The following is a 72,089-nucleotide window of genomic DNA, read 5'->3' as shown; positions in this document are numbered from 1 at the left end:
CCGCCCGATCGGCGATTTACCAGCAGGATCTTCGTCGTTATCATAGTCGCCGAGTCAGAACCAGAACCTTTCAGGAAGGAGATTTGGTGCTTCGGCTCATCCAAGATCAGACTGATATGCATAAGTTATCCCCACCTTGGGAGGGGCCTTTCGTGGTCAGCAAGAATCTGCACAACGGGTCGTACTATCTGATTGATATTCGAGAGCATAAAGACTCACGTACATCAGTGGAGGAGACTAACAGGCTGTGGAACATAGCTCATCTTCGGCCTTACTATACCTGAGCCATTGGCTATACTTATGTACATACTACAACAATGTATATACTATGATTAAATATAATAAACCGGAACCTCAGCTAAAGCGGGGTATCTGTTCTTTTACATCATGTGAGGTTACACAGAGTTGCTCTAAAGTGGCCTCCGGTTTATCCCTTGAGTTCGCTTTTTAAAAGCATCATGTTATATCACTTGGGGGTTTGGTCGTGTCCGAACCAATACCATGCCTCTTGATAGGCGAGAGCCACCAGATCACTTGGGGACTTGGTCATGTCTGAACCAGTCATGCCTCTTGATCGGCTTAAGGCCACAGAATCACTTGGGGGCTTGGTCGAACCCGAACCATGACCATGCCACTTGATCGGCATAAATGCCACGGTTTCATTTGGGGACCTGGCTGACTAGAACCATAGTTACACCTAACGGGAGCTTGGTCGTGTTCGGCCATGGTAACACCATCTGATCAGCTCAAATAAACCTTTTTTTGCAATGTTTTGTCATTGCACTTGATTTACACTTTTCTTTGAAGGGTGTTTTTTGCTTTTTATTGCGTTTTTTAAACCGACAAAGTTTTTTAACCAATCAATTGACGGAACACAGTTCACGTCAATCCGGAGACTATTTGCCCGGTTTGATCCTTGTTGTTAACATCCTCTTATGGAGTAACACGGTGTTTATTATAACCCGGCGCGGTTTACATGGTAAACCAGCGTCATATATATACAGGAGCTGTTATCTCCTCCAACAGTGTGGGTTTGCAAAACTCTGCTTCAAGATTGGCCAAGCCAACTTCACGCTCAACGATGGCAGGTATTATGTATCTCAAAAATTTGATCATATACTTAAAATTTTGTTTTGGATGTTTTGATTTCATATATGCAGACATCATATTCCGCCTGACGGTACAACCGCGGTGGCACTTGACGAATTTCTCATTTCAGAAAGTGTTTTGGAAAGTTCATTACCACAGGAAGAACAAATTATGCACAAAGGCATATCAACATCAAAGGTATCAGCTAGCCTATTACAAGGCAACATGGTGCCCATAATAATATAATTGTTTTTCGCAAAGGAGAGGCACTTTTAAAACTGGCTTCCGTTTCAAGCTTGGTTACCAGCCTGGCCTGATGGTTGTGGGTCATCCTGCGCCGCTTCAGCCTCCGTTTCTCTACCCAGTGGCTGGAAATCCACAGTTGTCCAGTCGATTCCCATTAATGCTTGAAAAACAGCTTCATCATGGATCAGCAATGACGGGTCAATATCGGGAGCGTAAGTATGCTTACGGATTGGAGGGATCAGATTTTCCGATTCATGGATTGGTGCAGCTATTCGCTTGTTCTGACTGTCATATTGGGCTTGATAATGAGACAAGTCTGCTTCCTCAACCAATTGACAAGCTAGCGGACGTACCTCCCGGTTTATTGCTCGCAAATCCACTTCACCAAATTCTAACCCGTCTTCCTTCAAGATGGGATAGCCCTGAGCTGCTTCAATAGGATCAAAATCCGGCACCCAGGCTTTTGCCCGGATTAAGGCATTGATTGCACCGGTTCGAGCAGCAGATTTTTTCAGCTCTTCAACCCGGGCAGGAAGCACCGACAGTTTCATCAGAGTATCTTGAATCAAAGTGGGCGCCGGTTTGTTATGAGATGCGGTACAGATGATCCGCTGGGCACCAGTATACAATTGTTCAACCAATGTATAGGCGGCTTTTAGTTTCTTCCGCAGATCTGACCCCAAGTGACCAATGCGTGTCCCTGAAATACCATAAATGGTCAATAAACCGGCGACTCTGTCAGAAGGCAGAGCCAATTCAGAAGGCAATCTGGCTTACCAAAGATAGCAGTAGTCATGGCATGCACGTGCCGCTTTATGCTGGTCAGTTCATCCGCCACTGGTTTTAGTGCAGCCTCGGCATCCTCTGCTCGTTTGATCAAAGCAGACTTTTCAGTGGCCCAATCCGCCCGCTTCTTCTTGAAGCTCTCCTTAAGCTGTTCCATGGCGCTTAAAGCGCTGGCCAATTCCTCTTTTGCTTTGGAGGTTTCAGCCTGTTGGGTTTTCAGGTTTTCTTGGAGATCGGTGACTTGGTTTTCTTTCGTCTTCAGCTCCACCTGCATGCATACAGATATATGCTTCAACAAATCGGTATAAGGATTCAAGTACCAATCACATAACATGTTATGCACTTAGCACTTGGGGGCTAATGCATATTCGATCTTCATCTTTCAATTGCTTACAAAGTCCCAAGATCAATACAAGTATTCAACTTGGCACTTGGGGGCTAATGGCTATTTGCTCGTATATATTCTGATGCGGCAATTTCAATTACTAAAAGTACTGGTTTAACTACGCTAAGTTGAACCGGCCCTTGGGGGCTACATCAGCGAATTTCAAAGCATCAAGATTTATATTGGTAAGTCCCGGTTTGAAAGAATATTACAAACCGGCCCTTGGGGGCTAGGAGAGTCAGCAAGAATGGAAGCATACAAGCAGGAAGGAGCATATGGAAGTTACCTCATATTTCTCTTTCATCATATTAACCAGACCGGCTTCATAGTCGCGACTGGTATACAACCGGTTCAGATAGCCGGAATGGATATCTTGGGCGTTCAGAGCAGCATAAGTCGTCAGATCAGTGTTCCACTTGCCTTTGCCAAAGGCAGCAAATTCTTCCTTGGCAGAATGTTTGGATAAAGTGACAGGATTGCTTGGCTCAGTATGGCCAGTGCCAGTAATGATAACCTCATCATCCTGGGTACCGCCGGTTTGCACTGGGGCTGTTGGCTTGTTAGTAGGTTTTGCTGGACCGGTGGAGCTTTCAATCCGGATGGAACCTGTGGGCTGATTGACAGGACCTGAGGCATCAGTAGGTCTCTCTTCAGTAATAAGATCATCGTCTTGTTGCGGTGGATCGTTGGGTATATCCTCAGGAATAGCCGCTTCAAGATTGGGTGTCTTGCCTGGTTCAAGAACGACATCTTCTTCGGCCGCTTTGTCCAGGCGGGCCTTCTTGCTTGGCCTAGGTTTGGCCCTGAGAAGAATAACAAAATCAAATACAGCATATGTTCTAAGGTGATGTACTGCAAACATCATAATAAGTATAGCTTACCCAAGCACCGTTTTGAGCGGTGGGAGCTGGGTAGCCGATGACTCGCCAGAAGATGAGTGGGAAGTAACCTGGTAATCTGAGTCAGACGGATTAAGAGGTTGACGAAAGCAGCCCGCTTTAGGACAAGCACTGACAAGCAAATTAGAGACCTCTGAATGGCGTTTCCGAACTGGACCGTTCGGTAAAACGGCGGAGGTAACTACCTGGCCGCTGTGCCGGGTTGTGCGACGAACTTCGTGTTGTTGGGTCTTCATAAGAAATTTAGGATCCAAATAAGCAAGAGGATGAGAAAATTTAACTTTCCGGTTTGCCTGACGGATTTTTTGTGAAGGCAAAGTTTCTGAATCGGAAGAGAGAATAATTACCTCTGCAACATCCATGTGGCTGGCTTCGGCATCATCCTGACAAATATCATCATCAATAAGACGCATGAAAAATAAACCAAGTGAGTCAAGCTCTACCTCAAAGTCCGGATTATCCACATCATCATCAGGGGCCGGATTAGAAGATGCAGTGGTTCTTTTCCTGTGGGCAGTCTTCTTCACAGCTTTAGTCTTTTGCCGAGTTGCTCTTTCCGGTTTGTCTGGTTTTTCTGGTTTCTCCTGCGGCAGTTTCTTGCTCCAAAATGGATCATTGCCCTAATTACACAGACACTGATATTAAACAAAGACCAGATATATCATTAACAGATTCAGCAAAAAGAAAAATCAAAGTCTTACAGCTGGCGGTTTGTTGGTGGCATAGAAGGGAAGCAGGTCGTTTCTAGCACAGACGTGTTCCGGTTCATTCAGCATCTTATTCACAGCCTCTGTGATTTCTTCATCGGTGAGCTGGATTTTGGAATGTCGCGGTGGGTCATCAACACCGCCAGTATACTCGCACATCAAACCGGAGCGCTGACTAAGGGGCAGTACGCTCCATGATATCCAACAGCGAGCGAGATCAACCCCTGTTAAACCGTTGGCCATAAAGGCTCTGAGCTTTGACAGTTGAGGAGCATATTTGCTTCTCTCCTGTGCAGTCAATCTTTGTGGAAAAGGGTGTGTATTGCTGAGCCGCTCCGGGCGAAAGCCAGGCAAGGGATTCTCACCGGCAGGGGAGGTGTCTTTGCAGTAGAACCATGTCTGATTCCATTCTTTGGGTGGCTATGCAGTTTGGCGTGAGGGTATGTGACCTCTTTCCTTTTCTGAATCGCCACGCCACCCAACTCCGTATTGGAGCCGTCAGTAAACTCAGTACGGAGGTTTAGATGGAAAAGGTCTCTAAACAATTCCACTGTGGGCTCCTCTTGAAAGAACGCTTCACAGAGCACTTGGAAGTGACACATATTTGTAACAGAGTTGGGGCCAGTATCTTGTGGATGGAGCTGGAAATCAGCTAAAACATCCCAGTAAAATTTAGAACCGGGCGGCTTAAAGCCCCGGGCTAAGTGATCTACAAAAACAACAACCTCTCCTTCTCGAGGTGTGGGAGGGCATTCTTTGCCAGGAGCCCTCCAATGGATGGTATCTTTGCTGCCTAGAGCGCCAATCAGGACTAAATCGTCCAGTTGAGCCTCTGTGACGCGAGAAGGAACCCAATTGCACTCATACACTTGCTTGGCCATGATGGAATCTACAAGGTAGAAGATCCCGGTTCAAAAATGCATTTGATCAAGATACATTGGTATGGGCACTGTTAAACCGGAGACAGAACTATCTGAACCGGAGTTTTATGAAGCAACAAGCATCTGGCGGTTCAATAAGGGGACTAATGGCATATACCGGTTTGGAAATTTTTTCTATAAGGTTAAACCGCCTGATCTAAGCATTGCAGATGGGTAAGTACGCAGAAACAGGTTTCACAAGATTTCCTTATAGCATTGGATCTGAAGCAAGTTCAGAAAAGAGATAAATACTTAGAGGTTCAAAGGAGTAGTACCGAACCAATGAGCAAAACGTTCATATAGATCTATGGTTTGAGATGCATAAGTGAAGGTGAAGGTCAAACAACTATCATTGCACGGAGTAAAGATTTGTGGATTCATCTAAAGATCTATCGTATGAGCAAGAGGCGGACAATGAACACTGAAGAACTACGAAACCCTAGGTCAGATCTACGGGGGAAAGGATAGAAGATTTACCGGAGCTGAGGAAGATGCGGAAAGTTGCCGCGATGCTCTGGTGCGCTCAGGTTGATGCAGCGGCCAAGGATGAGGCAGAGGTCGACGGCGGCGGCGGAGCTCCGAGGCTAGCGACGCGAGGAAGACGAAGAAGGCACGGAAGGAGAAAAGAAATGACCCTTCGGTCCTATTTATAAGGCGAAAGAACATGAGTCAGGCGCGACAATCAAGGGGCCACAAAACGGAGCTATCGCCTCGATTTCTGCCGATCTATTAAACAAAGAAGCATAATGGATAGCTTCGTTATGACAGGTGACGTCACTCCGGTTTACAGCAATCAGAGAAGATGACATCATGGCGGTTTACCAATTTTTAAGAAGATGTTGAAGATGAAGCTTTTATTAAAGGATTGACATGAACCCGTTCAAATCAATCTGGGGCCTAATGTTGGGGATATTACTACTGGGCGTAAATCGGCCTATCTGGGCCGGGTTAACTTCGTCAGTAGTTAAGTATGTTAAAGCCCAAGAAGACAGAGGAGGGCTCAAGGCCCATGGTCGGTTCAAGGCCTGTAGCCATAAACCGGCATTAGTAGTTAACTTGTATTGTAAGTTAGGAATAAGTAGAGACCAAACCGGACACATCTATGAGCCAGTATTGGGACTCTGTAAGACGACGGGAGTCACCCGTGTATATAAGGGGACGACCCGATGGCGGTTCAAGGACAACAGGCAACAACTCGAGACATAGGCGAAGCTTGTTTGCTCCCTAGTCATCAAAACCCCATCAATTCCATCACAACTAGACGTAGGCTTTTACCTTCATTGAAGGGGCCTAACTAGTATAAACTCTCTTGCGTCCCTATGTCCGCTTTAACCCCTTCAAGCTAACCCGTCGCGATGGCTCCACGACTAAGTCCTCTCTCTAGGACATCTGCCGTGACAAAACCACGACAGTTTCCTTTCCAAACGATCAGTAGTGGTGCCCAGTTGGGGCGATCGGGGACTTTGTCGCATTTGGGGTTGTTCTTTATTTTGGTTCCGTAGTCGGACCTTGATTGTATCTGGATGAATGTAATGTTATTTATGCATTGTGTGACGTGGCGAGTGTAAGCCAACTATGTACCTTCTTTCCTTATGTATTACATGGGTTGTGTGAAGATTACCTCACTTGCAACATTGCTAACATGCGGTTATGTCTCTAAGTCGTGCTTCGACATGTGGGAGCTATAGCAGCATCGTGGGCATTACAGCTGCCTCCTCGCCGGCGACCCTTCTTCTTGTAGTGTCGCCTCCTCGCCGGCTACCCTTCTTCTTGCAGCGCCGCCTCCTCGCCGGTGACCCATCTTCTTGCAGCGCCCCTCCTTGCCGGCGACCCTTCTTCTTGTTGTGCGGCCTCCTCGCCGCCGACCCTTCTTCTTGCTACGCGGCCTCGTCGATATGGTCAGGTAATCCACACCCCACCCACACCATCCTCCTCCTTTCCCGTCCCACATGCCCCGACTGACAGAGCGACACCTTCCACCAAAATCACCGCCCCCTCCTCCAATTAAGCGCCGCTCACAACCATTTTACATGCAGTATAACATGGAGCTAAGTATAATGCGGTCGCACGCACGAACGAGGTCGCTATGGCTAACATGCGTGTCGACCGCCAGATCTTGGAGGAGCACCTTATCTTCGAGGCCACCGTCAACACCGCCGTGCGGTTGTCTACTTTAAAATACAGTTCGTGATGTTTTCTCGAGGCCACCGCCAGTGCCTTCTAGTGATTTGTCCTCTGTAATGTTAATATGCAATCTGATGTTCAGTTAACAGTTTGGTCCTCTGAAATGTAATGTTCAGTTAATACTTTGGTCCAACAATTGCTACATTTCGTAGTACTGTTCTCAAGCATTCTTTGTTTTGTTGACTGTCTTATCTTCTAGTACATGTTTCTATTCTGCAATGTCGTGCTCAGTTAACTATTTTGGTTCATTTGGTCTGTTCTCCATTTAACTATTTGGTTCAGTTCTGCAATTTGATTTCCATTTGCTGTGGGTACAATTTTGTATTGTTATGCATGTGACACCAATCGAATTTGGCTATACTCAATACATATTCTACTGATAGTATGGCAACTCTCAGTTAACCTGATCAAGCTCTTCCTTATGTGTGTTGCAGGGAACAATGGGAGACACTGCGGTTTACCATCGAGGTTTGTTCAAGCAGGGTCCTTTGGCTAATAGCACATTATTGTGCAGTCGCAGGAATCATTCTAATATTTAGGTTTCTTACAATTTGGTCTCGCACATGTAGGTCCTGCTGTCAGAGGCTTAGACCCACTGTTCAACCCATTTTGCACATGGGGAAATGAGATGTCCATGAATATCAGTCAAGTCAAGAAACTCAGAAAGATTGTTAGGATGAATAAACTTGCGATGAATAACAACAAGATCTTTGTTTGCACAATGAAGAAGACATCAGTCAACTATAGGATGGTACCAACTCTTTTACGTTGTTTTAACCCCTTGCGCCATTTCAAAATTTACAACAACGACTGATGCATAACTTTGTTTTCGGTACTTTTCAAAGCAGTTCACCGATGATTACCTCTCAAACCACCTGCATGGTCAAGAGGCGAGGAAGGTATTCATTCAACACCCACGGTACAATATTGAAGTCTTGCTGAAGAGGACGAAGGTTGGGCAGGCAATTATCCATAGCCACTGGCCTAAAGTTGCAAGGATATTCAACATCACTGAAGGCTCAATATTTGCCTTCCGCTTCTGCAGTTTCCCAGATGAGATTCATCTGTCTATTTACCGTGTATGATGCTACTTTCCAAAGGTTTTTGATGCTGCATGTGAAACTTGGTGCTGTTGTGTAATGGCGTAACTGAGTGCTGAAGCTATCTGATGTAATTCGATTATGAAATCCTGGTTGCTTTTATACGGATATGTCTGGCGTGTTTTATAAGAAACATCAGTTTGATTAGTGCATGGATTATCAATAATAGGCTAATTACCCTGCTTATTGGGGTTTTCTATTGCAAACGGTTACTCAGAAAGCACCATGGGCGATGAACTCAAACAACCCACACAGTTTCTAGAAAGTAGGCATGTTCTATCAACTAACAATCACACACGACTTCCGACAGCGAACTGTTTGCGTTAGACCACCTTGCACACACGTTTCCACACAAAAAACTGTGTGGGATGTACATACCTATGGAAATGATTTTCTGGGATTCACCGTGTGGGATGTACATACCTACGGAAATGATTTCTGGGATTCACCGTGTGGGATGAACATACCTATGGAAATGACTTCTGGGATTCGCCGTGTGGGATGTACATACGTACGGAAATGATTTCTGGGATTCACCGCGTGGGATGTACATACCTACGGAAATGATTTTTGGGATTCACCGTGTGGGATGTACATACCTACAGAAATGATTGAGTTTCCATGCCTCGCCCGATCACACACGGCCCCAGCCTAGGTCCCACGAGGGCCTATCCCCGATGATTTCTGAGTCGTGTGGGAAGGACCCTCCTATCGCCGACACTCACTTGGTGACGGTTCCAAAGGCCGTCGTGGAAAGGGGTTTTAAACCATTTGTTTAGGACGTCGCTGTACCAGTGAAGTGCAATAAAGAATCACTCCCGAGTTCCTATTAGCAGAGAACAAAAGATAGAAATTGTTTGTAGGATACGAAACCACCTCAAAGCTATTCTTTCCATTCGATCTATTCAAGAGTTCGTACTAAAATAACGCAAAGCTATTTTCCCGTTCGATCTATCCTAGAGTTCGTACTAGAATAACACCAAAGCATATTCATATTCATAATACTCAATCCACACAAAGAACTACAACGAGACCCCAAAGTTTCCGTCGGAGAAAGGATAATAAAAACGTGCATCAACCCCTATGCATAGATTACCCCAATATCACCGCGGGAATCCGTGAGTTGAATGCCATAACATATATCAAGTGAATCAATATGATACCTCATTGTCACCTCAAGTATTCACACCGCAAGACATATATCATGCGTTCTCATATCTGAATATTCAATCCGACAAGACAAAACTTCAAAGGGTAAAGATTAAATTCATCACAACAAGAGTGTAGAGGGGAGAAACATCATATGATCCGACTATATTAACAAATCCCATGATATAGATCACGAGAGAGAGAGAGAGATTAATCACATAGCTACTAGTACAAACCCTAAGCCCCAAGGGTGGACTACTCCCTCCTCATCGTGGTGGCCGTAGGGATGATGAAGATGGCCACCAGAGATGACCCCCCCGGCAGGGTGCCAGAATGGGTCTAGATTGGTTTTCGGTAGCTACAGAGCCCTGCGGCGGCGGAACTTCTGATCTAGGTTAACCCCGAAGGGTTTCGGAATATTTGGGAATTTATAGTGCAAAGAGGGGGTGCGGGAGGCCGCCGAGGTGGGCACAACCCACCTGGGCGCGCCAGAGGGCCCTGGCGCGCCCTGGTGGGTTGTTCCCCCCTCAGGGCACCCCCCCAAGTGCAGCTCTAGCCCATTGGGTTCCTTCTGGTCCAAAAAAATCTCCAAAAAGTTTCGCGGTGTTTGGACTCTGTTTGATATTGATTTCTTGAGATGTAAAAAACAAGCAAAAAACAGCAACTGGCACTTGGCACTGGGTCAATAGGTTAGTCCCAAAAAATGATATAAAGTGTAACACCCCAGATGTAAAACTTTCATATTTGGCAATGTATCCAACCTTGTCATGATCAATCCCAAGTGTTCTCCTCCTTGTTGGTTTCATTTGGGATTTTGCTTTGTTTCTTATTGCTTTGTCTTGTTATTTCTTTGTTTTATTTGTTTTGCCATCCATATGTGCATCATGATCTGACTAAGTGTTGTGTGTGCTTGGGTCATTTTGCATCTCCATCATCATGTGCATTATGGTCATTTAGTGTGGAGCATAAACAAGTCATGGCATCATCATTATTCCCCTCTTCTCTCCACCTATTTCTTTTCTCTATGTTGGCAAGCAACATTATTTGGCCTTAATTAATGTTCAACTTTTCCCCAATAATCTAGCACCATCCCCTAGACCTCTCTATCAAATTTCATCTCTTTTGAAGTTGTTTTGGTTAGGGTTTAAAATGGCTCAAGTTTGAATTTAATTCAAACTTGAATTATTTTTCTTCCTCTAAAAATGTCTAAATCAATTTTCTTTATTAAGGCATAATTCCAGGAGCTTGGGGATATTTTTACAATTCTCAAATTCTTCTTCTAGCCCCATGCACTTTTCCCTTTAGTTTTCTGTTTGAGGGAAATTATTAAGGGAAAAGAGAGAGGAGCAGCACGGCAGCAGCCACCTGGGCCTCGGCCTCCATGCCGCCCCAGCAGCGCCCAGCGCCCCGCAGCCCACCAGCACACGCGCCAGCCCGCCCATGCGACGCTTTCCCCTTTCTCACCCACGCACCCGCGCACCCCCTCTGCTTCGCGCCCACGCGGCCAAGCCGGCCGCATCCACCAGCGACCCTGGCTACACCCCTCACCCACCTTCTTCCTCCTCGGTCCCCCTCGCAAGCGCGCACATGCCATGGCCGAGCGCGACGGCGTGCACTCGTCTCCCTAGCCCCCTTTTAAACCCCCTCTCCATGTCACCTGACTCTCTAGGGTTTCGCTCTCCCATCCGCCGCCGCCAGTTGATTTTAGCCACCAGATCCGCCGTTCCCCGCCATGCCCGAGCACATCTGGGAGCGCGGCCTCGTCATCGGCGTGCTCACCGTCGACCTCCGCCTCGCCAACCGTGTCCTTCCCCATCATCGGCTACCTCCACGACGTCGACTAGGTGGATCCGAGGGCCTCATCCGCGTCGTCTTCTTCCTTGTCTTCGACTTCGGCCACCGCAACTGTTTGATCACCCTCATCGTCGACTTCGTCCACCTCCCGATCAGCCGAGGCCACCGCCGTGATCGTGGTGAGCAGCTGCGTCACCCCACCCTTCTTTCCCCTTTGTTCGCTCGCTCTAGCATCCTTAGCCACGCACGCCCAAATGCCTCTCCGTCGGACCTCGTCACCGGCGAGGACCCTGACCCCCATAGTGCTTTCGCTCTTGCCCGTCGACGTCGCCGTGTCGCGAAGGGCCCGCTATTGCCGTTAGTCGTTAGGTTAGGCCGTTGCACCGCCATGCGCGAGTGCATCGTCACCGCCTCTGCCGCACATCACCGGCGTTGCCTTCGTTGTCGTTAGGTGCATCGAGTTCCCAACGGGTGTGCGGTTTCTCCATGCGACCCTGTTGCGCGTCTCTGCCGCTCCTTTTGGCCACCGGAGCAACTCCGGCGAGCCTTCCGCCGCGTTCTACCCGTCACCAGTGCCCTTCCTTGTTTCCTCTACTCGGGCACCATGTGGGACCCCGTGGGCCCCACCAGTTAGCCACACACAAGCTAGGCCCACCCGTCAGCCTCTCAGGGGACCATGTCCCACCTGTCATCCCCTCTCCCTTTCTTTTTCCTTTTCTTTCGTTTTTAATTCCAGGGATATTCCATTTCTGGATATGGAATCTTTCCATTTCAAGCTAGTCCATTTCTGGACATTTCCAGTTTTCGAAATTACCTTTTCTGTCAATTTCGATTTATGGCAGTATTTCACTTATAGCATTTGTGAGCATTTTTCTATAGTAGCATATGCATATTATATATGTTTTGGGGGTAGAAAAATCCCACCAATCCAGTGGTGGCATTAGTTTTTGCATTTGAGCAAGTTCATGACCATGTCATTTTACATCATGTTACTGTTTTGTCATTTTTGTGTGATTAAATTCAAACATGCTATGTGGTATTTTGGCACATGTGTAGCTTCCTTTTCATGTCTACTCCATGCTAGATTTTATTCCATGCCATGAAGTGCACTGTGATGAGTGCCACAAGATTGCAAAGTTGCTATCTTGAATCTGTTTCGGCCATGCCATGTAATTCTACCAAGTCTGAAATCTATTCATATCATTTGCCATGTTTGCAATCATCTTTTCTGTGGATCTTTGGAGCAAGTTCAGTAAGGGAGTCTTGTTGCTTGCATTTAGTACTAGCATGCCATGCTCAAGTTTGCCATGATATGTTCCTGAAGCATATAGTTTACTATGCATAAACTTTGCCACCTAATGCTCAGTGAATTTCTGCTAAGTCTGTTAACCTGATATCTTTTGCATTTTTGCCATGATGTTTTAGACATGTTCTAGTGAGTTCTAGCAGTAGCTCAGAGTTCATGATTTGTAGAGCTTCACCTGTACTTTACTGCCATGTATTGTGTTTTCATGTTTGGGTGTTGTAGCATATTTAAACTTGCATCCAAGTGGCCATGTTGCCGTGTTAAGCAGATTGCATCATATCTTGTTTAGCTTGTCATTTGCAAACTGTGCATCTGTTTCCGGTGATCTTCATATTGATTTCAACTGAAATCTCCCAATCTATCCAGTGGCATGCTTGGTCTGCCAAGTTAATGCCATGATCATCTTTCCCCTTCGAGAGTACCCATATGCATTGCACATCATATATTGCATCCCATGCCATGTCTTGCATCATGTTGCTTGTGCATTGCACCGTGATTTATTGTTGTTCCCTTGCTTGTGTTCTTGCTTTGGGTAGAGCCGGGAGATGAGTCCGCGTTCGAGGACCCTGTCGAGTACGTTCACGAGGAGCAAGGATTCGATACCTCTGAAAACATTGTAGGCAAGATGATCATTACCCCCGATATCACTTCTATCTTTGCTTGCTAGTTGTTCGTTCTATCGCTATGTCGCGCTACCTACCACTTGTTATCAAGCATCCTTTATTTCCATGTCAAGCCTCTAACCCACCTTCCTAGCAAACCGTTGTTTGGCTATGTTACCGCTTTTGCTCAGCCCCTCTTATAGTGTTGCTAGTTGCAGGTGCAGTGCAGGCTGTTCCATGTTGGAACATGGATATGTTGGGATATCACAATATCTCTTATTTAATTAATGCATCTATATACTTGGTAAAGGGTGGAAGGCTTGGCCTTTTGCTCGGTGTTTTGTTCCACTCTTGCCGCCTTAGTTTCCGTCATACCGGTGTTATGTTCCTTGATTTTTGCGTCCCTAACACGGTGAGGGTTTATGGGCCCCTCTTGATAGTTCGCTTTGAATAAAGCTCTTCCAGCAAGGCCCAACATTGGTTTTACCATTTTCCTAATAGCAACTAAAATATGCATAGGGAGTAATTAACCCGAGGATTCTTAATCAACAACCTGGGCCAGTGTTCCTCTGAGTGCTGGTCCAACCTGGGCGATGTCCAGCGCCCCCTGGGCAACCAGGGTCTCAGCCAACCCGACGTCTTGCCCATCCGGTGTGTCCTGAGAATGAGATACATGCGACTCCTATCGGGATTTGTCGACACATCGGGCGGTCTTGCTGGTTTTGTTTTACCATTGTTGAAATGTCTTGTCCATCGGGATTCCGAGTCTGATCGGAGGGTCCCGCAATGAAGGATTGTCTCCACGGATCGTGAGCTTGTAAATAGGGTAAGTTGGGACACCCCTGCAGGGTTTAAACGTTCGAGAGCCATGCCCGCGGTTATGTGGCAGATGGGAGTTTTTAATATCCGATTGTAGAGAACTTGACACTTAACTTAATTAAAATGCGCCAACCGCGTGTGTAACCGTGATGGTCTCTTTTCGATGAGGTTCGAGAAGTGAACACGGTTGGGTTATGCTTGAACGTAAGTAGTTCAGGATCACTTCTTGATCATTACTAGATTACGGCCGTTGCGTAGTATCTCACCTTATTCTAATATTCGTAAGCTAGCCACCATACAATGCTTAGTGCTTGCTGCAACTCCACCATATACCCATATTTTTCCTATGAGCTTAAATAGTCTTTCTATCGCGGGTTTTGAGATTGTTGAGTCCTCGTGACTCACCAGACACTACACACACAGTTGCAGGTACCGATGAGACTAATGCAGGTGATGCCACTGAACTCAAGTGGGAGTTCAATGAGGACCGTGGCCGTTACTATGGTTCCTTTCCGGATGATCAGTAGTGGTGCCCAGTAGGGTCGATCGAGACTTAGCTTGGGTGGTTGTCTTTTATTTGTTTGATTTCGTCCATAGCCGAACTTTGTGTTCATCTTGAATGGTTGTATAACTTGATGATATTGTGTGACATTGTGGTGATTGTAAGCCAAAGCTCGTATTCTATCTATTCAGTACATGAGATGTGCAAAGATACAACCACTCTTGCGACCATACCAATATGCGCTTATACCCCAAGTCGTGCCTTGACACGTATGGAGTATAGTCGCATATTGGGTGTTACACAAAGTTGCTATAAAATGATTGTAAAACATCCAAGAATGATAATATATTGGCATGAATACTTCATAAATTATAGATACGTTGGAGACGTATCACTTGGGCCCAGGGGCTACTGTCGGCGTTCTAGGAACCAGGGTACCCAAACTTGCCTACCTGTGGCCCACGGCGTGGCTCCATCGATGGCCTGGTACAACCCATCTTCAGCTTCGACAAGACAAGACCGTCGCAAGGGGCCAAGCCTCGCGAGGCGAATGACACCAAGACCTCCTGAGGGAGCGGCCTCCCTAGGTGGCCTCCTGAGGAGCAGAGATTCCTATGCAAGCACCCACCTCATGAGGTTTGGGTGACGCAAGCCATGACGACCAAGGCCAGGCGGGCGCTAGCGGGTGCAGAGCGACAGGCTTCCTCTTTGGTGCTAAGGAGGCAAGCGCAGGCGCGGGGTCCCGAGGACTCAGCCAAAGGTTTCCATTCCACTGCAAAGAGGCCAAGACCGCCAGGACGGCAGGACGGATGTCATCACCGAGCCCACCACGACGTCACTAGCACGCGTTTTGCACGCGAAGACCACCTTTCGTCAGGATAGGATGTACTACTTGTCCCCCTTCAAAATTGGCCACTGTGGGATCCCTTCCCACCTTCGTTTTGGAGGAAGAGGACCAAGGCCCCTATAAATATAGCTTAGCCACCACCGTAGAGAGGAGAGACCTGCGGGATACTTCTCTCTCACACCAACACAAGAACATACCTTCTGAGGTTGTTCTTCCCCTGTACTAATTCATCCTCAGCCCCTCGCGAGGCTAATCCACCCCAAAGCAGGAGTACGGTTTTACACCGCAAGGTGGCCCGAACCTGGGTAAACTGTCGTGTCCCTTTCCTTTCCTGTTAATCGAGCTAGGCCATGAGAGCGACGAGTTGCCTGACTGGAGAGGTTGAGTTCTTCGCACATGCCCCAGAGTTTGAACCTTTCTCAGGTCTGCGGAGCCTTGAATCCGACAGTTGGAGATGCCCTTATGCCCAAGATGATCATAATTATATTGGTGTTTCACCTTATAAATATTAAATACACTTCCAATAATCAAAGCCCAAATGATGAGATAACTCATGAGTGCACCCCTTTGGGCATGCTCATATATGCAAAACATAGAAAATTAGTAATTAGCATACACCTTAAGGATAAAATAAAAATAGAAAGGACCAATCGGACAGCTTGGTATGCTACCAAAAAAAATGCAATCACAGAATAAAGGTGAATATACATCGAGGTTGCTTCAGTAGAACCCCTCAAGAAAAGTTCATGATTTTCCATGCAGATTATCATAACTTGTCATTTAGTCTATAAAAATCAATCATGGTGTTGGCCAGTACTTTCAGATAGAAAAGAGACTCCGTCAGGGTGATCCACCGTCTTCAATGTTATTTAACATTGACACATTGACTATCCATTATTGGTGCCTCTCAAATGTGGATTAAAAATATGTCGAGAAGTGATTAGAGAACATCTGAGTAGTTGGAAAGGCAAGTTGCTCTCGATTTGGGAGATGACTTGTTTTAACAAACTCGGTACTCACAAACATGGTTCTACTTCTGCTCTCTTTTTCCAAGTACCAAAAGGGGTTCTGCAAGGCTAGATTACTTTAGGTCCAGATTTTCTAGCAAAGTCACAACGAAAACAAAAAGTATAGGTTGACAAAATAGGATGTTGTTTGCGGACTAATAGTCTAGGGAGGTCTTGGTATATATGATCTCAAAGCAAAAAAATGCCTTACTCGGTAAATGGCCTTATAGGCTTCTAATCAAGAAGGTGTGTGGTAAACTAATGCATGCATTTCGCTTCATGTTTTCATTAGTGTTTTTCCATTGTAGGGATAGGATTTTTAGTATTTTACCATGTTTGTTTTGCCCTTTTGTATTGATTTCACCGTGAGTGCAAGACAAAGAGAACCTGGAACATTAAAGGTAAACTCCTTTTTTGGGGTGCAAAATATGAAGATTTGACTAATTGAAAATCTTCCAAAAGGAGAACCAAAGCCAACGGAGGTGAAAATCCATCTGCCTACATTAACAGTACATAACATTAGCCAAGCATGGTACGAGCACATGTGCCCATACGAGGTGTCGCATGCATGAAAAGATCAAGTATATTTCTGTTGTGCAAGTGGTTTGCAAAGGGGACGAACATAGAGACTCCAGGGAGAGTAAACAACACCAGAACCCTGCCTCCTTATCGACGTTGGAGGGGGGTTGGCAAGAGAGCATCCACCACCGCCAATAACTTGAAAGGAGAGGCGAAATATAGTGAGATCCACCACATTCACGTCATCCATGCCTATGAAATCGACTCTCACACCATCTCATTGTAATATGCGAACTTGTACATTTTGATCTCAAATTCGTTGTGGACTTTTACAAAGATTAGATTAATTAGTCATCTTAGATTTGCATAGCTATCTCATTTTTGACTTGTGCATTAATGCTTGAGTAGTTTCCTGACTCCCTAGGAACATGGAGGAACCCTATCTTATCATGTGTATAAAATGTGGTAATTCATTTGATCTTTGTAATATGGTTTTCATGATTTCTTCATGGTGTTGTGCGGACATCGACTGCATGACATATGCCCTAGTGGGGCATGAAGGATGCTAGACCATTGGAACACGAATTCCATGCATGGCAGAGTGAACCCTTGGTACACAAATAACAAAAAACATATGCTTTATGCCACATCCACGGGGGAGCAAAAAATGTCAGATTGGATCCAGAACCTAAGTCCATGCACAGACGAGTGCCTTGAGCGCGCCGGATGGTCCGAATGGAAGGTAGCGACTAAGGATGAATTAAAGTTGTTGCGAAGAAGAGGGGTAGTGACATATTTGGTAATACCCACTCCTTAGAAATGTTCCCTGGGGAGTGAGATGAGTTTCATCATGAGAGAAAGGAAAAAAATGAGCTGATGTGATATAAAGTGAGGCTTGTAGTACATGGGTACACGCAGAGACCCGACATCATTGCAATGAAACATATTCTCCTGTTACAAGTGGAATATTATTCCAATATTTGATATCTCTGGAAGTGAGATAAATTTCCTATCCAACCAATGGATGCTGTGAATGCATATTCATATGGGTCACTTGATTCATACATCTATATAAAAGTTCCTCTGTGGATAAAGATTCTGAATCCGGAAGCTAATCGCGACCTGCATGGCAAAAAGCTACAGTAGTCGTTTTATGGTTTGAAGCAGCCGAAAATAATGTGGTACAACCAACTAAGTGAGTGCCTCTGTTAGAAGTATTACTCGAACAATGAGCATTTCCCACGTTTGTCCGTCGATATATCCAGAGATGGGTTTTGATAAATAAAAATGTATATTGATGATTTGAATATCACTGGAACTATGTAAAAAATACATCAGGCAAGTAATCATCTTAAGACCAAGTTTGAGATATTTTGGCAAGAACATTTTCTCGGGTTTCCAACTCGAGCATATTCCTTCAGGAATACCTTTTCAGCAATCTGAATATATCCAAAGGATACTTGAAAAGTTCACATATCCCTCAATGGCACAGATGGACCTGGGTTTCCATAACTCAGTTTAATCAGAGCACTTGTGTATCTAGCAAATTGTACCAGGCCTGGTTTATCATTTACAATGGATTTATCGCCTAGATAAGTGTAGCACCAATGAAAAGGTGTTGGGCTGCTATGATGGATATTTTTAGATATCTTCAAGGCACCATCGATCTTGGTTTGTTTGATGCGAAAATAAAGATAAGACCATCGTTGGATATTGTGATGCTAGTTATCTATTAGGTCTCTGTCATAGCGGATAACATATAAGGTTTATCTTATTGAATGGAGGTACAACCATGTCATGAAATTTAATAGAATATACTTTAGTCGCCACATGCCCACATCAAATACTCATTCTGAAATATTTGATTTGTATAAAGCATCAACGGAGTGCCATCATTATGCATGGCATCAAAGATGATGAACTTTGTTAAAAGTTCAAGTGGGATTGGTTCTTTGGAATTACCCATCATTATGTATGAAGATGACGTTTCTCGTATTATGAATACAACTACATGTTATATAAAGAGCGATATTACAATGCATATTGCCAAGAAATTTTATCCCCATGCGCTGCAGAGAAATGGGGAGACACATATTTTGCAAGTGAAGTCATGCAATAACATTGGTGATTCATACGTCTTCGACATATCTATAATTTTGTTATCGTTTCAGGCTAATATCCTATTATTTCCACATAATTTGGGCAACAATTTATATGGTTTCTGAAGGAAATATGCCCTAGAGGCAATAATAAAGTTATTATTTATTTCCTTATATCATGATAAATGTTTATTATTCATGCTAGAATTGTATTAACCGGAAACATAATACATGTGTGAATACATAGACAAACAGAGTGTCACTAGTATGCCTCTACTTGACTAGCTCGTTAATCAAAGATGGTTATGTTTCCTAACCATGAACAAAGAGTTGTTATTTGATTAACGGGATCACATCATTAGGTGAATGATCTGATAGACATGACCCATTCCATTAGCTTAGCACCCAATCGTTTAGTATGTTGCTATTGCTTTCTTCATGACTTATACATGTTCCTATGACTATGAGATTATGCAGCTCCCGTTTGCCGGAGGAACACTTTGTGTGCTACCAAACGTCACAACGTAAATGGGTGATTATAAAGGTGCTCTACAGGTGTCTCCAAAGGTACATGTTGGGTTGGCGTATTTCGAGATTAGGATTTGTCACTCCGATTGTCGGAGAGGTATCTCTGGGCCCTCTCGGTAATACACATCACATAAGCCTTGCAAGCATTGCAATTAATGAGTTAGTTGTGAGATGATGTATTACGGAACGAGTAAAGAGACTTGCCAGTAACGAGATTGAACTAGGTATTGAGATACCGACGATCGAATCTCGGGCAAGTAACATACCGATGACAAAGGAAACAACGTATGTTGTTATGCGGTCTGACCGATAAAGATCTTCGTAGAATATGTAGGATCCAATATGGGCATCCAGGTCCTGCTATTGGTTATTGACCGGAGACGTGTCTCGGTCATGTCTACATTGTTCTCGAACCCGTAGGGTCCGCACGCTTAAGGTTTCGATGACAGTTATATTATGAGTTTATGAGTTTTGATGTACCGAAGGAGTTCGGAGTCCCGGATGAGATCGGGGACATGACGAGGAGTCTCAAAATGGTCGAGACGTAAAGATCGATATATTGGACGACTATGTTTGGATATCGGAAGTGTTCCGGGTGAAATCGGGATTTTACCGGAGTACCGGGAGGTTACCGGAACCCCCCGGGAGCTATATGGGCCTAAGTGGGCCTTAGTGGAAAAGAGAAGGGTCAGCCCTAGATGGGCCGCGCGCCCCTCCCCTCCCTTGGTCCGAATAGGACAAGGAGAGGGGGCCGGCCCCCCTCTCTCTTTTCCCCCCTCCGCGAATCCTATTCCAACTAGGATTGGGGGGGGGGGATCCTACTCCCAGAGGGAGTAGGACTCCTCCTGGCGCGCCTCTCCTAGGCCGGCCGCACCCCCCCTTGAGCCTTTATATACGAAGGCAGGGGCACCCCAGAACAACACAAGTCGATCCACGTGATCATATTCTTAGCCATGTGCGGCGCCCCCTTCCACCATAGTCCTCGATAATATTGTAGCGGTGCTTAGGCGAAGCCCTGCTGTAGTAGTACATCAAGATCATCACCATGCCGTCGTGCTGACGGAACTCTTCCCCGACACTTTGCTGTATCGGAGTCCGGGGATCGTCATCGAGCCGAACGTGTGCTAGAACTCGGAGGTGCCGTAGTTTCGGTGCTTGATCGGTCGGGCCGTGGAGACGTACGACTACATCAACTAAACGCTTCCGTTGTCGATCTACAAGGGTACGTAGATCATACTCTCCCCTCTCATTGCTATGCATCACCATGATCTTGCGTTAGCGTAGGAAATTTTTTGAAATTACTACAAAACCCAACAGTGGCATCCGAGCCTAGGTTTTATATGTTGATGTTATATGCACGAGTAGAACACAAGTGAGTTGTGGGCGATATAAGTCATACTGCTTACCAACATGTCATACTTTGGTTCGGCGGTATTGTTGGACGAAGCGGCCCGGACCGACATTACGCGTACGCTTACGCGAGACCGGTTCTCCCGACGTGCCTTGCACATAGGTGGCTTGCGGGTGACAGTTTCTCCAACTTTAGTTGAACCGAGTGTGGCTACGCCCGGTCCTTGTGAAGGTTAAAACAGCACCAACTTGAAAAACTATCGTTGTGGTTTTGATGCGTAGGTAAGATTGGTTCTTGCTTAAGCCCGTAGCAGCCACGTAAAACATGCAACAACAAAGTAGAGGACGTCTAACTTGTTTTTGCAGGGCATGTTGTGATGTGATATGGTCAAGACATGATGCTAAATTTTATTGTATGAGATGATCATGTTTTGTAACCGAGTTATCGGCAACTGGCAGGAGCCATATGGTTGTCGCTTTATTGTATGCAATGCAATCGCGATGTAATGCTTTACTTTATCACTAAGCGGTAGCGATAGTCGTGGAAGCATAAGATTGGCGAGACGACAACGATGCTACGATGGAGATCAAGGTGTCGCGCCGGTGACGATGGTGATCATGACGGTGCTTCGGAGATCGAGATCACAAGCACAAGATGATGATGGCCATATCATATCACTTATATTGATTGCATGTGATGTTTATCTTTTATGCATCTTATCTTGCTTTGATTGACGGTAGCATTATAAGATGATCTCTCACTAAATTATCAAGAAGTGTTCTCCCTGAGTATGCACCGTTGCGAAAGTTCTTCGTGCTGAGACACCAGGTGATGATCGGGTGTGATAGGCTCTACGTTCAAATACAATGGGTGCAAAACAGTTGCACACGCGGAATACTCGGGTTATACTTGACGAGCCAAGCATATACAGATATGGCCTCGGAACACGGAGACCGAAAGGTCGAGCGTGAATCATATAGCAGATATGATCAACATAGCGATGTTCACCAATGAAACTACTCCATCTCACGTGATGATCGGACATGGTTTAGTTGATTTGGATCACGTAATCACTTAGAGGATTAGAGGGATGTCTATCTAAGTGGGAGTTCTTAAGTAATATGATTAATTGAACTTAAATTTATCATGAACTTAGTCCTGGTAGTATTTTGCAAATTATGTTGTAGATCAATAGCTCGCGTTGTTGCTTCCCTGTGTTTATTTTGATATGTTCCTAGAGAAAATTGTGTTGAAAGATGTTAGTAGCAATGATGCGGATTGGATCCGTGATCTGAGGTTTATCCTCATTGCTGCACAGAAGAATTATGTCCTTGATGCACCGCTAGGTGACAGACCTATTGCAGGAGCAGATGCAGACGTTATGAACGTTTGGCTAGCTCAATATGATGACTACTTGATAGTTTAGTGCGCCATGCTTAATGGCTTAGAATCGGGACTTCAAAGACGTTTTGAACGTCATGGAGCATATGAGATGTTCCAGGAGTTGAAGTTAATATTTCAAGCAAATACCCGAGTTGAGAGATATGAAGTCTCCAACAAGTTCTATAGCTAAAAGATGGAGGAGAATCGCTCAACTAGTGAGCATGTGCCCAGATTGTCTGAGTACTACAATCGCTTGAATCAAGTGGGAGTTAATCTTCCAGATAAGATAGTGATTGACAGAATTCTCTAGTCACCATCACCAAGTTAGTAGAACTTCGTGATGAACTATGATATGCAAGGGATAACGGAAACGATTCCCAAGCTCTTCGTAATGCGGAAATTGACGAAGGTAGAAATCGAGAAAAACATCAAGTGTTGATGGTAGACAAGACCACTAGTTTCAAGAAAAGGGCAGAGGGAAGAAGGGGAACTTCAAGAAGAACAGCAAGCAAGTTGCTGCTCAAGTGAAGAAGCCCAAGTCTGGTCCTAAGCCTGAGACTAAGTGCTTCTACTGCAAAAGGACTGGTCACTGGAAGCGGAACTACCCCAAGTGATTGGCGGATAAGAAGGATGGCAAAGTGAACATAAGTATATTTGATATACATGTTATTGATGTGTACTTTACTAGTGTTTATAGCAACCCATCAGTATTTGATACTAGTTCAGTTGCTAAGATTAGTAACTCGAAACGGGAGTTGCAGAATAAACAGAGACTAGTTAAGGGTGAAGTGACGATGTGTGTTGGAAGTGGTTCCAAGATTGATATGATCATCATCGCACACTCCCTATACTTTCGGGATTAGTGTTGAACCTGAATAAGTGTTATTTGGTGTTTGCGTTAAGCATGAATATGATTGGATCATGTTTATTGTAATACGGTTATTCATTTAAGTAAGAGAATAAATTGTTGTTCTGTTTACATGAATAAAACCTTATATGGTTACACACCCAATGAAAATAGTTCGCTGGATCTCGATCATAGTGATACACATAATCATATTATTGAAACCAAAAGATGCAAAGTTAATAATGATAGTGCAACTTATTTGTAGCACTGCCGTTTAGGTCATATTGGTGTAAAGCGCATGAAGAAACTCCATGCCGATGGGATTTTGGAATCACTTGATTATGAATCACTTGATGCTTGCGAACCATGCCTCATGGGCAAGATGACTAAGACTCCGTTCTCCGGAGCGAGCAACTGACTTATTGGAAATAATACATACTGATGTATGCGGTCTGATGAGTGTTAAGGCTCACGGCAAGTATCGTTATTTTCCGAACTTCACAGATGATTTGAGCAGATATGGGTATATCTACTTGATGAAACATAAGTCTGAAACATTTGAAAAGTTCAAAGAATTTCAGAGTGAAGTGGAAAATCATCGTGACAAGAAAATAAAGTTTCTACGATCTGATCGCGGAGACAAATATTTGAGTTACGAGTTTGGTCTTCAATTAAAACAATGTGGAATAGTTTCACAAACTCATGCCACATGGAACACCACAGCATAATGGTGTGTCCGAACGTCATAACCGTACTTTATTGGATATAGTGCAATCTATGATGTCTCTTACCGATCTACCACTATCGTTTTGGGGTTATGCATTAGAGACAGCTGCATTCACGTTAAAAGGGCACCATCTAAATCTGTTGAGACGACACCGTATGAACTGTGGTTTGGCAAGAAACCAAAGTTGTCGTTTCTTAAAGTTTGGGGTTGCAATGCTTATGTGAAAAAGTTTCATCCTGATAAGCTCAAACCCAAATCGGAAAAGTGTGTCTTCATAGGATACCCAAAAAAGGTTACTGTTGGGTACACCTTCTATCACAGATCCGAAGGCAAGACATTCGTTGCTAAGAATGGATCCTTTCTAAGAGAAGGAGGTTCTCTCGAAAGAAGTGAGTGGGAGGAAAGTAGAACTTGACGAGGTAACTGTACCTACTCCCTTATTGGAAAGTAGTACATCACAAAAACCTGTTTCTGTGACACCTACACTAGTTAGTGAGGACGCTAATGATGATGATCATGTAACTTCAGATCAAGTTACTACCGAATCTCGTAGGTAAACTAGAGTGAGATCCGCACCAGAGTGGTACGGTAATCCTGTTCTGGAAGTCATGTTACTAGACCATGACGAACTTGCGAACTATGAAGAAGCGATGGTGAGCCCAGATTCCGCAAAATGGCTTGAGGCCATGAAATCTGAGATGGGATCCATGTATGAGCACAAAGTATGGACTTTGGTTGACTTGCCCGATGATCGGCAAGCTATAGAAAATAAATGGACCTTCAAGAGGAAGACGGACGATGATAGTAGTGTTACTATCTACAAAGCTAGAATTGTCGCAAAAGGTTTTCGACAAAGTTCAAGGTGTTGACTACGATGAGAGTTTCTCACTCGTATCTATGCTTAAGTCTGTCCGAATCATGTTAGCAATTGCCGCATTTTATGAAATCTGGCAAATGGATAAACAAAACTGCATTCCTTAATAGATTTATTAAAGAAGAGTTGTATATGATACAACCAGAAGGTTTTGTCAATCCTAAAGGTGCTAACAAAATATGCAAGCTCCAGCGATCCATCTATGGACTGGTGCAAGCATCTCGGAGTTGGAATATACGCTTTGATAAGTTGATCAAAGCATATAGTTTTATACAGACTTGCGATGAAGCCTGTATTTACAAGAAAGTGAGTGGGAGCACTACAACATTTCTGATTAGTATATGTGAATGACATATTGTTGATCAGAAATAATGTAGAATTATTCTGCAAAGCATAAAGGAGGTTTTGAAAGGAATTTTTCAAAGAAAGACCTCGGTAAAGCTGCTTACATATTGAGCATCAAGATCTATAGAGATAGATTAAGACGCTTGATAAGTTTTTTCAATGAGTACATGCCTTGACAAGATTTTGAAGTAGTTCAAAATGGAAGAGTCAAAGAAAGAGTTCTTACCTGTGTTGCAAGGTGTGAAATTGAGTAAGACTCAAAACCTGACCACGGCAGAAGATAGAAATAGAATGAAAGTCGTTCCCTATGCCTCAGCCATAGGTTCTATAAAGTATGCCATGCTGTGTACCAGATCTATTGTATACCCTACACTGTGTTAAGCAAGGTAGTACAATAGTGATCTAAGAGTAGATCACTGGACAGCGGTCAAAATTATCCTTAGTGGAATAAGGAAATATTTCTCAATCATGGAGGTGACAAAAAGGTTCGTCGTAAAAAGTTACGTCGATGCAAGTTTTGACACAGATCTGGATGACTCTAAGTCTCGATCTAAATACATATTGAAAGTGGGAGCAATAAGCTAGAGTAGCTCCGTGCAGAACATTGTCGACATAGAAATTTGCAAAATACTTACGGATCTGAATGTGACAGACCCGTTGACTAAAATTATCTCACAAGCAAAACATGATCACACCTTAGTACTCTTTGGGTGTTAATAACATAGTGATGTGAACTAGATTACTGACTCTAGTAAACCCTTTGGGTGTTGATCACATATCGATGTGAACTATGGGTGTTAATCACATGGTGATGTGAACTATTGCTATTAAATCACATGGCGATGTGAACTAGATTATTGACTCTAGTGCAAGTGAGAGACTGAAGGAAATATGCCCTAGAGGCAATAATAAAGTTATTATTTATTTCCTTATATCATGATAAATGTTTATTATTCATGCTAGAATTGTATTAACCGGAAACATAATACATGTGTGAATACATAGACAAATAGAGTGTCACTAGTATGCCTCTACTTGACTAGCTCGTTAATCAAAGATGGTTATGTTTCCTAACCATGAACAAAGAGTTGTTATTTGATTAACGGGATCACATCATTAGGTGAATGATCTGATTGACATGACCCATTCCATTAGCTTAGCACCCGATCATTTAGTATGTTGCTATTGCTTTCTTCATGACTTATACATGTTCCTATGACTATGAGATTATGCAGCTCCCGTTTGCCGGAGGAACACTTTGTGTGCTACCAAACGTCACAACGTAAATGGGTGATTATAAAGGTGCTCTACAGGTGTCTCCAAAGGTACATGTTGGGTTGGCGTATTTCGAGATTAGGATTTGTCACTCCGATTGTCGGAGAGGTATCTCTGGGCCCTCTCGGTAATACACATCACAAAAGCCTTGCAAGCATTGCAATTAATGAGTTAGTTGTGAGATGATGTATTACGGAACGAGTAAAGAGACTTACCGGTAACGAGATTGAACTAGGTATTGAGATACCGACGATCGAATCTCGGGCAAGTAACATACCGATGACAAAGGGAACAACGTATGTTGTCATGCGGTCTGACCGATAAAGATCTTCGTAGAATATGTAGGAGCCAATATGGGCATCCAGGTCCTGCTATTTGTTATTGACCGGAGACGTGTCTCGGTCATGTCTACATTGTTCTCGAACCCGTAGGGTCCGCACGCTTAAGGTTTCGATGACAGTTATATTATGAGTTTTGATGTACCAAAGGAGTTCGGAGTCCCAGATGAGATCAGGGACATGACGAGGAGTCTCGAAATGGTCGAGACGTAAAGATCGATATATTGGACGACTATGTTTGGATATCGGAAGTGTTCCGGGTGAAATCGGGATTTTACCGGAGTACCGGGAGGTTACCGGAACCCCCCGGGAGCTATATGGGCCTAAGTGGGCCTTAGTGGAAAAGATAAGGGGCAGCCCTAGATGGGCCGTGCGCCCCTCCCCTCCCTTGGTCCGAATAGGACAAGGAGAGGGGGCCGGCCCCCCTCTCTCTTTTCCCCCCTCCGCGAATCCTATTCCAACTAGGATTGGGGGGGGGGAATCCTACTCCCAGAGGGAGTAGGACTCCTCCTGGCGCGCCTCTCCTAGGTCGGCCGCACCCCCCCCCTTGAGCCTTTATATACGGAGGCAGGGGCACCCCAGAACAACACAAGTTGATCCACGTGATCATATTCTTAGCCGTGTGCGGCGCCCCCTTCCACCATAGTCCTCGATAATATTGTAGCGGTGCTTAGGCGAAGCCCTGCTGCAGTAGTACATCAAGATCGTCAGCATGCCGTCGTGCTGACGGAACTCTTCCCCGACACTTTGCTAGATCGGAGTCCGGGGATCGTCATCGAGCCGAACGTGTGCTAGAACTCGGAGGTGTCGTAGTTTCGGTGCTTGATCGGTCGGGCCGTGGAGACGTACGACTACATCAACTAAACGCTTCAGTTGTCGATCTACAAGGGTACGTAGATCATACTCGCCCCTCTCGTTGCTATGCATCACCATGATCTTGCGTGAGCGTAGGAAATTTTTTGAAATTACTACGAAACCCAACAGTTTCTTGGACTAACATATTAATCTAGTGCCCATTGCAATTCTTGTTTTTTTTGCATATTTTGTATTTCGCAGAAAATCCATGTCAAACAAAGTCCAAACGTGATAAAAAGTCACTATGATTTTTTATGGAATATATGAGATTTTTCGCGCAAGAATCAACAGAACGGGTGGCCCACAGGCCCTACGAGCTCAAGGAGCATGCCCTGCACTTGTGGCCACCTCGTAAGTAGGTTGGGGTGTCCTTCGACTGCAAGGAAGCTAATATCTGGAGAAAAATCTCCTCAAAATTTTAGCCCAATCGGAGTTACAGATCTCCGGATATTTAAGAAACAGTGTTCCACCAGAAAACAATGGTTCAAAATAGAACGGAAATAGAGAGAGAGAGAGGGAGAGGGAAAGGGAGAGAGATAGATAGAGAGAGAGAGAGAGAGATCCAATCTCAGAGGGGCTCCTGCCCACCGGAAGCCATGGCAACCAAGGACCTGAGGGGAAACCCTCCTCCCAGGCCAAGCAATAAGAAGAAGAAGAAGGAGGGACCTCTCCCCCTCTCTCGTGATGGCGCTGAAATGCCACCGGGGGAACCATCGTGTGAAGGCGATCTACTCCAACAACTCCATCATCTTCATCAACACCTACACCACCCTCCCTCATCTACTATTAGCGGTCCACTCTCCCGCAACCTGCTCTACCCCCTACTTGAACATGGTGCTTATGTTATATATTATTATCCAACGATGTGTCGCCATCCTATGATGTATGGGTAGATTCCTTTTATCCTATGGGTTGATTAATGATCTTGATTGGTTTGAACTGCATGTTTTATTTTGGTGCTGTCCTACGGTGCCCTCTGTGCCACACACACGTGTGGGATTCCCGTGGTAGGGTTTTGCAGTATGTTCATGATTTTCTTACTGACTGACTTGCGTGAGCGACATAAACACAAACTTGGGTAAGTAGGTTGTAGCATATGGGAATAAAGAGGACTTTACACTTAAAGCTATGGTTGGGTTTACCTTAATGATCTTTAGTAGTTGCGGATCCTTGCTAGAGTTCCAATCATAAGTGCATATGATCCAAGTATGAAAAGTATGTTAGCTCATGCCTCTCCCTCATGTAAAATTGCAATAGTGATTACCGATCTTATTATCTTTTCCTAGGACAATTTCGCAAATCCTACCATGACTTTTCCACACTCGCTATACTAACTTAATTGTTCTTTTACTAAAACAACACCTAACTTGTATTTTCATGTTCTGTATTATCTTGCAAACATATCTCGTTAAACCTACAAAGTAGTTTATTACTTGTTTCTAGATAAAGCAAACATTGGTGTCCATAGAGTTGTATCGGTGGTCGATTGAACTTGAAGAGAATATAAATTCCACCTTTAGCTCCTCATTGGGTTCGACACTCTTACTTATATAAAAAGGATACAAACAATCCCCTATACTTGTGGGTTATCAAGACCTTTTTCTGGCGCCGTTGCCAGGGACCAATAGCACGGGGTGAATATTCTGTTGTGCGCTTGTTGGCTTTATCTCTAAATAGATTTTATTTTCTATTTTAACCAAAAAAATAGGTGTACTTGCTACTCATGGAGATTGGGAACCTCCTCGATGTTGGTTACGTGGAAAAAATTAAATACTACTTTGATAATCCTGATAAATCCCCGTTCAACTTGATAATGGGAGATACTTTGGATCATCGGGAATATTTTAGGGATTATCACTTGTCTAAAAAAAGGGAAACACTTATGGGGTCAAATTAAAATTTTGCATTGGTATGCTTGAATTTGTGCTTTCCTTTTAATGTGAATTGAATGATTATACTTGTTGCTCTAAGATGGAGACTGCACACCTTCCCTTTCAATGTGAATTGAATGACAAGGAAACCTTGGCTTCTTATGCTAATGGTGTATATGATTACTATGATGTGGAACAAATAAAAAAATTGTTGATTTTATGTGTGCTTATAAAATTGAATCTTTGTTTGAAAAGTATAAAAATTATGATGCTGCTCTTTACAGATCTGAAAATTATGCCATACTTAAATGTTTCTATGAAAATTATAAATACAATCCTCCGCTGTCCAAGAAGAGATTAATATTTTGCAGGAATCTATGGGAAGACGAAATTGTCGAAACTGTGAGCACATTAGATGAAAAAGATGAGGAGGAGAGCGAAGAACAAAATGAGGAAGAGCGGATTATCTACCCGTGCCCACCTTCTAATGGGAGTAACCCTTCAACTCATACATGTTTAATTTCCCTTCGTGCTTACCGATGGATAATTGGTATGATCCCTTTGATTCTATTGAAATATCCCTTGTTGATGAACTTGATGCTTGCTATGCTTGTGGCCACGATGCCAATATGAATGATGCTTATGGAGATGAACTTGATGCTTGCTATGCTTGTGGCCACGATGCCAATATGAATGATGCTTATGGAGATGAACTTGCTATAGTTCATTATGTTAAGAATGAAATTGTTGATATTGCACCTACACATGATAGTCCTATTATCTTTTGGAATTCTCCCAACTACACTATATCGGAGAAGTTTACACTTATTAAGGATTATATTGATGGGTTGTGTTTTACCGTTGCAAATGATGATTTTAGTGGATATAATATGCATGTGCCTACTTCTCCTACTTGCAACTATTAGGGAGAGGAACCACGCCTTCACCTCTCTATGTTTCTAATGTGATAAAATTACAAGAAACTACTTATGCTATGCATTGGCCTTTACTTTGTGTGCATAAATTGTTCTTGATGACATGCTAATACATAGGAAGAGAGTTAGGCTCTATTGTTACTACTTTGTGCTCACTAATAAATTATAAATCATTGTTAATTAAAATTGGTTTCATATACTTGGGACCCGAGTGGGTCAATTACTTGAGCACTTTATACCTAGCTTTATGGCTTTAACGAAAGTGCTCCCTAGACAACTCGGAAGTTTTAGAGAGTCATTTTATTCTATTGTGTGCTTTTATAAAGTTTTAAAAAAATATAGAGGGGAACCTAAACTTTTTCAAAAATAAAAGTGAAAGTGAGAAAGACGAGCACCGTTGAAGTTGGGCATGTCCTTGAACTTTTGTTCATGCCCATGGGAACTTTGTGAATCTTCAATTACAGAGAATTATCAACAAAAATAATTACCCCATGTACAAATACATTGTATTATAAAAATAATGTGACAAGATTTACCTTTAGGAGTTCTAGTTTTTCAGAATTTTTAGAGTTACATAAGGGTATGTTTCATATGCATCTTTACAGAGTGTCCTATTTTTAGTTTTCACAGATTGCTGTTATATTTTCTTCATCTGCTTGTGTTTGCAATTTTGCCAAGCCCCATTGATATGGAGCATTAGAATTGTTTTAGCATACATTATTTAATGTTGGATTATAATTATACAATATTTTTATAGCAAGACATGATGGGATTTGATGTTATGTGTACTAAACCCTCTAATAAAAGTTCGATTAAGTTTTGTGTGGATGAAGTGTTCGAAGACCGAGGAGTCATTGACATGAGAAGAATAAGGAGAGGCAAGATTTCAAGCTTGGGGATGCCCGAGGAACACCAAGTAAATATTCAAGGATACCCAAGCATCTAAGCTTGGGGATGCCCCAGGAGGCATCCCATCTTTCTCCCTCGACAATTATCGGTACGTCTCGGTTTTTGTTTTGTTCACATGATATGCCTAAATTCTTGGAGCGTATTTTGTGTATGTTTTTTTCCTTTTCTTCTATGCACCATGCTAGTATTAGAAAGTCCTTGGTTGATTTATAGAATGCTCTGTGCACTTCACTTATATCTTTTGAGTATGGCTTTATAGAATGCTTCATGTGCTTCGCTTATATCTTTTGAAGTTTGGATGCTCGTTTCTCTACATTGGGTACACCATTATTTGTAGAATGATCTTTTGGTTCACTTATATTTATAGAGCTTGGCCAAGTATTTTGTAGAAAGAATTAAACTCTCATGCTTCACTTATATCTATTTAGAGAGTTATCAGGAATTGGTTACTAACATGGTTAATCATAAAATCATGCAAAAAACTTGTAGGTCACTGAATTTCATATGTTTGATTTCTTGCAATAGTTCTACGATATTAAGATGGCAATATGTGGGTGTACTAGTTGATTGTCATGGGTTAGTAAAAATATTGATATTACAGTTTGTGATTCCTGAAGCATGCACATATAGCCTCTAGTTTTGCAATGAAGTTGGAGAGTAATTTATCATTGATTGGAATCCTTTGTGTTGTTTGGATCAGGAGCGCACGATGGTTAACTCCTCCCAACCTCCCTCCTAGGGGCATGCGAGTAGTACTTTGCTTCGAGGGCTAATAAACTTTCACAATAAGTATATGAGTTCTTTATGACTCATGTGAGTTTGGACTATAAGCACTTCCACCTATCCATATTTTGCTAGCCTCTTTGGTACTTTGCATTGCCCATTCTCACCTCGAGACTTGGTGAAAACTTCGTTGGTGCATCCAAACCCTGTGATATGATACACTATCACACATAAGCCCTATTATATCCTTCCTCAGAACAACCACCATACCTACCTATTATGGCATTTCCATAGCATTCTGGGATATATATGGCTATGCTACTTCCATCGTTACTATTCACATGACTTGAGCATTCATTGTCATTTTGCTTTGCATGATCATATAGAGCTGACATGATATTTGTGACGCAACCACCGCTTATCATTGTTATACATGTTATGCTAGATCATTGCACATCCTGGTACATCGCCCGAGGCATTCATATGTAGTCAACCTTTTCAGTTTATAGAGTTGTAACTAAAGAAGAGTGTGATGATCATTATTATATTAGAGCATTGCCCTAGTGAGGAAAAGAATGATGGAGACTTATGAGTCCTCGAAAAAGTATGGATGAGGTCCATGAGACTGTTCTAAAAAGGCCAAAAAGAGCCAAAAAAGATAAAACAAAAAAAGAGAGAAAAAGAGAGAAGGGGCATGCTACTATCCTTTTACCACACTTGTGCTTTAGAGTAGCACCATGTACTTCATATAGAGAGTTCCATATACTTCATGACTACGCTAGTGGGATCTTTACACTACATAACTTGGCTTGTATATTCCGATGACGAACTTCCTCAAATGCTCGAGGTCTTCATGAACAAGCAAGTTGGATGCAAACCCACTGATCTGTATTAGGGGAGATTTCATACACTTATAGCTCTAGTGCATCCTTTGCATGGCAATCCCTACTCCTTTCATTAACACCGATTGTAAGGCCACTCCATTGCCTAACGATCAACCATGTTGATGTGAGACTTTCTTATCATTTGGTCTTCCCTTATAAACCCCAATCAACACTCTCTTTGCCATCCAAAGTGCTAAGTCCATGGCTCATGCTCATGTATTTAGTGTAGTTGAAAAGGCTGAAGTGAGAAAAAGTATGATACAATTGCTTGGTTTGGCACCAGGGTGATCATGATTTATACTTTATGATAGGAAGACTAAGCATGCTAAGCTACATGATTTTGTAGGGATGACGTTCTTTAACATTCTTTATTTTGAAGGGCATGACTGTTGTTAGTATGCCTGAGTACTGATGTCTTTATATCAAATGATAGACTATTGCCCTGGATCATTCATATCTTAATATTCATGCCATGATTATATTACTTGATTAAGATTGTGCTTGGTAGCATTCCACATAAAAAATATCTTTGTTTATCATTTACATACTCGAGGACGAGCAGGAATTAAGCTTGGAGATGTTGATATGTCTTCGATGTATCTATAATTTGTATTGTTACATGCCAATATCCTACTATTTTCACATACTTTAGGAAACAATTTACATGATTTACTGGACTAACATATTAATCTAGTGCCCAGTGCAAATTTATGTTTTTTCTTCATGTTTTTGTATTTTGCAGAAAATCCATATCAAACAAAGTCCAAGCGTGATAATAAGTTACGGTGATTTTTATTGGAATAGATGAGATTTTTTGCGCAAGAATCAACAGAAGGGGTGGCCCAAAGGCCCACAGGCTCAAGGGGTGCCCCCTACCCTAGGGCATGCTCCCTGCACTTGTGGCCACCTCGTAAGTCGGTTAGGGGTGTCCCGGTTGCAAGGAAGCTATATCTGGAGAAAAGTACCCTCAAAATTTTAGCCCAATCAGAGTTACGAATCTCCAGATATTTAAGAAACGGTGTTCGGTCAGAAAAGAGGGCCGTGAAACAAAGAGAGCGACAGATCCAATCTCGGAGGGACTCCTGCCCTTCGGGAGCCATGGCGGCCAAGGACCAGAGGGGAAACCCTCCTCCCATCTAGGGGGGAGGCCAAGCAAGAAGAAGGAGGGGGACCTCTCCCCCTCTCTCCCGGTGGCGCCGGAACGCCACCGGGGGAACCATCGTGTGACAGCGATCTACTCCAACAACTGTGTCATCTTCAACAACACCTCCATCACCTTCCCTCATCTAGTATCAGTGGTCCACTCTCCCACAACCCGTTGTACCCCCTACTTGAACATGGTGCTTTATGCTATATATTATTATCCAATGATGTGTAGCCATCCTATGATATTTGAGTAGATCCCTTTTGTCCTATGGGTAGATTCATGATCTTGATTGGTTTGAACTGCATGTTTTAGTTTGGTGTTTTCCTATGGTTCTCTTCGTGTCGCGCACACGTGTGGGATTCCCGTTGTAGGTTGTTGCAATATGTTCATGGTTTGCTTACCGACCGAGTTGCGTGAGCGACATAAACACAAACTCGGGTAAGTAGGTTGTTGCGTATGGGAATAAATGGGACTTTACACTTAAAGCTATGGTTGGTTTTACCTTAATGATTTTTAGTACTTGTGGATGGTTGCTAGAGTTCCAATCATAAGTACACATGATTCAAGTATGAAAAGTATGTTACCTCATGCCACTCCCTCATATAAAATTGCAATAGTGACTACCGATTTTGTTACCATTACCTAGGACAATTTCGTAAATCCTGCCACCGCTTTTTCACACTCGCTATACTAACTTAATTGCTTTTTTACTAAAACAGCACATAACTTTTATTTTCATGTTCTTTATTATCTTGCAAACTTATTATGTTACACCTATAAAGTAGTTTATTACTTGTTTCTAGATAAAGCAAATGTTGGTGTGCATAGAGTTGTATCTATGGTCGATAGAACTTGAAGAGAACATAAGTTCTACCTTTAGCTCGTCGTTGGATTCGGCACTCTTTCTTATCAAAAAAGTATACAAAGGATCTCCTATACTTATGGGTTATCAATGATTTGTTTCCACTGTCGTTATCAAGTTCATCATTTCAGTAATAAGTTAATGGGATCAGTATGAGACAACTTCGTGATTTGCAAGATTTAGGGGGGAACTCCTTAATGGTAACTTGTTCGAGATCCTAAGATCTTTGATATTGCACTCTTTTCATTTATGTATTTTCTTTATTAAATGGTTTCCCATATAAGGTTTTAAATAAGACAATAATAATACAAGCATTATGCATAATATGTCATTTGTTCCTATTTCTTCATTGGGTTTTTCGAAGGAGTTTTCATGGCAAATTACATATATCCTCATATTTCCTCCAAAGGGTTTTTGGAGTAGACCTTAAACAAAATGACGTATGATCACATGGAGGAACAATGATTAGGGAGGGGTGTTATGAATTAACTAACTCCAATTAATTAGGGGCGACCATGCTTTTTGAAAGCATCTACTATGTGCCTAATATATGCCGCATATAGTAGGTGTCAGCCCACACTCCAATAGGGGTGCAATTCAGAGGCGGTTTTTTCTTAGTTTTTTCAGCCAGCGGTTATAGTAGGATTTTGCTGTAGAGTAGGCGTTTCGATGCCCAGGCTCATCTGCACCCGGTTAGCAAAAAAATCATAAAAAATTCAAAACAAATTCAAAAAATTCTAAATATTTTTTGTGTGGTAAACAATTTGATGCGTGAGAGCCTCTCCAAATTTAAAGTCATTTGGAAATTTGCGCAGCTCTCAGCAAAAAAGAGAAACTGGGTCAAAACAGTACATGAACAGTAAACATTTTTATAGACCCCCATTTGTCTTTTTTGCTGAGAGCTGCTCAGATATCTAAATGACTTGAAATTTTGAGCGGGTCTCACGCATCAAATTTTCTACCACACGAAAAGATTTGGAATTTTTTGAATTTTTCTAGTATTTGTTTTGATTTTTTTTCGTCAGCGCGGTTGCAGATGAGCTCGGGTCCAGAGATAGATTTTCGTTTGCTGCAGGTATTTTTGGAAACGCGCCTTATCCGGTTGCCAGTTTCCGGTTCTTTATTTTTGTCCTTTCTATTTTTTGCGTGTCTTATCTTTTCTTTTCTTTTTATTTGTTCTTATTAGTATTTCCCATAGAAAAGAAATCATCTTAAATAACACATAATTATTTTCCCAAATACACAACGCTTTTTTCAAAATTTGGTTATCACTTTTTAAATTGCACAAACACTTTTCAATACTTCATGAATATTGTGCAAATTTTGTGAACATATTTTTAGAAGTTTGTTAACATGTTTTGTAAATACGAGAATACTTTTTAACTTCTGGGAATATTACTTTCTCAAATACATGAGCAATTTTTAAATTGCGTGAAAAATATGCGAATATTTTTCGAAAGGTGTGAAACTTCTTAAAAATCGATGAACATTTAAAAACAATCAATCTTATTTTTAAATCTATGAACTCTGTTTTAAATATTTTGATTTTTTAATATTTAATATATTTTAGAAATTTCTAACATTTATTTTTAGATACACATGATATAAAAAGTAAAATAAAAGAGAAAGGAGAAAACAAAAGATAAAAACTGTCCCTATGTGAATGTGCTGCATTTGGGTGCGGTCCATTTAACGAGGGCATGTCATGCTCCCGCTCGCCTATAGCAGCGCGCACAACGAATGTAACTCCTATTTACCCAAAATCACAAATGTCACTCCCATCTTCTCCGTCGTTGATAACTCGCGCACATGTGTGTCATTTGTCTCGATTTAGGAATTTTTTCTTTTTCGTAGATTCATTTATTAAAATCATTTTATCCCTTGAACTGTGCATCCAAATTCCAAATTGTGTTCACCATTGGATTTCTCGCGTGGAGATGTTTAAAACTAGATTTAAAACCCCTGAGCCGAAAGTATGTTTTTCTGTTTACTTTTTTCCTTTTCAAGAAACACAATTGTGCTTCTCGTCGAAGCACATCTGTGCCCCCACGACAAGCAAATTTGTGCTTCTCGTGAAAGCAAATATTTTCCCCCCCTTTGCTTCGCGCTGAAGTAAATCTATGCCTCTACCAGAAGTAAACACTTCTTGTAAAGCACAACCTTTTCTTTTTGAGAAGCACATCGCGAAAGCAAATTTTTGCCTCCATGAGAAGCAAAGAGAAGCACATATTTTTCCCTTTCCAAGAAACACAACTGCGTGGAAGCAAATCTGTGCCTCGACGAGAAACAAATAAGTGTTTCTCATGGAAGTACAAATTGTTTTCCCTTTCCGAAAAGCACGATTGTGCCTCCACGAGAAGCAAATCTGTGCGTCTTGCGAAAGCACAATCTTTTTCCTCACAAAAAAAATCACCAAAACCTCCGGAAAACCGGGTGAAAATGAAAGTAAAAAATAAATCTAAAAGTTGAAAATGCACAAAAAAAAGGAAATCAAACCCAGACAAAGGGCCCAGCACGTGACATGTGGTGGCAGCTAGACGCGCAACTTGGCATCCATGGCGACCAAAAGTGACCACTTGAGGTGCCGAGGAAGGGGTAACCTGCAATTAGTTGCTCTCCTTTTTCCTTTTTCTTTTTTATGCTCTTTTGTCTTTCATTTTGTCTTTTTCTTTTTTCTTTTTCTTTATTCTTTATTATTTTTTATTTTCCTTATTTCTCAAATGAATGAAAGTTTCTTCATTTCAAACACTTTCTTTAAATTTGTGAACCTTTTTCATTCACGACATTTTTTTTTTCAAAATTTTAAACCTTTTTTACAAAACCCTAAGAACTTTTTTCAAATCCGTGAACTTTTTATCAAAGGCATGAATTTTTTCTCAAATACATGAACCTTTTTACAAAATTGATGATTTTTTAAATTAGAGAATTTTTTATAAAAATCCATGTAGTTTTCCTATTTTTTGTGACTTTTTTAAATTATCCATCTTTCAGATTCACTAGTTTTTGTCAAATTCATGATTTTAAGATTTTGTGAACTTTCATCAAATTCTTGAAATTTTGATAGATTTGTGATTTATTCCAAGTTTATGAACTTTTTCTTTTTTTTGTGATTTGTTATTGCATTTTTTCAAAGTCCTGAACTTTTTTATTTTCATGATTTGTTTTAATTTTGTGAACTTTTCCGAAAAGTTAATGGTCAACTGTGCCACCGATCAACGGTCAACATTCGTCTGCCTAACTGGAAACTATCTGAATCGAGTGAATCAGGAAAATAAAATGCAAAAATCCAGGAAATTTTTGGCTGAGCGAGCCAGGAACTCGAGGTAGCGCTCGTTACTTTTTATTGGGCCGACCCTTTAGCGGAAGGAGCGTGAGTGCCTGTTCCCCAACTGGCCCATAAGGTGCAGTTAATAGCTTTCCACGACAAAGTCATTTCTTATTTGATGCCTAAATGGACATGGCCCTCACGACGCTTAAATGGACCACATTCCATTCCATATTTGTCGCCTGAGCGTTAAGTACGGAATGAATCTGTCTTGGGCGCTGCTATAGACCACTCTGAGTGAGCGGGAGCATGACATGGCCCTCGCGACGCTTATATGGACTGCATTCAAATGCAACCCATTCACATAGCGACAAACAAGAAGGCATCCGCCCATCTACGCACACATCGTGATGATCATGAGCTGGGGTATTAAGCATAACGAGAAAACAAATGTGACGCGGCCATTCTCTCTACTATTCAAAATCAACAACAGATCACAAGGATTGATGTCCTAGCGTCACGCCTAGGTACACCAAGTCTTGAAATTGTGCGCTTAGTGGCCCTGAGTGCACACACTTCTTTTTCCTTCTTTGACCGTGTGCACACAGCTCTCTTCTGTTTCTTCTCTTATCCGCTAATGTTGTGTATGGCTCTCTGTGAGTGTTATGACAACCAATGCCCTCAACGTCCCGAAGTGAGCCAGCCCATTAAGCACTCCATAGCGCTTCCATGAGAGGATTGGTTTTCAGAAGGTTCTCCAAGTTTCCATCCCGGTTTTGGGAAGCTTTCGGCTGTCTTTTTATTTCCATCATTTTCTGTCAGATTCCTGTTTTATTCAATTTGTTTTTACTTCCTTTCTAATTTTTTGTTTCTTTTGCATTTCAATTATTTTCCTTTTTCCTTATTATTTTTTCCTTCTTCTTTATAAAATTATGATACTTTTCACTTTTTGTGAACATTTCAAATTCATGAACATTATTCAAATTTGATAACCTTTTTAAGTTCAGAACATTTTCCAAATTATTGGATTTTTTGTATTCATGAACATTTTTAATAACAGCCAACATGTTTTCAAATTCATGATCATTTTCCAACTGATTTCAAATTTGTGAATTTATTTGTTTAAATTCATGAATATGTTTTTGATTTTATTTTTCAAATTGGCAAGCATGTTTTGAGGCCGTGGATATTTTTAAGAGTTGCAAACATTTTTTCCAAATTCATTTTTTAATTTCATGAAATATTTTTAATTAGCAAATTTTGTTTTATAATATATAAGAACATTTTTAAATAGAGAAATATCCTAATTTGTGAACTTCTTTTTAAATTTTACCAACATTTTCTGAAATTGTAAATATTAACTCCATCCCACATTAATTGTCTCATAAACATGTCTAGATTGTTTAATGTTATCTAGATACAAAGGTAGTATTTTTAATACTGTTGAACTTTTTAAATTTTATGACTTTTTTTTCTCATAAACAGGTTTTGAAATAAAAAAAAAGGCTATGTGGAAATGACCCAGACAACTACTACTCGAGCGAAGTGAACGCACCTAGACTAGCGCACAATTGGGCCATCAGACCATCTAAAATAGTGGGCTGGCTACACGTGAGTGACGCGAAGGAACTGCTAGCTAGAAGCGATACATAGCAGTGCCCTCTCTTGGAGAATATCATAAGGAAACCAACATTCAGAAAAAACTCCGTGAAAAATACATTTGAAAGTTTAAAAAAATGAAAAAATATGAAATGTTAGGAGCGTGATGTTTTGTTGCCACCCAAAATTTCGAGTTAAAATACATTACGAGATGTGAACTATGAAATAAACAAATTCAGCCCCAAATACGTTCTTGTTAGCACTATTCAATGCTGATTTTGTTATTTTCATAGCTCACATCATTTGAACTTAGAATTTTCCATGGCAATAGAACATCACCCTCTTAACATCCTCTATTCTTTTTACAGATGTTTTTGATACCTTGAAGCATTTTCTTCGCGTGGTTTTCACCGATTTTCATTAAATGTTGGTTTTCGTATGATATTCTCATGGCTTTACTTGATTTTATCTGCTCTCTTCTTCTGTCTGCGCGCTTCAGTCTTGAGGAAAGCCGTGACACCGACGATTGCTCAAAAGAAGGACAGAGAGTCCCAACCGACGCGTGCGCAAACGCGTGGTGAATTTTTTTTTTTGAAAGAAAACATCCACTTTATTAATTGGAAATTATAGTTACATCGTCGATAAGAAAAGATACAATATTCTCCATAGACTCCTCAAACCAATCTCTAGTTACAGAAACTTTCGCTAGCCTAGCAAGTTCATGAGCAACCTTATTAGCTTATCTATTACAATGTTCAAATCTAGTCAACGGAAAATCGCATGCCATGAAGTAGCAATCCTCGAATACTGCCGCCGCAACTCCCGCAGATTGTCCTCCATTCTTCATTGTGTCGATGACTTCCATATTATCAGAGTTAATAAAAGGACGATTGCATCCCACCTTTTGTGCAAGAATTAAACCAAACCTCATCGCTTCTGCTGTTAGTACATCAGCACACCAATCGATCTTTCAATTTCCGCCAGCAATGAAGTTTCCTCTGTCATCTCTGAGCACCGCACCTGCCGTGCCCCTGAGCATATCATGGTCAAAAGAAGCGTCAACGTTTAGTTTAACAAAACCCATAGGAGGTCGGCTCCATCCTTCTTTTCTACTAGTCGCACTAGGGGAGTGGGCATTGACATAGTTTGCAGTTATAGCACGAATCCCCATCGAAATCTGGTTCACTTCTTGAGATTTCCCTTCATGAACCAACATGCGTCTCTCCCACCATAAATACCTGGCGGTTATCGCGATTAATTCACTTGTATTTTGGCAACCTAATATAGATAGTTCTTGGTGTGGCATAAGAAGTAAAAATTCAAGAACCGCCTCACCCGCACGATCAATAATACAAGCTTTCTTAATTACCTCGTACATCTCCAGCTTTTTCCAAACCTCTTTTGCCTTCTGACACAGAAATAAGATGTGCTTTGTATCTTCTTGCCCATTCGAGCAAGATGGGCAAAGGGCCGAAACTTTCATATGTCTATTGGCAAGTGTAACATGACACGGTAGAGTTCCATGCAACGTTCGCCAAATAAATATCTTTACCTTTGCCGGACACGATAATTTCCAAATCTTACCCCAAATAGGATTGACATTGGTACGACCCATACCATTAGTATATTGCAATTTCCTCCCGTGTTGTTGGTTCCATTCCTCCAAATAAGCTAATCGAACAGTGAATACACCATTTTTTTATAGCTCCAGGCGATGAAATCCGACATATTCTGCATAGGGAGGGGAATCGTGAGGACCCTTTGCACATCAATTGGCCACAAAGTTTGTCTCACCAAATCTTCATCCCAGAAATTCGTGATTGGATCAATAAGATCAGCCACCTTTGACAGAAGTTGCCCACCTCTAGGAGTAATAATTTTCCTATTGGCACAATTCGGAATCCACGCACCTCTCCAAATATCGATGTTTTGTCCATTTCCAACTCGCCAGATATAACCATTTCTCAAAGAGTTCACTCCCGCCATAATGCTTTGCCAAGTAAAAGAGGATCCCTTCTTTAAACTTGCGTTCATCAAATCTCCCTCAGGGAAATATTTAGCTCTCAAGATGGTTGCACATAAAGATTCCGGATTCTCGAGAAGACGCCACGCTTGTTTAGCTAAAAGCGCCAGGTTGAAACAGTGTATATCTCGGAAGCCCATACCTCCTTGATCTTTTGGAACACACATTTTCCACCATGCCATTCAATGCATCCTCTTCTGATTGTCCTCGTCACACCACTAAAACTGCGACATCGCGTCAATAATTCCTTTGCAAATTTTTTTAGAAATTTTAAAGACGGACATGGCATAGGTGGGGATGGCTTGTACAACAGATTTGAGCAGAATTTCCTTCTCTCCAGAAGATAACAATTTTTCCTTCCATCCACTAATTTTCATAATGATTCGATCGATCAGGAATAAGGATGGCAATTTTATCCATGGACATGGATATCCATGGATATCCGACCCGAATGGACAGGGTTTGGATATGCTTTTGTGTCCATGGGCGGCGCCCAAACCCGACCCAATTGTTCGTGAGTAGGGCATGGATATAATCTTGTACCCATGGATATACCCAAACCCAACCCGATAGTATGACTTAATGGGAAAAAAATTGCCATCCCTGCCCCACGTTCACATGTTCCACGACAATTTTACACTTTTTTTAATCTAAAACATGCATAAGAAATCACACAATCCCCATCGTAACTTTTATAAGTTGACAGTCAATCCCCTCTGTAACATACTCCAACACCCCTTCCCTTATTTTTATTTCCTTCTTAAATGACTCGTCATTCTCATCTATTAGAAAAATACTAAATGATCCTAGGTTGTTACTGGATGTTGATTTACCATAAGTGAAGCCTAGCTTGCCATGAGGTGAAGAATGGAAGAGTTTATGTTAATATTGTGTTAAGTTTTATTTATATGTCTCGAGAGGACCCAATGGATATTCAGTGGATATGGATATCCATCGGATTTGGACATGGACACAATTTTTCATCCATGGGTTTTTTCATGGGAGGCAAAGACTGTCTTCATGGATATGTATATGGATTTGATATTGTTCAACTCGATCCAAACCCGACCCATTGTCATCCTTAATCAGGAACTGGAAACAATCACTTTTGTCCATGCCCACATTTGCCGGCAAACCCAGATATTTGTCATTGAGGGCTTCAGTCATAATATTTAAAATTATACATATTTGTGCCTTGTCTTCCACTTTAGTATTGGGACTGAAGAATATACTAGATTTTTCAACACTAACCATTTACCCCGAGGCGGCACAATACAAATTCAAAAATGATTTCAGCGCCTCCGCACTCTTTGGATTGGCTCTCATAAGGATCAAAGAATCATCAGCAAAAAAGAGATTAGAAATTGATAGGGCATCTCTGCAAACCTTTATATCAGAAATGTTTCCAACGCGTGGTGAATCTTGGTAAGACGCCGAAGGATCATGCTGTATCCATCAACATGCAGCGGAACGAAACGAACGGCAACGGGTCAGCTTTGGACATTGGACTCGACCATGCAGCTATAATGCTTGCATGGACGTGCGCTGCAATGCTGCATATCTACCGTCCCTCCCGGCCCGCCGTCAAAAGCAAAATCTCAAACTAGCCAGCTAGCAAGACCGGTCGGCGGCGTACGCACGTGTCGGTGGCTAGTGCAGGCTCGGATCTATCCAGGTGTGCACGCACGTGCTCACTTGATGCATGGATTAGATCGTGGATGGATGGATGCATCCATCCGGGCAATTGCCGTGCGCGTGCGCCGAAACGGGCTGATCGATTCGTCCACGGGACATGCATCAGCAGCAGCAGCTGTTGAGTAGCACCGGTTTGGCTGTGGTCGGCGGTGCATTCACCTGCACCTTCGCGATCGATGTTGACCCGTGGTAGCACGAAACGGGCAACGCAAGTACGGTACTACGTAGGATTTTATCTTTGAATTGAAAGGCGTCGTACGTACGAATCGTACCGAATCGGCTGGCGGAGCGAGCGTTGATCGGCGACTAGACGGGCGTCTTGTCCAAAATGATCGTTTCATGTCTTGCCCGCCTCGGCCGGAAAGGGGGTGAATAAGAGCCACTCCAACGGGCCAACCCAAACGAACGACGATTTTGTTTGTTTTTTATTCATTTGGGTCGGCCGCCCGTCCGGCGACCGTCTTGTTTTTCATATGGGTCGACAGCACGCCCAATGCGTCGATCCATATGTGCAGGCGTGGCCGGCTGGCTGCCTAATTTTGCATTGCATTTTCACATATGGTGAAATAAAAATTTAACAAACAAAATAGTCCGCCCAAATAAATAGTATAGTTTACAGGCCAAATAAAAATAAAAATGTTTCACATAGTTTTGCAAAACGAATAAAAAAGATACATCTATTGGTTGACAACATGAGTCCACATATGCTCAATCAAATCATTTTGCAGTTGCACATGAGTTTCCCAATCACGCATGTCTTCATGAAACTGAGTAACTGCTCAAATGTTGCCGCTACTCCATGCTCAGGCACAACATTCTCACCCTGAAACTGAAAGCCTTGATCGTACAGACGTTCCAGGCGCTCGTCTTCTACGATCATGTTGTGCATGATCACACAAGCAGTCATCACCTCCCATAGTTTCTGCGTGCTCCAAATATTAGCAGGATACCGAACGATGCCCCATCGAGATTGCAAAACACCAAAGGCACGCTCGACATCCTTTCTAGCACTCTCTTGCTCTTGGGCAAATCTTTTTCTTTTCTCTCCGACAGGGTTGGGTATTGTCTTGACAATAGTGGTCCACTGAGGATAGATACCGTCACCCAGATAATACCCTTTGTCGTAGGTGTGGCCGTTGACAGTAAAGTTCACTGGTGGGCTGTTGCCTTCGGCAAGCCTAGCAAACACCGGCGAGCGCTGAAGCACGTTGATATCATTGTGTGATCCAGCCACGCCAAAAAAAAGAGTGCTGAAACTATGTAGGATTTTATCTTTGAATTGAAAGGCGTCGTACGTACGAATCGTTGATCGGCGACTAGTCGGGCGTCTTGTCCAAAATGATCGTTTCATGTCTTGCCCGCCTCGGCCGGAAAGGGGATGAATAACGACTTCTTCTACTAAGAAATGAAGTTTTTCTGATTATCAAGAAAAAAGAAATGAAGTTTTTCTTTTTGCATGGAACGAAGGAATGTTTTTTTTTGCAGGACTACGGATGCATGCATTTAGAAAAAACACTTGTAAATTTATTCATACTCGCATATAACCATTATTAAAGGTACAATGCTTTGGATCTAAAATGTAAGAAAACCACGGCGTAACTTCTATGATTAAGAATTGCAATGAAATCCCTCGGATGCATATTCTTTGCAAAATGAAATACTTCTAAGACATCAGTAGAGACTACGATTAGATTGGAGCATCAGCATTGTCATTCTTTCACCCGCACGAACATGATTACTAATAATGGTTTCTAAAGATAGCCCATGGAGTCTTCAATCCAAAAAAGATGGAAAGTCAAGGACGATGAACAGACTTAGACCAGAGATAATCACCTAGAAGCACATGTAGTCGGTCGTGGGCCTCGGCATCGGCACGCGGCTCTGGATTGTGGCGTCGCCACCCTCGCTCTCTGGGCCATCTTCCTTCACGGCGCCCGGCTAGCTCCTCCGTGAAGGAGGAGATTGTCATCTCCTCTGACGACGATAGAGGTGCCGCCAACAAGACCACTCGGCGTGCGAGGTCACCGTCAAGTATAGCTAGTTTAGGGTTTATTTATTTCAGTTTTAGTTCACCGGATGATATATCGTCTAATTTTATGTAAAAAATTATTTAAGTTTGAATGGAAATCCTCCAGTTTGTTTAAATTTGCATTAAATTTGTTACTTTTGATTAAATGACATTCAAAATATAACCGGCCATTTACGGGTAGCTTTAAATGACCGGCTCACGTATTAGTGTCCGGACATCAGTGTGGACTGATCCGCGAACAGATGCAGTGTTCGTTGTAGGGTTCCATGTTGGAGATGCTCTAACTAATATTACCTTTACTTTCCCCAATTTTTTTTCCTTTTTTAAGGTGGATGCTAATTATTACCATTTTTCTTCGTTTTCCCTCTACGACCATGTCCATGTGCGGTGCGATCATGAATCATCTCATCATCTGGGCTCGCACATTGGTCGGGTAATATATGGCCCTGGCAACTGCTGGTCTGCACATGTACGGACGCTTAGTCTCCAGAGTCGGTCTAGTTACAAGTCGTAGCGCGTGGCGAAGATGGCATCCATACCACCCATCATAATAACATTCAACAACCATGGAGGAGAATATACACCTCGGTCTCATGCAAATGCAATCCTGCTACAGCAGCAACCACCAAAACCGTATATTAATTCCATTGAACTCCGCAGGAGCTGCTGAGGCGACGAATGGACAGTGGACTTGTACCTAGCTAAAGAACGTAATCTTTGGTCAAGACTAGCTTAATGACGATCGTACGCGGATAGCTTGACCTCCTCAAAACCCATGTACGCAAAACTACTGCAAGAGCCAACTTGTTTCTCGCTTATTCGTATATTCGCTGATCGATTATTCAATTAGTGGGCCACTAGTTGACTAGTTACGTGATTAGAGTACGTGCAATAATACTAGCCAGGAATGGTCCGCGAAGATATGAACAAGAGCGTACTTATTTAGTCCATTAGTCAGTTGCAAGCTACTACTTTTACCTGATATGTCTCTGATCTGGTCTTGCTTACGATCTGTACGTCGTTCGCGTTCCCTTTATATTCCACGGTCTAGTTGATTGGTCCTGAAGAAGAAATTCAAAGTTTTCTATGAATGAACCCATGCTCCTGGCCGGTCTCTTGCTGATTTCCTGGGTCTCTTGAATCTACTGAATGCTGACGACTGAAAAACTGGTGAAGAGTATGCATATACATTTGTACAACCCGGACGCATTTCGAGCATTATCATGTACTGTATCTGTATGTGGCACAAATCGAGAAATGTACGCGAAATTTTCCCTAAGATTAGTGGTAATTTCTCCTCGAGCATTAGCTAGTGAGCATACGGCATGCTTACATATGTCTAGGAACCTAGAAGTGTAATAGTGTATACTGTCACAGTCAAAGAGTCATATTTACTGCCGCAAGAAAAAACTCATGTTTACGCTTTGCTTAACTGTAGGTTGTTTCGTTGAAACTTTTGTAGTCAATTTGAATTCATTTCAACAAGCTCGACACTGTCTAGAAGACTACAACTCTGAAAACTCGGCTTTACTTTGTCCTTTTTCTGTCAACGCTACAGTACGTAGTATGTATGTAGATACGTACGAATAAAAGAAAGCTGGACTATTATACTCTCGCACTTTCACATTCCCAAAGAAACGGTATGGTACAGTTACTACCTGTCGCCATTATATATACGTACCATTCAAGTCAAAGAATGCATGTCCTTGGATCACCGCCGTCCATCCCTGAAACTAGGTCCCTCTCTCTGGACAGGGAACCGAGGGCGATTTGGCACCACTTGGGTCCAACCAATTTGTAAAGTGCTCCACATACTTTTCTTGTGTGTGAAAAAAGTGCTTGACATACTGTGGTACATATATAGGGTACAAAATAGAAACAGCACTAAATTGCGTACAAACATGGTGAATTTTGTAAATAGACACTTAGAAGTTCCAAACTGTTTTTTTATATCAGCAGTCTTGCTTTACTAACAAAATAATGAAAGTACAATAGATTGGAGAAAATGACCTACTCTTAATTAAACTACAAAAACATTTTCCTGGCATTTGCTAGAGCTAGCACTTACGTGTGCCCACATTTGTTTGCCACCCCACGTGCTAACGCATGCCTATAATTCTACTCCTCGATTACTTAGCAAGTTCGTTATCTACGTATGTATCGAACTAACCAATTTAATTGCCAGTATATACTCCAGGATATGTTTGTAGACCTCACAATGGGTATTTTTTAATTTACATTACACGCATCTAGCTAACCCGATCATTTCCATATGCATCGGAAGGTGCCATGCAAAGTAGTTCAGTTTTCGAGGTAACTGTACGGAATAATCAGATGTACGTGGCATACATACTCCTATATAGATTTCTGCAATGATCACACCAAATCAGTAAAACTGGATTACATACGCGACTGCAATGTAGAATAGTTCTAATCCACCTAACCTCGCGTGTAATCGGGCAAGACTACACCAAATAGAATCATAAGGGATCATGTGGCCGACATGTATTGGTTTATGCATGTATTCCAATCAGTGTACCAATTGTGTATACGGTACACGCGCGTAGAGGTCAAAGCTCAAATTGAAGACACGGTCTTGAGAGGAAGTTCAGATGCAACATACACTTGCACCGTGACCCAATTCCTGGTTTTCTTAATTCGTTATGCCTGGCTGTATGCATATACATATATGCATGTTCAAGGTCAGCCCTCCGAGTCTTGGTTGGTTTTTGGAGTTCAGAAGTAGTAGTGGACACACATACTTGCACATTAATTAATTATATACTCTCACTTCAATGACCCTGCTAATCATGTTGGTTTGCTGAATTCAATATCATACATAATAATTGGATGCCGATAATTGCCACACGTGTGACACAGTGGATACCTGACCGCACGAGTTGTGTGGTCGCACCCAGGAGACAACCCACATGATCCAGTGTGGGTGAACATTAAAACTGCCCACACGTTTAGGCGCAACTACGGCGGCCCACACGACCATGTGTGACAACTGCTCGCCCCTACTCTGTGAGCGCGAATGTGTGTGTAATCAACTTTAGTTGCCATGTGTAATTAACTGTAGTTGCTATGCCTGCCATGTATCATTGAATATAGGAACCATGTGTAACTAATTGAAGTTGCCACGTGTGATCAAATCATAGTTGCCATAGTTGCCGTGTGTGATTAACTAGTTGCCACATATGCACACCTGTAGTTGCCGTGTGTGGTTAAACCATAGTTGCCATGTATGGTCAACCATAGTTGTCATGTGTGATTAACTAGTTGCCACATATGCACACCTATAGTTGCCATCTGTCACCGTGTGAGCGTCCTGTGGGCGAAGAGCAGTTTCGCCCACACGTTCGGGCGAGCGTCTTGTGTCCGTTCGGAAGAGGAGCGGCCATACATATGGCACTAAGGGCATGTACAATTGTGCTATCTTAGGAGTCCCCGTAGGATAAATGTTGAGATGGAGGAGAGAGAAATTATAAGAAAAAGTTTGTCTTCTCTTATTTAAAAGATGATTTCTTAACACAATATGTCACACCATGTTTTTAGAAATAACTAGTTATTAAAGATAAGGCCGACTAAGAGATAACTCATTGTAGACATATTTTTATTATCATTTCTAAACTACATGCAAGATTTAAGATAAGACTATCTTATCACGTGCCCTTAACTCCCACACGAAGATGGGTGCTCACGTGGCAATCCACCGAGATGGCAACTACTTCAAAATTCGTGCAAATGGATCAAGCGTCATCAAATACGTGTGGGCGTGTTGATAAATGCCACACGTGCGAGCGTTATGGCAGAGATATGAAGGGATATAAATGCGTACCTTTCAGGGTTTGAAATAGTGTGAGAAGCTACTAGCTAGAATTAGTGTTTTTTTCCCTGGAGTAATCATAAATAAAAACGATAGGGTTCAAAACAAGTGAAACCTACGGCACTGTCACTCACACACAAAAAAAGAAGCCTCCCATACTGACGTGGAGTATGTAGCAACATTTGGAAGGATACAAATTGTCGTACTACTCCGTTTCAATGAATAAGGCACATACATACTATAAATTTCAACTTTAACCAGGTATTAAACCAATAATATATAGTTATGTAACCTAAATATCAAAGTCAGAAAATTAGGGCATCAGTCGGACTGGATAAATTTGACCCCTCAAACGTCCATGGACGCGTCTGTTCATTGTCTGGGCGTGTCTGTTCCAAGTCGCTATTTGTCTGTACACATATCAAGGTTCCCCAATTTTTCCCTATACGGCTGATCACGTGCATGTCATTGATGGGGATGGAGAGAGAGGAAGAAAAGAAAGATAAAGAAAGAGAAAACATGATACACGGTGCGCCAAATCTCATGTGGCAACTGACCGAACACGCCGGACACTCCTCATATTGCCGCTTATATGGGTTGAGTATGGGGAGTGTGAGACGGCCCGGATGTTTAGAGAGGCTTTGAGTGGTATAGTTGGGTCAACCTTTTTCTTCTCTTACGTGTCCGACCAGTGCTCCTACGGCCACCCGATCAATTTAGCGAGTCCGGCTATAGTTGCTCTCATAGCACCATAGCTCATAGGCTGATATAGCTTCAGAGGAAGTTCTACTGCAACTATGTTTTCAACTATTTTCTTTGTGGGCTATCATCTGAAAATGTTCATGTTGAATTTTTTTAAACCAAAATTGGCAGGCACGGGTCCGTTGGGTTGAAGTTAAATTTCATAGTCCATTTGAGTGTCGAGGAAACCACCGATTTTTTTCTTTTGAAATGGAGGTTCTTATTAATTATTAAGCAAAGTAAGTAATAAAGACAAACACAGCTAAACCATTACAAGACCGAAAATAAACACCTATGATTAAGCCTATTTCCCGCTTAGCAACGTCATAAGAAGGAATAAGCATGCTTGCGCCGTCACGTCCGGCCGAAGACGGCCATGATAAGAATTGTCAAGGCCGGAGTTATTTAGTATCTGCGAACCGTCAGGAGTACATTGAAGGGTCATATATATATGCATGGAGACCCAAATAGAAAAATCAAATTTATCTATCACTGCGACCATATTATGCTGAGTATATACGTATATATTTCTTGAATTAACCGGCCGAGAGTAAACTAAAGCAGGCAGGCAGAGCCCTGGTCTCCCCCCCAAAACCCTGAATTGATCGATAGCGCACCGTGTTAAGTTGGTTTGCTGCTTCCACACCGCGGTGACAGGGAAAGAATAGTCCGCATGCATGCAGCTTGCTACCACGGGTGAGTGGTGACAGGACGTAGCAACAACCGAAGGACTAGATGGGGTTGAAACTGAAAGGAACATTCGGCTGGCGACGGGACAAGACAAGTGAGATATAGCCATGTAGGGATATGTACGCGCCCAGCCAAAAATGGGCAGGCACGGGGGTCCGGTGGGTTACACTTACACTGTTACACAGTATTGTTCTCCGGTCCGAAATAAGTTTCTTCCGATCCAGAGTTCCAGATGATCAGCGGAACGAGATGGAGGGGCCGGCTTGACACGGTCATGCATGTGCATGAGTGAACCCATGATCTTTGCTCTCTAGAAATTAGCTGTAACAAAGATGCGACCGAAAAGGACATGCCCAGTTTACGGTCGGTGGTGATCAAGTGTACATGCTGCTACGTGTGGTTTTATATTTATATTTCTTAATAAAAGGTATATTATACTATTATAGAAATAGGCTTTCGTCCCGCTTTATAGATAAATCACATATTCAAGCATCTAAGATACATAAAGGTAGCAACAAACCACGCACGTCACCAGGGCCGTCTCCAGGAATTCGGGGCCCCGGTGCGAAATGCGAAATGGGGCCCAAAATTTAGCAAAAAATTCATTGAGTCTTTCTTAGAATGAAATAGTGTAGCAGAGGAGCACACAACAAAAAATTAGTACTACAATTAGAAATTAGCATACGGCTAGTGTGATAATCCTATTAATTTTGATTAAAACTAAGTGCATGCCTAATCGAGTCAATGGATATGACAGGAAGATATCAAAAGAACAAGAAAGAGAACGATTGTAACAAAAAAGTAATAACCCTAACTAGTTTTTCGTTCATCTATTTTGATCCCAGACTTATGGCTACGACTTACCTTGGAAAATATACCTGTGGTCAGAGACTGTTGCAGTAAAGAAACATGCGCTGTTGGCGATAGCGATTAGGCCCATTAGCGTAACTAGCCTGCCTTGTTTTTCTACTTGCTCTCTTACAAACAGGCCGAAAGGGGAGTAGATAAATCAATACTGGGCCAACAGAGGGTCTGTTGGCTGGGTATTAGGGCACCGTAACGAAGGTTCCGCTTCTCGTGCAAGGTTTGCTCCCATTAAACCGGATCGAGCGAGCCAGCCGAAAAAGGCAGCAAACCAGCGCATGAACCGCGGCCGTTACATGGTTTTTCCTTCGATCGGGGCCCCTACGATTTCGGGGGCCCTCTGCGATCGCACCGCTCGCACACCCTTGTCGACCGGCCTGCACGTCACACACAATACAATACAACCGAAAGAACGAGAAATGTTCTGCTGAGGGCAGCATAGGAAGAAAACAAAACAAGGCAGGTACAACCCCTAGAACTGTACTACTCCTTCTATACATCAGTATCTAAACAAATCTAAGACAAGTGATATGGATTGAAGGGAGTAAGCTCAATGGTCAAGTCCACATATATTTGTATGTTCGGCGTCTGCTTGGTTCGACGTGCCCCGTACGTTGTAGCAGAGATATTTTACAATATATTTCAATGAGATGAGATTGTAGGGAGCATGAATATGGAGATATAATATGATGACTAAAACTTAAAATACATATGATTTATCATGCTTGATTATTCTATAGTTGTAAAATATATATTATATAGCATAATAAATGAGAATTCTCATACAATTTTGCATGTTGAGGTGAGTTTTTTCTGCATGGTTGTATGTTGTGATGGAACTTTTATCCATGCATGTTGCACGTTGAGGTGGCAAGCTTACATATCGAGAGAAACATTAGTGAGGCTAGCTATTTCGATGTAAATAAATGACTAGAAATAAATTTTATCACCCGCACCATTCTCAAGCGAATGTTGTGCTCCTCTTCTCTCTCGTTTTACTTGACCTAACCGAAGATGGAAGTTGTGTCGTAGCTCGCATTTGATTGCTTTGATGTGTTCCCCCAAACATAGAGGTGGGCCAAAATGGCAGTAGCCCAACAGTAATGACCAAGCATGCCACTAGGCGATGGCACTTATGTCGAGTCGGCCAAGGCAAGGCTAACGGGAGGAGGGGAACGATAGTGGCGGCGATACAAAGGTCAATGAATACAGAGAAATAAGACGATATAGGATAAAAAGGGCAGCCAATAGACATATGAAATAACCTTGAAGTGCACCCATATTTAAGATCATATGTACCCGCAAAAAAATAAAAAATATTTAAGATCATATGAGAGGCAAAGAGAACAATGGTAAACAATACGAATGTACGATGGATACGGTCATACTTAGAAAGAAGACAACATAAGTTAGAGGAAGGAGACGATAGAAGAAAGATAAAAGCAGATGACAGATTGAGGATAGAGCACTGTGAGGTGGAACGGTTGGATAAACGCCCATTTTACCCAGTGGAGCTATGCACTCTAGCATTTTGTGCGGTAAGTAATATAATGCTTCCAAAAATTATACTGGAACACAGGTATACTGCATGGCATTTTGTGCGTATGCTTGTATGTACTGCTGCCCCCACCCTGGGCCTAGCTTGCTCTTTCTTCTCTAGCTACGTTTCAGCAAAGAAAAGTAGATTTTCTAAGAGACGCAGTGGGAAGCTCACGTGCTCAAGAGCATCCCTAATCCTATAAATACGCCAACCCTTGTTCTCGTCGACACACAAGACACAACACAACACACAAGCCCTCCGCAAAGCTTAACAGCACCTCACGCTCTGCACCCCTTACGCCCGCAAGAAGTCGCCACAGCCCACCCATCCATCGAGCACCTCGCTTCATCCAGCACCCCGGGTCGACGGCCATGGCGCAAGGACAAGCAGCACGGGCCACGAGGGAGGCCGTGCCTCCGGTGTCCCGTGTGGCCATCATCGGCGGCGGGATCAGCGGCCTGGCTGCGGCGAAGCAGATGGCGGCCTACGACCCCGTGGTGTTCGAGGCGACGCCGTCCGTCGGCGGGGTGTGGAAGCACTGCGTCTACCGCACCACGCGGCTGCAGACGCCCCGCCCGGACTACGAGTTCTCCGACTACTCCTGGAAGAACCGCGACGACCCTTCGTTCCCGACCCACACCGAGATCGTCGACTACCTCGAGGGCTACGCCGACGAGTTCGACCTCTGGCGCTACATCTCGTTTGGGTCCAAGGTGGTGGACATCAAGTTCCTCGGCGGCGCCCAAGCCGGGTTCACCGAGCTGTGGAGCGGCACCGGCAAGGATCCGCTCCGTGGCAAGCCCATGTGGGAGGTCGGCATCGTCACCGGCGACTCGAACACCGTTCAGGTACCATATATACTTTGACATCCTTGTTTCGAGATACTTTGCACCATGTTCTGATCAATTCAATCGATCTCACGCGCATATTTTGCCACGGGAATGTGCAGTATTACAAGTTCGAGTTCGTGGTGATGTGCACGGGGAAGTACGGCGACGTGCCGCGGATGCCGGTGTTCCCGCCGGGGAAGGGGCCGGAGGTGTTCAAGGGGACGGTGATGCACTCGCTGGACTACTGCAAGCTGAACGAGGAGGAGACCGTTGAGCTGATGCGAGGCAAGAAGGTTGTGGTGGTTGGGTACAAGAAGAGCGCTATCGATCTAGCCAACGAATGTGCTCAGGCAAACCAAGGTGCGTAAAAGCATACTCCTCCTAGCTATGCATAGGAAAGATTTAACTTGGTTTGAACCAAAATTCTCCTAAAACATGGACAAAATTCAACATGGAACTACGCATGAAACTAGCAGCTAGCCAAGGCAGATAAGCCATCGTACTCGTGTAAACGCGTGTATACGAGGAAATCGTAGAAAAATAATATGCCAAGCATGTTCACACAGAGCCGAACAAAACAAAAAACAGGATACTAATAAATATTGTGAAAGCGCCCCATCATTCGATGAAGTGGATGTCTGAATAATGCATAACCATATTTGGTGACATATGCCTTGGCGATTTGGGAGAGTCGGAAACTCTGTTCCGGAAAAGGTCACTCTTGTCCTAACCCTTTTTTTTTTGACCTTGTCTCAACAGCCTATCCTAGCCTAGGCAGGTCTCTTGCATTTGCATGTTCAATGTACACTAGACATAATTAGGACAGTGCTCATGCATTGGCTCTTAATACGTTATCATATGTACGGTAGTGATTTTTTAGCGACAATTACCACAATGCATTGTCTGTTAAATGTTGTGTCCAGGTGATATTGCATTTAATTTATTTTGGAACCATATTTACATGTCCATCTTGTTGCCTCGTTATGGAGAGAAAGGAAAGGGTAAAAATTAGGAAAATAAGTCACACCAGATTAGAGCATTAATTACAGTACATGCAAAAATAAGTTATTCTTCACTAACAAATAACCCCCTCTCTCTTCTCTTTCAATACATTGCCAGCTAGGTATTTTACCTATCATACCGTAGACAAACATCAGGACTGTCCTTACTACTTGACTTTTCAACGTTCCTAGCTCCATGCATGAGCAATACTATATACTACTAGACTAGAACACACCAGTTGGGGTCAAAGAAAATTCTACGCGTCACTCAATCATATATGTACCAAAGTGTTTGCATGTTTGACTAGTAGTATAGCAGATTTGCAACAAAGATTATCTGCCGATCCAAACGAACCTTCCAAACTAGATTGTCCGCACGCATCACTCGTAGTACTAGCTAGTGGCCATGGCGTCCTAACGACCTGACTTGAGTATACATTTCAACAGTTCCTCAAAACAATAGTATAATCAGTGCTGGTACCGAACAGCCTGACGCTTGACCCGGCTAGTCATCTCTCGATTTAGAGCTCCTGAAATTAGTAGTAGGAGCAACTGGCTGTGTCGAGATTCCGTCGCGGAAACTAGAACTAGATCGAGATAAATGTTGACATGAATCGATCGATTAACCGATTGCGTTTGGTTGCTTGTTTGCAGGCGAGGGAGGGCAGGCGTGCACGATGCTGGTGCGGACCCTGCACTGGGTGGTGCCGTCCTACTCCATCTGGGGCTTGCCGTTCTTCCTCTTCTACTCCACACGCTTCTCTCAGCTCTTCTACGAGCGGCCCAACCAAGGGCTCTTCAGATCCCTCCTCTGCCGCCTCATGAGCCCACTGGTATGTTTTGACTCACACCGTGAAACTTGTACACGACACACATGCACGTATATGGGAAAAGATGTACGTAGAAGCGTACTATACGTTTGAACGTACGTAATACTCTACATCGGGACTCAAGAACATCCACGTGTGCATGCTCGAGACGTACCCCTTAATTTGTCACCGTCAACAAGAACATTACTGCACGAAGCAGACCAGCATGCACATCTCAATCTTGACAGCAACGTCTTGTTCTTTGAATTTTTGTGGTCCAGCGGTCAGGGGTGTCGAAGTTCATCGAGTCGTACCTGTCGTGGAAGCTGCCGCTGGGAAAGTACGGTCTGACGCCGGACCACCCCTTCGTCGAGGACTACGCCAGCTGCCAGATGGCCATCCTCCCGGAGGGCTTCTTCGACATGGCGGACCGTGGCCTCGTACGCTTCAAGAGAGCCTCCGCTGGGTGGTGCTTCTCCGAGAACGGAGTCGTCCTCGACGACGGCACCAAAGTGGAGGCGGACCTTGTCTTCCTCGCCACCGGCTTCGAGGGCAAGGACAAGCTCCGCGAGGTCCTGCCAAAGCCCTTCCGCGACCTCGTCGTCGGCAAGTCTTCCATGATGCCGCTCTACCGGTACGTGCGATTATCTTTTGCTCCAACATATATGCATCGATCGATGCTGATGTACAAATTCCTTTTTGCAGTGGCACGATCCACCCGCTCATCCCGAACATGGCGTTCGTGGGGTTCGTGGAGAGCGTGTCGAACCTGCACACGTCGGAGCTGCGGTGCCGGTGGCTGTCGGGGCTGCTGGAGGGGCGGTTCGAGCTACCGTCCGTGATGGCCATGATGGGGCACGTCGCCGGCGAGGCCGACGCCATGCGCCGCACCACGCGGTTCTACCGCCGCCACTGCATCTCCACCTACAGCATCCACGACAGCGACGGCATGTGCGCCGACCTCGGCTCCGCCACGCTACGTAAGGGCAACTGGATCGCCGAGCTCTTTGCGCCATACAACAACAAGGACTACAAGGAACAGTAACTCATACTGCAGTGTATAATTCAACTTCTACGTCCCCTGTAGCTTTTTTGTGGATGTAACAATCGGATCTATATATGAGCATGCAATAAAATAAACCAGTTTTTTGGATGCGGCTAGTTCTCAGTCGACTAGGACTTAACCAAGTCTCAAGTCAATTGACACAACATGTAAAAAAATAAAATAAAAAACTGAAAAGAGCAATTAGCAAGACTGTCTTTTAATAATCTGGGCCCTCCCCAGCCCCAATCAATTAAGAAATAAATCACCAAGGTTATAACATCATCCAGACCAAAGAAAACGAAAAGAGTGTCTACTCATCAAAAGTTAGATCACATTTTAATGCAAATCACCAACACAACAAAGTTCAGACAACGGCCAACAGCAGGCCAGGGGGGCCATCCCTAGTAACTAGAGAACACAAAATGGATGGACTCGTCTTCTTGAGGGTTTTGCTGCTGATATTCCAGTGTACTTCCCTCACAATGCGCACCATTTTCAACTGTCTCTTTCCAAAATACAGAGTCAAACCACATCTTACATTATATCAACCTGGCTCGAGAGCAAAAGGCGCCTTCAGATGCATCCACAACACCGTCTCATTGCAGGATACAAATTCAAACCACATCTTACATTATACCAGTCTGGCTCGAGAGCAAAAGGCGCCTTCAGACGCATCCACAGCAGGGTCTGAAATTCCATCAGATGCCCCCTGTAAATCTTTGTACTGCTTTCTCCAACTTCTCAAATACTGATAAATCAGCCCAAGAACATGTTTCATAGAGATCCAGGAGCACCTATTAAAAGCATTGGAGTTCATAAAATTTCATTGCCCCCACAGGACAACAGAAGAAACTACATTAGGATGTAAGCATCTTCTTTCACAAAGCCAGTGTTTTGCAACGGATTCAAAGTTATCAACAGAAACTTGAAACAAACTTTTAGCCTCTGCCCAAACCAGCCTAGCTACAATGCACTAAAAAAAGATGGTATACTGATTCAATTTCTTTATGGTGCACACACTCTAAGGGCATGTTCGGGACGAAGGAAGAGTGCATGAAAACCAAAGGAAACCGAATCCTACAGAACTGATTCATAGTTTGGCGTTCGGGATGAAGGAAACCTACGTTACTGTTCCACCGGAAAGTTTTCCTTACATGTGTTTTCACGGGAAAACAAACATCCGCTCCTGTCCCATTTTTCCGCGAGGGCTGAGGCATGCATGTAGGGACCCACATCATCTATAAAAAAAACTTGATCTTTACACATTGAGGCCCACATACACAAACAAGCAAACAACTTCGGACCCACATTAGCTAAATTCGTGGGACTCCTCCTGCGTCCAGAACACCAATCATGTGGTTTCTTGCAATGTTTTCACTTCCCATGTTTTGCATCTCTCTTCCTTTCCATTTTCTCTGTTTTTGTTTTAAACCAATGTTTTCGATTCCTCCGTCCCGAATAGGGCCTAAAGGCTTAGCAAACCCTCTTTTCCCGAGGTTATCACATTTCATGATTTTATTTTGTGAAAATAACCACAAAAAACCCAGAACCTTGGGGGAGGGGGGGGGGGAGGGCTCCGATACTCCACACTGCCGGCAAGTACAAAGGTTGGACCTCCCTAAAGGTAACAACAACATATAGATAATTAGAAGTATAGATGCCCTTGGATTCATACTGGCAAATAAAAGAATCCTCATCCTTATTAAAGGATGTGAGCCTAAAGATATTGAGCAAATCCAGCCATTGGACCATTAGTTCATCTGAAAAATCCTCCTAAAGGTACAAGCTCATTAGCATCCCAAATGTCAGCACTAGTCTTATTTTTTCCATTGACCAAATAATACAGGTCCCAAAACTGAGTAGCTAGGGGGGGGGGACATTACCATGCCAGATATATATATATTCCCAAAATCTAATCAAATTACCATTACCAACACACCATTTATACCCTACTCTGACAGCTTGTAAGGCCCACTGAAAGCTTTTCCAAAACTAAGAGGGGTGATTATCAAGGTAGCACAATATATTAGGATTTCTCGTATTATACTTGCTATCTAGTACTACTTTCCTACACAATGATCCTTCCCCTGCAAAATACCTCTTGTCCCAAGCCGCTATCAAACATATGTTCATGTCCTGTAAGTTAAGCACGCCCATACCACCAAACTCCTCCCTCATATAGATGGAAGGACAATTGTCCAAATGAATCTTATGGGCTACTTCACTATCACTCCACAGGGAATTGGCCATGTGAGAGTTAATAAAATTAATAGACCATTTAGGGATATAATGGAATGCTAGCTAAACAAGATCTAACTAAAGTAATGTTCCCAAATAAGAGAGAAGCTTGCCCCTCCAACCAACTATTTTGGCCAGGATCTTATTAGTAAAGATTGTAATCCTCTCTGCTTAGCTTATCAAAATAAAGAGGAATACCTAAATACTTGATAGGGAATTCACCACCGGAAAATATCTATAAAACCATCTAACTTACTGCCTTCCATATTAATCGGCACTAAAGAACTTTATGGTAATTAATTCCCATTCTAGATACTTGTTCAACACAAGTCAAAATCCATTTTAGGTTAAGAGTCACTCTATATCTTTTTCTAAGAAGAGTAGAGTATCATCGACATAATTTAATCACATGATCCCATCACTAACCAACTCAGGGCATAATCCCCTAATCTGACCAGCTTGAGAGCCTTTAACTGGCATCCTAGGGAAGACATCTACCACCCGATTAAATAGAAGAGGGGACAGGGGATAACCCTGTCTTAGCCCTTTTCCAGTAAGGAAAAAATCACTTTTCTCTCCATTTAATTTGACTCCCACATAGCCACTTTGGGTTAAGCTTCTTATCCAAGCTAGCCACTTAGGACCAAAACCTCTACAAGCCAACAATTCATACAAAACATCTATATTGACCTTGTCATAGGGCTTCTCATAATCTTTAAAAAATTATTCCCTATCTCCTAAAGGAGTGCACAACATGCACAATTTCATGTGCAGTTACCACACTCTTCAGGATATACCTACCTCATCCTTGTTAGTGGATCGTCGATCCAGGTCCACCCGTACTAGGATCAAGGATTTGGCTCCAGAATCCCAAAACTGTACCGTGGATGGGTGAGAATTGGAGAAATACCGTGATACGTCTCCAATGTATCTATAATTTTTGATTGCTCCATGCTATATTATCTTCTGTTTTGGACATTATTGGGCTTTATTATTCACTTTTATATTATTTTTGGGACTAACCTATTAACCGGAGGCCCAACCCAGAATTGCTGTTTTTTTGCCTATTTTAGAGTTTCGCAGAAAAAGAATATCAAACGGAGTTCAAACGGAATGAAACCTTCAGGAACGTGATTTTCGGAACGAACATGATCCAGGAGACTTGGACCCTACATCAAGCAACCAACAGGGAAGCTGTTGGAAATATGCCCTAGAGGCAATAATAAAAGCTTTATTATTATATTTCCTTGTTCATGATAATTGTCTTTATTCATGCTATAATTGTATTATCCGGAAATCGTAATACATGTGTGAATAACAGACACCAACATGTCCCTAGTAAGCCTCTAGTTGGCTAGCTCGTTGATCAACAGATAGTCATGGTTTCCTGACTATGGACATTGGATGTCATTGATAACGAGATCACATAATTAGGAGAATGATGTGATGGACAAGACCCAATCCTAAACATAGCACAAGATCGTATAGTTCGTTTGCTAGAGTTTTCCAATGTCAAGTATCTTTTCCTTAGACCATGAGATCGTGTAACTCCCGGATACCGTAGGAGTGCTTTGGGTATGCCAAACGTCACAACGTAACTAGGTGACTATAAAGGTATACTACGGGTATCTCCGAAAGTGTCTGTTGGGTTGACATGGATCAAGACTGGGATTTGTCACTCCGTATGACGGAGAGGTATCACTGGGCCCACTCGGTAATGCATCATCATAATGAGCTCAAAGTGACCAAGTGTCTGGTCACGGGATCATGCATTACGGTACGAGTAAAGTGACTTGCCGGTAACGAGATTGAACGAGGTATTGGGATACCGACGATCGAATCTCGGGCAAGTAACATATCGATTGACAAAGGGAATCGCATACGGGGTTGATTGAATCCTCGACATCGTGGTTCATCCGATGAAATCATCGTGGAGCATGTGGGAGCCAACATGGGTATCCAGATCCCGCTGTTGGTTATTGACCGGAGAGTCGTCTCGGTCATGTCTGCTTGTCTCCCGAACCCGTAGGGTCTACACACTTAAGGTTCGGTGACGCTAGGGTTGTGAAGATATGTATATGCAGAAACCCGAATGTTGTTCAGAGTCCCGGATGAGATCCCGGACGTCACGAGGAGTTCCGGAATGGTCCGGAGGTAAAGAATTATATATAGGAAATGCTGTTTCGGCCATCGAGACAAGTTTCGGGGTTATCGGTATTGTACCAGGACCACCGGAGGGGTCCCGGGGGCCCACCGGGTGGGGCCACCTGTCCCGGGGGGCCACATGGGCTGTAGGGGGTGCGCCTTGGCCTACATGGGCCAAGGGCACCAGCCCCACTAGGCCCATGCGCCTAGGGTTTCCATGGGGGAGGAGTCCAAGTGGTGGAAGGCACCTCCAAAGTGCCTTGGGGGGGAGGGAATCCTCCCCCTGGCCGCCGCACCTAGGAGATCAGATCTCCTAGGCTGCGCACCACCCCCCCCTTGGCCCTCCTATATGTAGTGGTGGAGAGGAGGGACTTGACACACCAGCCCCTGGCGCCTCCCTCTCTCCCCGTTACGTCTCCTTTTCGTAGTATAGGCGAAGCCCTGCTACTGTGACGCCCTGCATCCACCACCACGCCGTCGTGCTGCTGGATCTTCATCAACCTCTCCTTCTCCCTTGCTGGATCAAGAAGGAGGAGACGTCTCCCGTCCCGTACGTGTGTTGAACGCGGAGGTGCCGTCCGTTCGGCGCTGGTCATCGGTGATTTGGATCACGTCGAGTACGACTACATCATCACCGTTCTTTTGAACGCTTCCGTGCGCAATCTACAAAGGTATGTAGATGCATCCAATGACTCGTTGCTAGATGAACTCCTAGATGATCTTGGTGAAACGAGTAGGAAAATTTTTGTTTTCTGCAACGTTCCCCAACAGTGGCATCATGAGCTAGGTCTATGCGTAGTTCTTCTTGCGCGAGTAGAACACAATTAGTTGTGGGCATAGATTTGTCAACTTTCTTGCCGTTACTAGTATTTTCTTGCTTCAGCGGTATTGTGGGATGAAGCGGCCCGGACCAACCTTACACGCACGCTTACGTGAGACCGGTTCCACCGACTAACATGCACTAGTTGCATAAGGTGGCTGGCGGGTGTCTGTCTCTCCTACTTTAGTTGGAGCGGATTCGATGAACAGGGTCCTTATGAAGGGTAAATAGAAGTTGACAAATCACGTTGTGGCTTTAACGTAGGTAAGAAGACGTTCTTGCTAGAACCCTAAATCAGCCACGTAAAACTTGCAACAACAATTAGAGGACGTCTAACTTGTTTTTGCAGCAAGTGGTTTGTGATATGATATGGCCAAAGTTGTGATGAATGATGAATGATCTATATGTGATGTATGAGATGTTCATGCTATTGTAATAGGAATCACGACTTGCACGTCGATGAGTATGACAACCGGCAGGAGCCATAGGAGTTGTCTTTATTCTTTTATATGACCTGCGTGTCATCGAGAGACGCCATGTAAATTACTTTACTTTATTGCTAAACGCGTTAGCCATAGTAGTAGAAGTAATAGTTGGCGAGCAACTTCATGGAGACACAATGATGGAGATCATGATGATGGAGATCATGGTGTCAAGCCGGTGACAAGATGATCATGGAGCCCCAAGATGGAGATCAAAGGAGCTATGTGATATTGGCCATATCATGTCACGTTTATTATTTGATTGCATGTGATGTTTATCATGTTATGCATCTTGTTTACTTAGAACGAAGGTAGTAAATAAGATGATCCCTCATACAATTTCAAGAAGTGTTCTCCCCTAACTGTGCACCGTTGCTACAGTTCGTCGTTTCTAAGCATGCCGTGATGATCGGGTGTGATGGATCCTTACGTTCACATACAACGGGTGTTGACGAGCCTAGCATGTACAGACATGGCCTCGGAACACATGCAAAACACTTAGGGTTAACTTGACGAGCCTAGCATGTACAGACATGGCCTCGAAACACAGAAGACCGAAAGGTCGAGCATGAGTCGTATAGAAGATACGATCAACATGAAGATGTTCACCGACGTTGACTAGTCCGTCTCACGTGATGATCGGACACGGTCTAGTTAACTCGGATCATGTAATACTTAGATGACTAGAGGGATGTCTAATCTAAGTGGGAGTTCAATAATAATTTGATTAGATGAACTTAATTATCATGAACTTAGTCTAAAATCTTTGCAATATGTCTTGTAGATCAAATGGCCAACGTAGTCCTCAACTTCAACGCGTTCCTAGAGAAAACCAAGCTGAAAGACGATGGCAGTAATTATACGGACTGGGTCCGGAACCTGAGGATCATCCTCATAGCTGCCAAGAAAGATTATGTCCTACAAGCACCGCTAGGTGAAGCTCCCGTCCCACAGAACCAAGACGTTATGAACGCTTGGCAGACACGTGTTGACGACTACTCCCTCGTTCAGTGCGGCATGCTTTACAGCTTAGAGCCGGGGCTCCAAAAGCGTTTTGAGAGACATGGAGCATATGAGATATTCGAAGAGCTGAAAATGGTTTTTCAAGCTCATGCCCGGATCGAGAGATATGAAGTCTCCGATAAGTTCTTCAGCTGTAAGATGGAGGAAAATAGTTCTGTCAGTGAGCACATACTCACTATGTCTGGGTTACATAACCGCTTGTCTCAGCTGGGAGTTAATCTCCCGGATGATGCGATCATTGACATAATCCTCCAGTCGCTTCCACCAAGCTACAAGAGCTTCGTGATGAACTTCAACATGCAGGGGATGCAAAAGACCATTCCTGAGTTGTTCTCAATGCTGAAATCAGCGGAGGTAGAAGTCAAGAAGGAACATCAAGTGTTGATGGTCAATAAAACCACTAAGTTCAAGAAAGGCAAGGGTAAAAAGAACTTCAAGAAGGACGGCAAGGAGGTTGCCGCGCCCGGCAAGCAAGCTGCCGGGAAGAAGCCAAAGAATGGACCCAAGCCCGAGACTGAGTGCTTTTATTGCAAGGGAAGCGGTCACTGGAAGCGGAACTGCCCTAAATACTTAGCAGACAAGAAGGCCGGCAAAACCAAAGGTATATTTGATATACATGTAATTGATGTGTACCTTACCAGTACTCGTAGTAACTCCTGGGTATTTGATACCGGTGCCGTTGCTCATATTTGTAACTCACAGCAGGAGCTGCGGAATAAACGGAGACTGGCGAAGGACGAGGTGACGATGCGCGTCGGGAATGGTTCCAAGGTCGATGTGATCGCCGTCAGCACGCTGCCTCTACATTTACCTACGGGATTAGTTTTAAACCTCAATAATTGTTATTTAGTGCCAGCTTTGAGCATGAACATTGTATCGGGATCTCGTTTAATTCGAGATGGCTACTCATTTAAATCTGAGAATAATGGTTGTTCCATTTATATGAGAGATATGTTTTATGGTCATGCTCCTATGGTAAATGGTTTATTCTTAATGAATCTCGAGCATATTACTACACATGTTCATAATGTGAGTACCAAAAGATGTAAGGTTGATAATGATAGTCCCACATACTTGTGGCACTGCCGCCTTGGTCACATAGGTGTCAAACGCATGAAGAAGCTCCATGCAGATGGACTTTTAGAGTCTCTTGATTATGAATCATTTGACACGTGCAAACCATGCCTCATGGGTAAGATGACCAAGACTCCGTTCTCAGGAACAATGGAGCGAGCAACCAACTTATTGGAAATCATACATACTGATGTGTGCGGTCCAATGAGTGTTGAGGCTCGCGGTGGCTATCGTTATGTTCTCACCCTAACTGATGACTTGAGTAGATATGGGTATGTCTACTTAATGAAACATAAGTCTGAAACCTTTGAAAAGTGCAAGGAATTTCAGAGTGAGGTTGAGAATCAACGTGACAGGAAAATCAAGTTTCTACGATCAGATCGTGGAGGAGAATACTTGAGTCACGAATTTGGCACACACTTAAGAAAATGTGGAATAGTTTCACAACTCACGCCGCCTGTAACACCTCAGCGTAACGGTGTGTCCGAACGTCGTAATCGCACTCTATTGGATATGGTGCAGTCTATGATGTCTCTTACTGATTTACCGCTATCTTTTTGGGGCTATGCTTTAGAGACTGCTGCATTCACTTTAAATAGGGCTCCGTCGAAATCCGTTGAGACGACACCGTATGAATTATGGTTTGGGAAGAAACCTAAGCTGTCGTTTCTAAAAGTTTGGGGATGCGATGCTTATGTCAAGAAACTTCAACCTGAGAAGCTCGAACCCAAGTCGGAAAAATGCGTCTTCATAGGATACCCAAAAGAAACTATTGGGTACACCTTCTACCTCAGATCCGAAGGCAAGATCTTTGTTGCCAAGAACGGAATCTTTCTAGAGAAAGAGTTTCTCTCGAAAGAAGTAAGTGGGAGGAAAGTAGAGCTTGATGAAGTATTGCCTCTTGAACCGGTAAATGGCGCAACTCAAGAAAATGTTCCTGAGGTGCCTGCACCGACTAGAGAGGAAGTTAATGATAATGATCAAGATACTTCTGATCAAGCTCCTACTGAAATTCGAAGGTCCACAAGGACACGTTCCGCACCAGAGTGGTACGGCAACCCTGTCTTGGAAATCATGTTGTTAGACAACGGTGAACCTTCGAACTATGAAGAAGCGATGGCGGGCCTGGATTCCGACAAATGGCTAGAAGCCATGAAATCCGAGATAGGATCCATGTATGAAAACGAAGTATGGACTTTGACTGACTTGCCCGTTGAACGGCGAGCCATAGAAAATAAATGGATCTTTAAGAAGAAGACAGACGCGGATGGTAATGTGACCATCTATAAAGCTCGGCTTGTCGCTAAAGGTTATCGACAAGTTCAAGGGGTTGACTACGATGAGACTTTCTCACCGGTAGCGAAGCTGAAGTCCGTTCGAATCATGTTAGCAATTGCCGCATTATACGATTATGAGATATGGCAAATGGACGTCAAAACGGCATTCCTTAATGGTTTCCTTAAGGAAGAATTGTATATGATGCAGCCGGAAGGTTTTGTCGATCCTAAGAATGCTGACAAGGTATGCAAGCTCCAACGCTCGATTTATGGGCTGGTGCAAGCATCTCGGAGTTGGAACATTCGCTTTGATGAGATGATCAAAGCGTTTGGGTTTTCGCAGACTTATGGAGAAGCCTGCGTTTACAAGAAAGTGAGTGGGAGCTCTGTAGCATTTCTCATATTATATGTAGATGACATACTTTTGATGGGAAATGATATAGAACTCTTGGACAGCATCAAGGCCTACTTGAATAAGAGTTTTTCAATGAAAGACCTTGGAGAAGCTGCTTATATATTAGGCATCAAAATCTATAGAGATAGATCGAGACGCCTCATAGGTCTTTCACAAAGCACATACCTTGATAAGATATTGAAGAAGTTCAATATGGATCATTCTAAGAAGGGGTTCTTACCTGTATTACAAGGTGTGAAATTGAGTTCAGCTCAATGTCCGACCACGGCAGAAGATATAGAAGAGATGAGCGTCATCCCCTATGCCTCAGCCATAGGTTCTATTATGTATGCCATGCTGTGTACCAGACCTGATGTAAACCTTGCCGTAAGTTTGGTAGGAAGGTACCAAAGTAATCCCGGCAAGGAACACTGGACAGCGGTCAAGAATATCCTGAAGTACCTGAAAAGGACTAAGGAAATGTTTCTCGTTTATGGAGGTGACGAAGAGCTCGTCGTAAAGGGTTACGTCGACGCTAGCTTCGACACAGATCTGGATGACTCTAAGTCACAAACCGGATACGTGTATATTTTGAATGGTGGGGCAGTAAGCTGGTGCAGTTGCAAGCAAAGCGTCGTGGCGGGATCTACATGTGAAGCGGAGTACATGGCAGCCTCGGAGGCAGCACATGAAGCAATATGGGTGAAGGAGTTCATCACCGACCTAGGAGTCATACCCAACGCGTCGGGGCCGATCAAGCTCTTCTGTGACAACACTGGAGCTATTGCTCTTGCCAAGGAGCCCAGGTTTCACAAGAAGACAAGGCACATCAAGCGTCGCTTCAACTCCATTCGTGAAAATGTTCAAGATGGAGACATAGAGATTTGTAAAGTGCATACGGACCTGAATGTGGCAGATCCGTTGACTAAACCTCTCCATAGGGCAAAACATGATCAACACCAGAATTCCATGGGTGTTCGATTCATCAGAATGTAACTAGATTATTGACTCTAGTGCAAGTGGGAGACTGTTAGAAATATGCCCTAGAGGCAATAATAAAAGCTTTATTATTATATTTCCTTGTTCATGATAATTGTCTTTATTCATGCTATAATTGTATTATCCGGAAATCGTAATACATGTGTGAATAACAGACACCAACATGTCCCTAGTAAGCCTCTAGTTGGCTAGCTCGTTGATCAACAGATAGTCATGGTTTCCTGACTATGGACATTGGATGTCATTGATAACGAGATCACATAATTAGGAGAATGATGTGATGGACAAGACCCAATCCTAAACATAGCACAAGATCGTATAGTTCGTTTGCTAGAGTTTTCCAATGTCAAGTATCTTTTCCTTAGACCATGAGATCGTGTAACTCCCGGATACCGTAGGAGTGCTTTGGGTATGCCAAACGTCACAACGTAACTAGGTGACTATAAAGGTATACTACGGGTATCTCCGAAAGTGTCTGTTGGGTTGACATGGATCAAGACTGGGATTTGTCACTCCGTATGACGGAGAGGTATCACTGGGCCCACTCGGTAATGCATCATCATAATGAGCTCAAAGTGACCAAGTGTCTGGTCACGGGATCATGCATTACGGTACGAGTAAAGTGACTTGCCGGTAACGAGATTGAACGAGGTATTGGGATACCGACGATCGAATCTCGGGCAAGTAACATATCGATTGACAAAGGGAATTGCATACGGGGTTGATTGAATCCTCGACATCGTGGTTCATCCGATGAAATCATCGTGGAGCATGTGGGAGCCAACATGGGTATCCAGATCCCGCTGTTGGTTATTGACCGGAGAGTCGTCTCGGTCATGTCTGCTTGTCTCCCGAACCCGTAGGGTCTACACACTTAAGGTTCGGTGACGCTAGGGTTGTGAAGATATGTATATGCAGAAACCCGAATGTTGTTCGGAGTCCCGGATGAGATCCCGGACGTCACGAGGAGTTCCGGAATGGTCCGGAGGTAAAGAATTATATATAGGAAATGCTGTTTCGGCCATCGAGACAAGTTTCGGGGTTATCGGTATTGTACCAGGACCACCGGAGGGGTCCCGGGGGCCCACCGGGTGGGGCCACCTGTCCCGGGGGGCCACATGGGCTGTAGGGGGTGCGCCTTGGCCTACATGGGCCAAGGGCACCAGCCCCACTAGGCCCATGCGCCTAGGGTTTCCATGGGGGAGGAGTCCAAGTGGTGGAAGGCACCTCCAAAGTGCCTTGGGGGGGAGGGAATCCTCCCCCTGGCCGCCGCACCTAGGAGATCAGATCTCCTAGGCTGCGCACCACCCCCCCTTGGCCCTCCTATATATAGTGGGGGAGAGGAGGGACTTGACACACCAGCCCCTGGCGCCTCCCTCTCTCCCCGTTACGTCTCCTTTTCGTAGTATAGGCGAAGCCCTGCTACTGTGACGCCCTGCATCCACCACCACGCCGTCGTGCTGCTGGATCTTCATCAACCTCTCCTTCTCCCTTGCTGGATCAAGAAGGAGGAGACGTCTCCCGTCCCGTACGTGTGTTGAACGCGGAGGTGCCGTCCGTTCGGCGCTGGTCATCGGTGATTTGGATCACGTCGAGTACGACTACATCATCACCGTTCTTTTGAACGCTTCCGTGCGCAATCTACAAAGGTATGTAGATGCATCCAATGACTCGTTGCTAGATGAACTCCTAGATGATCTTGGTGAAACGAGTAGGAAAATTTTTGTTTTCTGCAACGTTCCCCAACAGAAGCCACGAGGTAGGGGGGCGCGCCTACCCCCCCAGGCGCGCCCTCCACCCTCATGGGCCCCCTGTTGCTCCACCGACGTACTCCTTCCTCCTATATATACTTCCGTACCCCCAAACGATCAGAGACGGAGCAAAAAACCCTAATTCCACCGCCGTAACTTTCTGTATCCACGAGATCCCATCTTGGGGCCTGTTCCGGAGCTCCGCCGGAGGGGGCATCGATCACGGAGGGCTTCTACATCAACACCATAACCTCGCCGATGATGTGTGAGTAGTTTACCTCAGACCTTCGGGTCCATATTTATTAGGTAGATGGCTTCTTCTCTCTTTTTGGATCTCAATACAATGTTCTCCCCCTCTCCCATGGAGATCTATTCGATGTAATCTTCTTTTGTGGTGTGTTTGTTGAGACCGATGAATTGTGGGTTTATGATCAAGTTTATCTATGAACAATATTTGAATCTTCTCTGAATTCTTTTATGTATGATTGGTTATCTTTGCAAGTCTCTTCGAATTATCAGTTTGGTTTGGCCTACTAGATTGATCTTTCTTGCAATGGGAGAAGTGCTTAGCTTTGAGTTCAATCTTGCAGTGTCCTTTCCCAGTGACAGTAGGGGCAGCAAGGCACGTATTGTATTGTTGCCATCGAGGATAACAAGATGGTTTTTTTTATCATATTGCATGAATTTATCCCTCTACATCATGTCATCTTGCTTAAAGCGTTAATCTATTCTAATGAACTTAATACTCTAGATGCATGCTGGATAGCGGTCGATGTGTGGAGTAATATTAGTAGATGCAGGCAGGAGTCGGTCTACTTGTCTCGGACGTGATGCCTATATACATGATCATACCTAGATATTCTCATAACTATGCTTAGTTCTGTCAATTTCTCAACAGTAATTTGTTCACCCACCGTAAAATACTTATGCTCTTGAGAGAAACCACTAGTGAAATCTATGGCCCCCAGGTCTATCTTCCATCATATTAATCTTCCAACACTTAGTTATTTTCATTGCCTTTTATTTTAGTTTGCATCTTTATCATAAAAATACCAAAAATATTATTTTATCATATCTATCAGATCTCACTCTCGTAAGTGACCGTGTAGGGATTGACAACCCCTTATCGCGTTGGTTGCGAGGATTTATTTGTTTTGTGTAGGTGCGAGGGACTCGCGTGTATCCTCCTACTAGATTGATACCTTGGTTCTCAAAAACTGAGGGAAATACTTACGCTACTTTGTTGCATCACCTTTTCCTCTTCAAGGGAAAACCAACGCAGTGCTCGAGAGGTAGCAAGAAGGATTTCTGGCGCCGTTGCCAGGGAGGTCTACGCAAAAGTCAACATATCAAGTACCCATCACAAACCCCTATCTCCCGCATTACATTATTATCCATTTGCCTCTCATTTTCCTCTCCCCCACTTCACCCTTGCCGTTTTATTCGCCTTCTCTTTTCCGTTCACCTCTTTTCTGTTTGCTTGTCATTATGTCTAAAATTGGGGAAACTATTGTCAATATGGACAATAGTAATAACATGGAAAATTCTGATGCTCCTGCTGAAGAACCCCTTATCTTACATAAAAAAAATCCGAATTGGTAGTGGTAATATTATCGGAAAAGGGGTTATTCAAGATTTCTTTACTTGTGCCGGTGCTTTGCCTTCTATGGGCAGTTCCATTCTTCATAGAACTAGTAGTCTTGTGGACAATATTGCCACGCTTATAGTTGAACTTGAAAGGAAATTTATGCACTTGCACCCTTGCATACAAAGGATTTTCTTAGAATTTTCTAATATAGAGCACTCTTCTGTTAAGCGTGTCGCTACTATCTTTTTGGCTCGTGAGTTCAGATTTATTATAAAAGAAGCCAAAGAAATATTTGCGCATTATAGGGTGGACGCTGGCCGTCCTCCCATAGAGGCTATCCTCTTTGATCAAGAAAAAATAAAGCGTTTTCAATCTCTAGACTATGTTGCTTTCAATGAAAACCTTAGAAAAAAGGTCCCTACCAATGTTCTAATTGATAGAATTTCTGAACTTAATGATGATTTGGCTATTCTAAATAATGAGCTAGGATATTCTCTCGAGTATAGGCTCACAAAGTTCTGCCAAAAAAATGCTTATAATGATGAATTGGTTGTGCAATACGAAGGGCCGAAAGAGGAACCTATACCTCCTAAAATTGATCTTGGGGACTTTTGTCCCATTAAATTTAGCCCTTTTGATTACTTTTACTTGCCTCAAAGGAAACTTGCTGCTGAACGTAGGGAATATGAAATGAGTTTTAATGATCTATCCTATTACTATGGCAATACCTAGATCTATCCTTGCTTTTATGCTTAGCTAGGGGCGTTAAACGATAGCGCTTGTTGGGAGGCAACCCAATTTTATTTTTATTCCTTGCTTTTTGCTCCTGTTTAGTAATAAATAATTTATCTAGCCTCTGTTTTGGTTGTGTTTTTTGTGTTTAATTAGTGTTTGTGCCAAGTAGAACCATTGGGAAGACTTGGGGAAAGTCTTGTTAATCTTGCTGTAAAAAACAGAAACTTTAGCGCTCACGAGAACTGCTGCCATTTTTATTTGGAAAGTGATATTTAGTTAATTCTTTCTGAAGATGATTAATAGATAAATTCCTCACGTCCAGCAGTTTATTTTAGAATTTTTGGGGTTCCATATCTTGCGCTAGCTACAGATTACTATAGACTGTTCTGTTTTTAACAGATTCTGTTTTTCGTGTGTTGTTTGCTTATTTTGATGAATCTATGGCTAGTAAAATAGTTTATAAACCATAGAGAAGTTGTAATACAGTAGGTTTAAAACCAATATAAATAAATAATGAGTTTATTACAGTACCTTTAAGTTGTGTTTTGTTTTCTTTCGCTAACGGAGCTCACGAGATTTTCTACTTTAAGTTTTGTGTTGTGAAGTTTTCAAGTTTGGGTAAGGATTTGATGGATTATGGAACAAGGAGTGGCAAGAGCCTAATCTTGGGGATGCCCATGGCACCCCCATGATAATCTAAGGACAAAAAAAAGCTAAAGCTTGGGGATGCCCCGGAAGGCATCCCCTCTTTCGTCTACTTTAGTCGGTAACTTTTCTTGGAGCTATATT

The 72,089-nt window shown here is 43.2% G+C and overlaps 1 protein-coding gene across 1 annotated transcript; it reads left to right on the top strand.

The window, feature by feature from the left end:
* Positions 1-53,335: 53,335 nt before the first annotated feature.
* Positions 53,336-56,884, top strand: LOC125554221 (putative flavin-containing monooxygenase 1). The gene is made up of 5 exons (XM_048717805.2): positions 53,336-53,937; positions 54,039-54,279; positions 55,575-55,753; positions 56,011-56,363; positions 56,435-56,884. The coding sequence occupies exons 1-5, from the start codon at positions 53,461-53,463 to the stop codon at positions 56,772-56,774; spliced, it is 1,590 nt and encodes a 529-aa protein (XP_048573762.2). The 5' UTR covers positions 53,336-53,460; the 3' UTR covers positions 56,775-56,884.
* Positions 56,885-72,089: the final 15,205 nt, after the last annotated feature.

The sequence above is a fragment of the Triticum urartu genome, chromosome 4A, assembly GCF_056163025.1.
Source record: "Triticum urartu cultivar PI428250 chromosome 4A, HENAU_Tu73, whole genome shotgun sequence".
Lineage (NCBI taxonomy): Eukaryota > Viridiplantae > Streptophyta > Magnoliopsida > Poales > Poaceae > Triticum > Triticum urartu.
This window is presented reverse-complemented; position numbering and strand designations above follow the sequence as displayed.

Bases quoted from the DNA above. Each gene is read 5' to 3' on its own strand.
- LOC125554221 (XM_048717805.2), top strand. From the start codon at position 53,461: ATGGCGCAAGGACAAGCAGCACGGGCCACGAGGGAGGCCGTGCCTCCG. The intron at 53,938-54,038 runs GTACCATATATA...GGGAATGTGCAG, and splicing joins GCGACTCGAACACCGTTCAG to TATTACAAGTTCGAGTTCGT. The intron at 54,280-55,574 runs GTGCGTAAAAGC...GCTTGTTTGCAG, and splicing joins ATGTGCTCAGGCAAACCAAG to GCGAGGGAGGGCAGGCGTGC.